Source organism: Coturnix japonica, chromosome 8 (assembly GCF_001577835.2).
Source record: "Coturnix japonica isolate 7356 chromosome 8, Coturnix japonica 2.1, whole genome shotgun sequence".
In the NCBI taxonomy this organism is placed as follows: Eukaryota; Metazoa; Chordata; class Aves; order Galliformes; family Phasianidae; genus Coturnix; species Coturnix japonica.
Genome location: NC_029523.1, coordinates 11121754 through 11193586, shown reverse-complemented (window position 1 = coordinate 11193586; position 71833 = coordinate 11121754). Strand labels below are relative to the sequence as shown.

At 40.6% G+C, this 71833-nt stretch overlaps 1 protein-coding gene and 1 long non-coding RNA gene across 4 annotated transcripts in view; both read right to left on the bottom strand.

Annotated features, from left to right (window-relative positions):
* Positions 1-12483: 12483 nt before the first annotated feature.
* Positions 12484-32051, bottom strand: LOC116653763. Its single transcript, XR_004308180.1, has 2 exons — positions 24080-32051; positions 12484-15698 (listed from the first exon to the last, which is right to left on the bottom strand). It is a non-coding gene; the product is annotated as an uncharacterized LOC116653763 (long non-coding RNA).
* An 18986-nt stretch (positions 32052-51037) lies between these two features.
* Positions 51038-71833, bottom strand: part of DPYD (dihydropyrimidine dehydrogenase) — a 319673-nt gene continuing 298877 nt past the window's right edge. For all 3 annotated transcript variants that reach the window (XM_032446240.1, XM_015870373.2, XM_032446239.1), the window contains 3 exons: positions 62304-62447; positions 54685-54825; positions 51038-52487 (listed from right to left, as the gene is read on the bottom strand). In XM_032446240.1, the coding sequence (XP_032302131.1) occupies positions 52317-52487; positions 54685-54825; positions 62304-62447 (456 nt within the window). In that variant the 3' untranslated portion in view covers positions 51038-52316. The remainder of the gene's footprint in view (positions 52488-54684; positions 54826-62303; positions 62448-71833) is intronic.

The following is a 71833-nucleotide window of genomic DNA, read 5'->3' as shown; positions in this document are numbered from 1 at the left end:
GTAGTGTTTATTTTTTCATTTTTTATTTTTATTTCCATCAAAATTTGTTATGTGAAAAGTTGAAAGCAATTATTGTCATAAACAGTATCTAAGAGGGTTTTTTATGAATTCAGTGAATAGAGCCACTGTTTCTTTGTTGATACCTCATCCTTAAGGACATCTTTAAATATCTTCAGAAATACAGGTTTTATATCCCAACTCTCCAAAGCACGTTGGTTCTTCATTTTGTATATTAATTTGTACGGTTTTGTTGTAAAATATGTATACAGTATGTATTCTTAACCTCTTCAGAACATGAAAAAATACATCAGTATTGAAATTAAGGATTGTGAATAACTGAATCCATTCCATGGAATGAGCCTTTAGATCATTCCTGGTGTCTTTTCATAAGCATGTTGGGAACCCAAACTCACTTTCAGTTTTTTTAAAAATGTTTTTTGACATTAAGAGAAAGTGGTTACTGATTTTTATTTTCTTCATGAATTGTTTGGTTTTGGTAATGAAACAATGAAACTGATTAGATCGTGTCCAAATGCGTTAGTTGGGAAATAGCCACTGGCAAATGCAGCATACAGATGAAGTAAAACAGAACTTGATAGCATTCTGACTAACAATCGTGGTAATACTAATACCTCTGAGTTAAGTGAATGTAATTTAAAGTACTTGTATTTATCGTGGTTCAGTGTTTTATTAGCAGGCACCTTTGCCTTGCAGGAATAACAGCTCAAATGGCTGCTTGTAGATTGTTTTTAATGTTTTACAGTAATTTTTTTACTTAAGTCATCTTATGAAAACTCTTTGATTCATTGCAAGATTCCTTATTCATTATAGTGTGTCACAGCGTGAAAGCAACGATACTGATGTTTATCTTCAGAATTTGAGGCACTGCAATTTCATACTGTAGTTTATTCCAGATAATTTGTTTAATTCTGTTTAGAGAAGTAGTTCTGATGGAACACTAGAAAAATGCATGGAGGATGTTTCTGTACAAACAGGTATGTAAATCTACTAGTCCATCTTGAGAAATGGTTTTTCTGGTATTAGATGCCTTACATAGAGGGATTTTCTTAAATTGAATTTGCTGTGGGTCTGTACGTTACCCTACTCCATTCCACGTAATGGGACAGCCTGAAATTGAGTCTGCGTTCCCTGAGGTGAAGAAATTTTCTTTTAAATAATTTGGCTTAGTGTCCCATGTCCTGTAATCCTCACTTGTGCACAAAAGGCAATATATAGTTTATGAATGTGGCTGAGATTGTATTTGAAGATACTTCCTTAAAGGTTTTCCCAGGTCTTGGTCATGTCATACCTCCGATACTTCTTACCTGACTTAGTCACAGCTGCATCGTGCTGGTGCAGTTCTCATCCGTGCAGGTTGGTTCTTGCCCAGCTGAGGAGTTGTATGCAATATTGATGAACTTTAAATTTTCCTGTAATGTAAGAATTGATGTGGAATTGCCTAATCTGAGTCTTGTGAGCTTTGCACATCTCTGCAGTGCATCTCCACGTGCATACACAGATACATGCACACAGAAGCACCCACAGAGCTTCACTTTTCTAAGTGCCCTATTTATCTCATGGTGTACGTTCCTTGTCGCTTTCTCAGTAGACTGTGATTTCTTCCAAATGTAGCTTGTTGATGGAGAAATGTGTTACTTTGTTCCTCCCTTAGAGTTTGCCACCTGTTACATTTGAAGTGTGCATTCTTTTTTGATCAGTTCTGCGCACAGACTGTAAAGGAAAAGCAAATAACTTTTCTTTGTCTTGGAAAATGTGAATTAAATGTGGATTGGCTTAGACATCTCCCTGAGAGTTTAGCTTAAAATAGTACTTCTGTTATTGCAGAGTTCTGCATGTTTTATGAATTTTGTCCCACTGCCTTAAGGAAATGACTCTTGCCTAATCACACTGTCTCCACGTGTGTGTTGTGTTCCTTAAACTCATGGTTCTGCTTGCTCCTCATGCATAAAAGTATGCTCATTCAGTATGTTTGTTAGTAACCATAAAGTTTGTTAGTTTAACTCGGTAATACTTGATGTAGAATTGTATGAACTTTGAGTAGGATTAGAGTTTGGAACAGCCAGTATTTTCTGTGCTGGAAAAACTGAGTCTAGACTTCTGCCCCTTAGGAAGAGGTTTCTAGGCAACAGCTTCTGAATGCTGCTGTGTTCTCTTAGCAGATGTCTGCTTTGCTCTGCCAAAAGGAGAAAATGTTCATCCAGATGTAGTGGGTTAGTATGCAAGGGAAAGGAAAAAGAGAGCAATACAAATATTGAATTGCTGTACAAGAACTTCAGCTCTTCAGAAATGAGCAGTACTGGAGACCTTCCCCTGTCAAAGGTGACAGCACAGGTAGGGTGAGGGGGCTGAGATATGTGGAGTCTTCTCTTATGTCTCCTTACACATCTTTTTAATTTTTTTTCTTATTTTCAATAATGAGTTGGAATTTTTAAAATCATGCTCTTAGCTTTAAAGCTCACCAAGCAGCATTATGGAGGCAAGCTGTGTATAGTTACTGTGCCGAGCCATTCAATGAAATGGAAGTTACCTAAAACACTGAACTTAGCTGTGATTTAGCAGACTGGTTTTAATAGATGTTTGTATGGACTGCTGACAACCGCAAATACAACTATGATCTGGGTTGGTGTGGTCTGTAGTACAGAATCCCAGCAGAGCTTTGTAAATCTGTTTAACAAATACCCGTGCATTCTGTCAGGCTCTTTACCAGCATTCTGTTACTCAGAGGCATTAGCTCCTTCCACTGGTGCAGAGCTGATGGTTTAATCTACTTGGTTTATGTGAAGGTACCAAGCTCAATGTTGATTTCTTCATTCTTCACCTGGAACCTGTATTTGGTAAGTTTGTAAGTGTTAAAACGCCTTACACTTACTAACATTTAACCTTTCTCTTTTGCAGTCGTTTTAAGCAGTAAGAAAGATGGTACAATTCAAATATTTTGAATGTCAGCTTTGTTCCAAATTTGATATTGCTGCTTGCATTTAGATGATAATCCCTGACACTGCCTCATTGCAATAACAAATTTCATTATATTGGACAGATAATAATGTTATTTTCCCAGCAAATAAGGCATTGCAGAGCATTTAAGAAACATGTAACAATCCTGATTATTGCTCATTATTATGACTTTGAAGAATAGGAAGGTGTTCTGCGTACACCTTTTGTTTATCATCCTTAATGGCAGAACGGGTGTGGATTCTGTGATTTTAGATATCAGTAGAAATACCGAGTAGCTCTTGGTTTTAAGCTAATACCCACTGTTCATTGATTTAAATGGCCATATGAAGCTGCTGAGCTTCTAGGCACTGGTAATTACTAAAATACTGTGTATTATACAGATACAACATAAGTTAATGTAATAAGCGCATCACTTTGCAGCATCTTATGAAATGGTGTGCCACGTGCTGCCAAAATGGTGAATTACATCAGCTTCATGGGCTATGCTGAATGCTTTGCTTAAGTTTTTTAAATTCCTAATGCCTTTTTTCCTCTCAATGAGGCATAAAAAAAGTAGTTTTAACGATGAGTTAGTGATGATAATCTTGGTTATTCTGCACAGTATTTTGAAGTTTTTTCCTGCCCTTAGCTTTTTGTGGCAGTGTGAAAGGACTGATAGGCAGAAGAAATGCCTCAAACAGGGAGGATGCACGTGCTTCTCCCCTGGTTTTCTGAAAGCAGTTTCATTCAGCATGTTTGCTAATGACCTTGAAGGTCAGGTTAATTTGTTATCGATCAGATTAACAAATGTAAAATGTAGTAAATAAAAGCAATTAATTACAAATACTGGGGAGGACAGTGGCTTACTGTTGAAATACAGTGAGGGGAAATTTAACATAAGGAGCAAAATGCCACAGAAATGCTCATACTCCTGATGTCCCAGGATACCTTAGGCTGCTTTTTTCTTGTTGAAGAAAATCATAGAATCACTTGAGTTGGAACAGACCTTGTGAGGACTGTCAGTGTGTACTGCTATATGTTGGCTCTTTTGGCTTAGCAACATTCCACGGTGCTAACAGGAGGAAGTTTGCATTGGCTCTAACAGTTGTGTGGCTGCTTTAAGCAAGTCCTTTCTCTTCTTGTTGCTATTACTTACGGCCTTCACGTATGTTAAATGATTAACTGAAAGAGGTGAGGTAAGCAGCCTGCACACCCCCAGACCTCTGGTTTTATGCAGCTGGAGACAGCATGGCAGCTCTGCCTGCCTCTGGTCTCCCCTGCAGTCCATCCTCATCCCACGACTCCTGAAGAGCCTTTCACGTATCCTTATCAAAATTAACATTAACAGGGGGAAAAAAAATATCTCCTCTGCATAAATTGTAGCTGTATCGCCCTTTCCCAGGCGCCTGTTTTGTTTTTAAGGGAAATGATAATAGAAATACTGGTGGGGAAAGACAGAGTACAAGCAATTCCCACTCTTTCCTTTGAAGTGAGCAGTTTAAAAATTGGCTTCTTTTGTTAGAATTCAGGGTAAGTGCTTTTCAATAGATGAGATATACTTTTGCTTGGTTCCGATGGACTCCACCAAATCAACCTCCCACTCAATTCAATTAATTCCCTCCCCCCTGTGTGTGAGGAGCAAGGTTTGGATATAAAAACACCGAATGTAAGATTAAAATGTCTACAGAGATGATCAGAAGGGAGTCTGCTTTAATAACCCTCTCAGATTGCTGTGCACGAGATGTGGAAGTAGGAGGTTTAATCTCGGTGCGGTGCCTTTACAATTATAATCAGAATTGAGCAGGGTATTGGTCAATAGGAATTGTGCTCCTTGGGGTAAGGAGAGTACTGTAACAAGAATTAAGCCTCAAGATGTTAGGGAAGGAAACCATCTGCAAAGAATAATCAGCTGCAGTGGTATGGATCTCAGGTTCATGGAAAGAATTGTTCAAAACAAATAAAAAACCCCCAGCAAGAGCTGGCAGAAAATTCCTAGAGACCACGGTTCTCATAGCGCCAGTGGGAAAGAAACACTGTTTCCCAGCACATAATGCTTGCTTTGGTGGATTTTGGCTTTGAGGTACTTACAGCTGGTGCCAAGTTAAAAGGAAGAATATTTTTATTTTATTTTTCCTTATGGCTGGCTCCTATAAATCTGCAGAGTACAAAAAAAAAGTTGTCATTAATTTTCGGCAAGTCATGGAAACATGTAAGGTGTTAATTGAAAATTCTGTGGAGTTCTTTCCTTCTTAATCTCCCAGGCTAAAAGCTTGCTGAGTTTTTCCCTTTTTTTTTGTTACATAGGATGTGTCTGGTGTCTTTTAAATTATTCTTGAGCTGCTGCTGGCTGAGGTATTACATAGAAACCAGGCTTAAGACGTGGTATTAGAAAGTTCTTGATTGTTTTCCCTTTTTTTTTTTTTTTTCCTATCCACATCTATTATGTGTATTATTTGAAATGAGAGATTAAATGTGATTAACATGAGTTCGCTGTTCCTCGAGTTGTGCTTTGTGATGGGAATCTTACAGTATCTCTTAAGACTCTTAGAGACAACGGAGATAAGGTGTAACCTTATAAGGTGCTGTAATTCCTTGCTCTACAGATGCCGGTAACTTAAGACTCTTGCTAATTCAAACTGAATTATCATTTCTTAAGTAATTAGAGTGAATTTGAAAGTTCAGCAGAGGAAGGGGATAATTTAGAGTCTTGTAACTTGTGTTTAGATACATAAGACTAATAAAACAGGGATAAAGGTTTAAGATGAGTGTTATAAACTCTGTGCGCTGTGCTGAGGGAGTGTACATACAAACTTGTGGAGCATTTGGCCAAACATCCCAAATATCTGATTAAGGGTCTATGAACATGACACGAAAAACAGGAACGTTGGGGGTGTCTGTCTCTTTATTTTCAAGCTACTGCAGAAAGTATCTACACAAATACAACTTATTGTATCTCTGTACACACTTAGGTGCAATACTGAAAGAGAAGATGTAAATGATATAGAGATGAGTTTTGACAAAAGATCTCTGTACTTATTTTTCATACTCAAAAGAAAGGAAATCCTGTTAGCAGAGGTCACTTGGCAAAACAAAGTTCACTGAAGTTACAGTGCACATTTGCTTTTCTGCAGTTCACAAAGCACAGAATCATAGAATGGTTCTAGTTGGAAGGAACCTCAAAAATCACCTGGTTCCAACCCTCGGACAGCATGAAGCTGACTATTGTAGAGCAGTGTGTAAACCCTATGTCAGGTGGCAGGAACTGCCTCTGAATGCAGGACCTGCAAGTTGTGGCTGAGAACATGTTAAGCTGTACAGTGTGAATATTCTGGAATGAAAGTAGTTATCAGAGTTCAGATTTAGATGATATCATTTTTGTTTTAAAATAGCACTGATCTTACAGAATTCTTGAACGAGCTATTTAAGGAATTGCCATATGTAAGAGATTATTCTTTTATACCATTGAATCAAAGCCTGCTGAAGGGCACAGAGGAACAAGTCCAAGTGAGTCCTGGTCAGGGGTTGAGATATTCTTTGTCTGAGAGACACAGATGGACAAGGCCAGGGGCAATGAGAGAGAGATAAGCTGCAGCTTAATGGCCAGGAAGCAGTCTTTTGTATGGGTTTATCTCAAGGAAGATGGCTGTCTCTGGGGTGCACCCAAGGATGTCAGGAAGGCAGGAAAAAAGGAGGATAGAAGAGGGATCAGCAACCGTGAAGTTTTTAGGTTTTCTGACATCAGATTCCTCACAACATGTTGCCTGCATGATGAAGAAGAACAAGTAAGGTTTCTGAACTGAACGCTGAAGAAGGTGTCTGCCATCAGATCCCTCACTATGGAAGTCCTGCTTGCTGACGGACTCTCCTGGACCTGCTACCTGAATCCTGCTGCCTGCTCCTGGACTTACCCTGCAGATCCTTGCTGCCCAAGGCTGGCCACACTGCTGCTGCTCTCCTCCCCTCCACTTTGCCTTGGACCATTGGAATGTTTCACAATGGGATGCTGCTGGATCCTGGTGGTGACTATCCCTGCTTTATGCAATTCTTGCCTTTTTCTATCTTTTCTATCACCTGCCTTCTCTTCCCCATCACCTGGAATCATCCGGCCTTCCCTACCCCATCTCCCTGATCAAGATTTGTAATAAACTGATCAGACCAACATTTGAACCATTGTTTCTTAATCTCAGGCTGGGTATGTATATACCCAAGAACCTCTTCTCCCTCCTATAAATTGGAGTGAGACACTATATTCGGGAATTATTTTTTTTTAAACTTGCTTTCATTACAAAGTCATGCACGGCCACTTCATCCCAAACATCATATAAATGGTTGTCAGCAACATGATTTGTCTGCAACTGGCATTGCTTCTGCTTCAGTTTCCCCATAGCCTGAGGGTGCAGCAGGCTGTGGTGCCTGCCTGTGCCTCAGCACTGGCTTGAAACACCTATAAAAGACAGTGTGCAGTGTGTGTGCTGTATGGGGTGAGGTCTCGCCCATCCACCAACACTGGTGTGTCCCACTGGTAACCAGGGCTCTGCTTGCAGAGAAGAGAGCAGGGCTCCTGAGGAGGAGGAAGGCCTGAGCAGCGCTTTCAGTCAAATATCCCTGGTGGGGGATTATTTGGATGATTGCAGGATCATTTGGTGGCTCTCTCTCATAACGCACCTTTGAACCTAGACTGCCTTAATCTAGTCCTGAATAGAAGTTAATTTAGAGCTATTCAGCAGCTAATTTAGAGAGATTTACTGAGCTCTCTTCAAAGGAGCAGTCTTTTAGGATTCCATTTCTAAAACATGATTTTTCTTTTTTTACTGTGATTTCCAGGCTCTGCCCTGGGGGAAAAAAATAAGTGCCTTGGTTGCTATTGTAATACAGTAGATGATGGTAACTTGATATTTTTTTAGGAGTACTTCTACTTAAGACAGTGCAGGGACAATCTATATGTGACACACCAGTGTGACCTCTGATCCCATCAGTATAGGCTAAGACACCTCCCTGGGCTATCCTAGGCTTTGGGGATGCCCTCATTCCCATGAGGTTGGGGAAGAGCTTCTGTGGGCAGTCTACTCTTAGCACCAGATCACACCGCTTGCTGCTGCCACAGCCTTTGCATTGTTTGGTGTATTTGGCTCTGAATATCCAAAGTTTCTCATTGCTGAAGCTTGGGTTGAAGAGATTCTGTGAACTATGCTGACAGCCCACAGGCCATCTGAAAGGAAAACCTAGTGTCTGCCCAGCCCAGGGAAGCCAGTATCTGATCTGCTGTGGGGACTGCTGTAGAGCTGACCTTGGCTTAATCCATAGGAATGTTAAGGCTGGCAATGTTCCGCAGGATGCACCTGAGGAGTGGCAGAGTGTTGCTGGGAGCATGGGCAGCCCCAGAGAGATGCCAGCAGCAGATGATGGGGACAGGAGGAGCTTTGGTTGCTCAGCAATACCCTGTTGGCATAGCTCTGTGAGCCCAAAGGTTTGATTCCTATAATCATGTGAGTTGAAAGGGGCCTTTAAAGGTCACCTAAACCAACTCCCCTATAATGGGCAAAATGCTGGGTTAGCCACCCTTTTCTCACTCCTTTTATAAAAATGCACTAAACATAAGGGAGCCTTTTCCAGTAGAATCGTTAGAATCATAGAATGGCTTGGGTTGGAAGGGACCTCAAGGATCACCAAGCTCCAACCCCCCTACCACAGGCAGGGCCACCAACCTCCATATCTGATATTAGACCAGGCTTCCCAGGCCCCCATCCAAGCTGGCCTTGAACAACTCCAGTTAGTATAAAGATGGGCCATAATCTTTGTGTGGGAAGTGCTTGTAAATTACTTCTTACAGGCAGATTAGCAACTTGTTAGAAGGGGGACATTTTTAAGAAAGTGCCCTGCATCAATTTTAAATTGCAGCAAACATCCACTTCCCTGTAAACTTCATTATTTAGGTATTACCTGAAAGAAATGTCAGGCTGACTCTTCACAAATTGTTTGCTGCTGATTCTCCTGTTACTTTATGGGTGTTCTGTAAGTTTTCACACCAGATTCTCTGGGAAATTTGTAAATCTGGGGGCAGGTTTCATTCAATAACATCGTTGTTGTGGCAGGTACAGAGTTGAGTGGGCTGGTCACGTGCTTCCCATCTGTCAGCCCATCACTGTTAATAGGTGCTCGAAGGAAAATTGCAGTTATTTTGTGCAGCACTGGATGCTGGAAGTTCATGTGTCAGGAAAAGGGGGACAGGGATGGAAAGTCTTTTGTAAGACTTCATTTTTTTATTTTTATTTTTTTAATCTTCAGGATATATATATATTTATATATATTAATTCTACCTTTTTAGGGGCAGTTATTTTTTGTAATCTTGTTAATTTGGACATCTTGATGCTCCTTGAAGAGGATGTTATACTCAGTCTGGATTCTGCCTACTCTGAGACACTGAAACTCAGGTGGATGCTTTTCAGCACTGTTGAAGTGCACATGAAGGCTGTTGGAGAGCTGCGGAGCACGTTTTCCTGACTTCATGGAGGTACAGCTCATTCACAGGAGCCAGCTATTGACATCTCTTTTAACTACTGTGTATGTTGATATTTTATAGCCGTAGAGTTGTGCTGCAAGGTCTGGCAGTACTGCAGGAGCACTATCCACCACAGATACAGGTACCTTGAATGCAGGATAAAGCTTCAGCTCTATATTTTTAACAATGAAACAATCTTTCCTTGCTTTCCTTGCCTGAAAGCCACTCCAACAAGCCAAATTACCCACACTGGTGGCTTCCTTGAATGCAGTTCTTCCCACGTGATAAATGCAGAAAGCTGTGCTAAACCTGGTCTGGAGGCATCCTGGAATGTTTCAAACAGCTCAGTACTGAAGGGTTTTGTTATGGTGTGTTACAGAATGACAGTAACCGGACTGATTTGCTAAAATGGCTAGTTTGCCATTTATAGCACAGGACTGAACCTGAAGTCATCTAACTATTGACTGTAACCACAGCTTAGTGGGATTTTTGGCGTGATTCATCTCTCCTAAGTTTAGCTGCCTAAATAGTAGGCATCTCATCTGAACCAGTCATCTAGCTTAGCCTCAAAATTAATCATCAGAGATAAGCAGCTCAATGGGTCAGTCTGACCTGTGTTAGGGAGGGTTCTAGCAGCAACAGGCAGGTAAGTCAGCTCAGGAAAAAACTGTTTTTTGCTGGTTTTTTTGTTTTGTTTTAGTTTTAACTTTCACCCAATTCACTGACTTCTGGCAACAAGGCAAGAGAAGGCCCATCCTTTGCTGTGTTTTCAAGAAACATCTTTTAAGCTTCAGCTATCAGTATCTTTCCTTGTGATTGTAGAAAAAGTTGTTTGAAGCACCAAACTGAGTTTTCTTGCTGTTATTTTTTTATTTCTTATTGTTTCTTCTGTGAATTAGAATAATTTCCATGGTTGCATGAAAACTTGGAAAGAGATGTTCTGTATTCTTTATTTTAACAGGACTTTCCAGTAATCGATAGCTGAACTCAAGCTACGTGTTTCAGTGCTTTCTCCTTTAAAACATAGATCAAACAGTGCTGTGAACCCATACATCTTCCCTGTCAAACATTTAATTTATTGTGCTGTTCATTTGTAACTTGAGACTGGAGAACTATTGGTTGACAAAAGAGGATGGATGGCTTTTTTATTGAGTCCTTACACAGCTGGCAGAAGATAGCAAATGGAGGAAGGAAATGTGAAATACTCGTTTCCAAATTTCTAATAAATCGTGGGTGGATCGCAAAGGGTTTATGCTAACCTGTAACTATCACATTGCATTTTCAAAGGGTTGTGAGTTCATTATCATTTGTCTCATTCAATGTGGTTAAACTGAGAGTCAGAGAGTACGCTAATAAAACTTACATAGTGACAGACAGCAACTGTTATTATGGGTATGTAATATCAACCATTTTTAACTCAGTTTTAGCTCTTGCTTCATTCCTCTGGAATTAAAGTAATGTTTAAACAGTTCTTGTTTGGTGTTACTTATCCTATTATACTGCAAGAGCTCATTTTCACCTTAGTCCTCAGAGATGCTCAAGAAAATGTGTGGATGTGGTTAGTGCTATGGTGTTGATGGGTCCGTGGTTCAACTAGATGGCCTTAGTGATCTTTTCGATCCTTAATGATTCTTTGATATTGGGAAGATGCTGTCAGCAGCTCTCTTCTTTGGTAGCCGCTCTTGACATTGAGCTGGTTCATGCACAAGATGCTGCTGTGGGCAGCGCTTGGGAACCAAGGTGGTGCTGCTGCCCTGAAGCTCCCACTTATGGTGCAGACAGCCTTCACCCCCTGGTCGTCCTGCCTGTTACATCTCTTCCTCTGATCATCTTGAGCTACATGAAAATATTACTGTTTTATATAATGCCCAAGTAAACTAGTTCAAGCTAATGGTTTAAATCTTAATTTAAATTCGTGGTTTAAATTTAATTTTCTTTTTTTTCTTTTTCTCCTCCCATAATGCAATTGTAAGTTCCATCTCAAGCTTTGGGGACTTTCAGCTCTGCTTCTCTGCTGTATTTGCATCAGCATATCCACACCATCTTTTTCTGTATAGGTAAGGACCTTACTTCTGTTTGGCAACTTTACCTATTTATAATGTTCATATTCCTACCTAACGCCTAAAGCATGGACCTGAATTTTGTCTGCCAGGTCTCCTGCGCTCTCAGCATTCAGTGCATGCTTCTACTATGATTCCTAGTGGGAAAAAAGAACCAATTACCACAATAATTACTGGATTACTAATCCAGGAGAAAATTTTATTGTTTCTGAGTTGCGAATGTTTTGTCACTGTGATACCTGGAAAAGAAAACTTCAGGGAATTTCACTCCTAACATATATGAATTTAAAATACATATATATTTTTTAAATGACTGCTTTACCACAGGCTATCAGTGGGTATAATCCATGCAATCTGAACTTCAAAGTGTTTTATGATCTAATAACAGTAGAAGACTTGTATCCACTCACTAAAGGGGGACAAAACCTATTTAGCATAGTAATTAGAGATTGTGATGGGTTTCAAGTTATCCATCTTGATGGACTGGTTAGAATACAGATCTGTATTTTACATCTCTCTAACATTCCTGGGGTTTTTGTTTCCCTTTTTTTCTCTGCTTGATTTTGTGTGTAGGTGTGTTAGTTAAAGATGTTATTGCAGTTTGCACACACGTGCACATAGTGTGTAAACTAAATAGCAATTAGAAAAGAACAGTGGAAAAGCTACTGTGCTAATAAAAGTGTTTCTTCTCAGCAGAAGGTGAGTGAATGCATTATATGGTAGTTCTCTTAAGAACTGTACACATGAAGCCAATGCAAAGAAGGGAATATCTGAGCTTTTTGAAGAGAAGTGGAGTTAATGTTTGGCCATGCCTTAATGAACGAGCTAAGTCACGTTGCTTTTACCTAAACAACATGAATGGCCCTTCAATCAATAAACCCAGTATTGAGGACTAAATGGTTGTCAGTGTATGGCTGCAAATGTCAAACACCGTATTTAGAAAAACATTGACAAAACAGAATTTTTGCATTTGTTTATTCTTAGACTTAATATAGTTGCATAGTAATTGGTACTGACCATGGAAACAACATGTAGAATTAATATGATTGATTTTTTTTTTCTTGAACCGAAAATTGCTTTTATGCCACAACTTCATTATCTAGAAATCAGAATGATGAAATCTTACAATAGAGAGCATAAATGGAGCAGCAGAAGTTAAAAATAAATAAATGCATTCACTCTTATTTCATTTGGAAAAGTTCCTATGTACAACAGGCAGAACAAATGAAGAGGAACAGGTAGATCTGATCTGCTGTGACAGAACCTAACAGGCTTAGCTGCCTTCTGCACATTGCTGACCCCACTGATTAAGCACCACTCAGACACTGCTGTTTGAAAGCTTTTAAAAATCCTTAAATCTTACAACATTAAAGACAAAGGGAGAAGGCTGTGTAACTTGTAGGAATTAACACTTAAAAATGTCTTTGTGTATACCCCTACATGGAACACTTGTCACCTTGTCTTCAGCAGGTAGTTTGTAGAATCTGTTGTTGGTGTGTTCCAGCAGATTGTCTGGCTTGAGATCTTAATTATAAATGCATTCATATTCATATTCCCTGGTCTTTCATCTGCAGGTAACCTTTGAGTTTCTTGAGATTATCTCAGAAATTACTGCTTCAGATTTCAGTGTCATAAACGGGTACCCAGCTGCTCCCGTCACACTTTCCTCAACAGAAAGCCTTATGGAGCTTCTCTTATCCAATGGAAACTCCAACCCAGGCTGGCAGCTTTTCAGTTTCCTGTGAGCCTGTGGTGTTGAGTCAAAGCAGCGTGCTCTGGGACAGCCTGTGTAGCAGACCAGCCTGTCGTGCTCATGTCCTCAGTGTTTGCCGGACGGGTCTACAAGCAGTTTGTTATCTTAGCCAAAGGGGAAGCCAAGCTGCACTGGGGCTGAGCAAAGCCATGTGTACTGGTAAGTTCACATTCTGGCATGTCAGCATCCCTGGAACTGATCTGTGAGGAGCCAAAGAATCTGACTGGGCAGTAGGAGTTATTGGACAGGTGCAAAACTTTAGTTCTACACTTTGGTTTTGACCAGATCTACATGGCTCATCCACAGGGCTATCACCAGTGCTCATTAACACAGTGTTAATGAGCATTCTCAGTAACTGTTACATACTTCTACAAATTATTCCTGCAGTTGTCTCTAAAGGGACTGATTAGAGCATGCTAAGCTAGATGGTCTGCACTAATAACTTTTGATGACTGTGTGCACACCAAGATGTAGGTAGGTATCAGGAATTAACTGCTGTGGGACTGCACCTGCACACAGGGATACCCCACACCTACAAACACTTTCCTCAAGGCTTGCATGGCTCTGTGTATGATGAGACTTGGCAGATTCAACATCTTCACAAGGAAATTCTAAACAAAAATTATGTTCCAGTTGCTTCATGTGAGCCTGTTGCAAATTGCTTTTCCATTCTTTTTAAAGAGCTCTACTGAACTTGGAACTAAGTAAATGAAAAGAAAAAATACAGTTGGGAAAAGATCCGTTAGAATTAAGTTGCAATTATTGTAAACTACTGTCACACTTCAAGTACTCCTAGTTCCTCCCTTCTTCTTTTATTTCTTTCAATACGTAATGGGCTTGTTCAGCAAGCGAAACAGACTGCTTCAGTAGCCCACTCTGTACATTGTTTTTTGCTAACCTTTTGTCTGCTTTTACATCTTGCCACTTTACCAAGGAGAGGCATGGGCGAAAGCCTTCTTTCAGACTGTTTTTCATTTAAACTTGTTGCAAATTATTTAACAGGTTTTGTGTGTCCCAAGTGCATCTCCAAGTTCATTGTAATGGGTACTGGAGTCCTTGGCAGCATTGGTAGGTAAAACATGGGTTGTCTATGGGATGTTTAGATATTCAACAATGGTTTCTGAAATTCCAGACGTAACCTTGGCCACACAGCATTCCTCTTCTCCCTATAACATTTTACAGTTTTACATGCATTCTCTTTTTTTCCTCACAAGGTAATATAAAACTACTTCCCCAGTCTTTTAAATGTCAAAGATGCACACGGGGGATAACACGGGAAAAGGTTTTGTTTAAAATAGACTCAGCAACACTGAGGCAACTAATGTTTCATTATGTTGCCTGGTGAACTAACCCTGGAGCAAATCATGCAGGAAGATGAATATGTTTTGAAGGCTTTTGAGAACAATGATTATTCTTCAAATGTATCCTAACTGTAGAAACATGCCTAAGAAATAAATCTTTTGTTTACACAAAGAGAATACATAAGTGTTCATTATCTTTTAGAAAAGTTTCATCACTTTATATGTGAGCCAAAAAAACCTACCTCTATATTTGCACCTGCCTAAATATTTCATCTTCTCTCCTGCTATAGTCTTCATAGTTTCCAATCTCAGGTTGATGCTTAGAATCAGTTTCACTAATGTTCAAGAACATGAACATGGCTTTTATGTCACGGCTGTCTCCACGTGTAGGAGATGAATCAAGTCTCTGTCCATATATTAGACACTGTGCCCTCCACTTAAATTTCAGCATGCCATTGCAATAGTTTCTTAGTGCAGAGATGCAAATAATATTCATTCAATGTATTTCATAGCTGAGCTCCAATCACGCAAAACAACATATCCTTGCTGTTACTGCTATTATATTCTCTTTTTTCAGTATCCATTATGAACTTTTTCTGTAAGTCGACATATTTCTTCTCTCTCCCTCAACAGTACAAAATGGTAAGAGAAGGCTAAAAAGAATACTAGACTTGGCTATGTGTGTCTTAGTTTTAGAGCTTTGTTGGATGCATGTAGAATGTGTGCTTTTTGTTTAAGTGTTCTTAGTTTGAAAGAGTGAGATGGATTGTACTTTTCTCCATTACTGTCTTTTTGGTGCATCTTCACATAGGAATGTGTTTGTCTCTTGGGAAGCTGGCAGTGTAAGCGACTGAAAAACTAGCTAATAAATCTGGGATTAATAGGGCTGTAGACAGCGAAGTACATAGGCGTAGGAAGGATCACCAGCCACTGAATGCTGCACATCTAGAAACTGTCAATAGAGAGTATGAAAAATGCAAAGGACAAAACAAAAGTAGGAGAAGTTCCAGCTCGTTTTTCTGCTTGCTGAAGCAATCTCTCACATCAGCATATCCTGGTCCCCTAGGGAAGAGTTGTTCTTAGGGCTTGATCTCGCTTCTATTCACAGCCAAAGTAAGTCTCCTTTTAACCTAAAGTGGATAGAATCAGACCATTAATGATTGTCTCTGCAAAAATAGAACCAGCAGAAGTAACAATGCTTCATGTTATACTATACTCTGTATACAAAGTAGCTCTCTATTGTTGTGTAAAATTTGGTTCCAATTTAGAGGTATTTTGAGGTGGGTATTAGGTCTTTAAAGCTGATTTTTCCAGTTCTCTTAGTTAGTGGACCAAATGATGGAAACAGATGCTGTGCACTTGTGGTACTGAGGACAATTTCTATCTGAGGGGGAAAACTGCAAAGAAATTTTCTGTGTGCTGAATTAAATCCCTTAAAGTCGACTGTGGCCAGGAATGTAAGTAAATTAGTGCGGTGCTCTTGAATTCAGTGGAGCCACACTAGTGGCTATTACCTGTGATTGATTGTCATTGAATAATGCAATTAAGTTCCTTGTTTATTAACACAAGGATGAAACAAGAAAGGGAGAAAAGCTGCTACCTCTCTACCAAAACTGGTCAAAGAAATGAGAACTGCTAAGGATTTAAATCACTAGCACTAAAAGACCTACCTTTGATTTAGCAGGATATGAAGCTTATTGCTCTGGTTTCATTGGTATTCTATAGTGGTTCTTTATTTAGCTTTTTCTTTACCTGAATAATAAGAGTTCTTGCAATGTGGATGTTGTATATGCAAAAAGCATGACTTCTGATATTTCCCAACATTAGCATAAGAAGTTTATACTCTATGGAGAAATACCAATGCCAGGCCTTGCTATAGCTGTCATTTTAACTTGTAACTCTTTGAGTGCCAAGTGTGGACCCCTCTGTGAAGAGGGAGACTGTATTTCTAAGCCTTGGGTCTGATGCAGTCTGCTCCTTAGCTTTGTGGAACAGAAAAGTTGCATTTAAACTAAGTCCTGAATTTACAAAGGCTTTTTATTTCCAATATTGCACTAATATGGAATTTATTTATTTGTTTAAAAAGCACGCTCCCTCATTTCACTTTTACCTTCTGCAGTGAAGTCGTGCTTCTTGTGGCTCTGACCCCAGAATCAGTTGCCAGAGAAATAAATGTGATGACACAGATTAAATCCACGACTCCAGTGCAGAATCGAGTGCAAGGAACAAAGGGGAAGATAAGTGCTTTTCTAAAATAGAAACATTTATTAGAAAAATCCATTTGTTTTTGTCAGCTCTGTTTGAACAGATTGTTCCAGTATCAAAATCTCCACTTAATTGAAATATATATATATTTAAGTTTTGCAGTGATCTTGTGCTCCTGGGTCTTGTCCAGTTTCCACTTAGATAAGCTGAGAGGCTTCTGCTACTTTCAATGGGCTTTGTTTAAAAGCTCTGTTAAAAACTCCTCATGTCTGACAATGCTAAACTGAAAAGGCAGTATTGAAAGTAAGTGTTTGTCATGTAACTATCATAGAGAACCCAGATCTAGAGTGTGCTGGACTCTGTGCTTTTCTCTCAGCCTCTCTTAAATGCAAAGGGAGAGAGTCTTTTCCTAGAAGCACTTACATAGAATAAGATTTTAAACCATGAGTGTTGGCATATCAGAATTCCTGATTACCCAAATATCTGGAAATCTGGCCTTCCTCAGAAGTTCCTACACTATTTTAGCACAGATGTAACAGTTATATCTGCAAATGAGAAAAAAAATGTTCTGCAATAAGACTCGTCTGGACTGCAAATTAAAACATTTAAAGAACATCATTCTTTAATTTTAGGCTCATCTTTAGTGGAATGGGGTTTAATTGATTCCCTGCCTACTCCTTGCTCAGCCTTTGCTTTCTAAACATAGGATGTGCTGCTCAGGTCCATGTTCTCACTTTCACTGTTAGGGAGAAGCTGGCAGCTCTGAGGGGAATGGGGTGAGGCCAAATACTGAACTGCTGCTGGAGGCTGCTGTTGACTACAGAAGGAGTTGAAGTGACCAGCTGAGATCAGCTTCTAGGTGGGTAAAGCCAGGTGAGATGCACACTACCTCTAGCAAATGAGGGATGTGGTTGGAAGCCTTTCTGTCCTTCAGGAAAGTACATGCTAAGAAGCTGCAGTCCAGCTCTCAGCCAGAAGGTTGCATTCTCACTGAAAGTGGGTTTAATACTTAAAGGGGAGATGGATAATTAAGACTTCATCTTCCAAAATATTAAATATTGATTTGTAGACATTTAGAAGCAGGCATAAAGCTCTCCTGAGAACTGGCAGCAACTGTAAAAGATTATAAAAGATTTTAGTTCTCCGTGTAGAATTTAGCATTTATTTTTTGTTTAAAATTTATGGAATGAGGATTAAAATAAATCAGAAGATAACGTCTGGCCCTCTAAGCACCTACAAGTCCTGCTCCATGTGACCACTCAGAGGCAAAATGGATGTATGTGGTTTTTTCAGGTTTGTATTGGCTTTTGGTTTATTGAAGTGTCAGGGGGTTTATAAGCTCTTCAGCTCCAATTTTTATTGTTTTATCCAACTACTGTCACTTCTTATCAGTATTAAAGGCAGAAATCAAAGCACAGGACCCATGGGATGTGACGTTTCAAATGTACACCATAGCTTTTCTTTGTCATTGTTCTGAACTATGCACCCTCTGCTCCTGACAGCACACCCACAACAAGGTAAGGAGGTGAGTTCACACTTTGTTAATTCATTTGTGAATTAAACAAAAGGTTGTTTTTTTTTTAACTATAATGTTTTTTCTGTACCCCCCCTCTCACTTCCCCCCACACCTCCTTTTTTTATGATTAGGGGAAATTGATGCAACACAAGAGGCCCTACAGGACATCCTTGCCTTAGGCAGCAACTTTGCATTTAGCATTCCACTAACTTTAAGTTGGGAATGTGCATGGTTGCATCTATTCAAGGAGGTGAAAAGAAAGTATTCTAGCATAGCTGTTTCTAACAGGTGACTCTCCCTGAGAGAAAATGACCCAGCTTTATTAACTGGGTTAGAAAACTTGGCTCTGAGCATGGCATGTGTTGCTCTGAGTCAAGGCTCTGAGCTGCTGTGCGCTGGATGCAGCCGTGTGGAGAGTTCCATCTGTGAGGTTACTTGGATAGCTGTGCATCTGCAGGAAGGAAATAAGTTGAAGGTAGAGCAGGAGTTAAGAACTTTCTTTTTTTTCTCTTACCTTTTCTTTTCAGCTGTCTGTGTGATGGAAACCAAGATGAATTTTCCCAGTTCATTTTATTTGGTTTAACAAGTGTATTGAATTTAAGGGATGACATTTTCTGTGTTTTATTCACAGTAGTTTCAAGTTGATCAAATCTATTTCAGATTGTTCCTTAGTTTATGCAGACTCACTTTAAGTGTAAACAAAACATGTATCCATTTTATCACTGGCTCCATTTATTAGGTTTTAAAGGTACATTTCCACCATGCCATCAAGAGCAGTAAGGGAGGGGGAGGAAGGGAAGAGTAGTGACAGAAAATCTATTTGACAGAGTAAGTAGTCTCTTTGCACGTGTGTGTATATAGGCGTGTGGTTTTATGTTGGTAATGGCAATGGCACTGATAGAGCAGACACGTTTTAGCATGACTATGACAAATAATAAAATAAGACACACTTATTAAAAAAAAAAAAAAGATGTTTATTGGAGATGTGATTATTTCCTATCTACAGCAAATGGAAAATTGACTGAGACGAGAGAAACCAGCAAGTGAAGGGTCCAAATTGAAACACTAAGTTATGTCCATGTGGCAAGGAAAAAGTAATTAAAAAAAAAAAACAACAAACCTCACCAATTTTAAAGGGGAGAAAAGAGAGGTAATACAATTAAAGACAATGGTTAAATCTTACTTAAAGCTCTGCAATTGTCAGAAGTATATATTTCATTACAAAGATGCTGCAGGGGCATAATTGGGGGGAAAGACGTTAAGGCAAGACAGGCAAATCTATACATTCACACATTTCATATTTATTTTTAAATAAGCATACAGGATATTTTTAAATCCTTGGAATTAAATTAAATTCTTCACCTTCTTTGACTGTTTCAGCTGGGGTGCTGAGCCAGGAGGGAAAGATGCTTCATGTTATTTTCATTTTGACATTTTTATTGTTAAATGTTGTGCGCTGAGTTGAATTTTGTTGTGTTCAAGTTTAGATATTTGAATCTTGAGGTCTTTTTATTCATCCTGTCATCTGTCATTGATGTAACTGACTTCTCTGACAGCACTGACAGGATTTATCCAAGAGTTTGCTCGATGACACTTTATAAAATCAAATATAAATAAAAGGGCCCATCATCTGGGGGATATGGGATTGGAAGCTGGTGGGCGTTGATGGTGCTCAGTTTTACAAAGAGCTATTCAGGAACTCATCCAACCACCTCTTACAGATTTATCTTTTTTTGTGTATGACCATGTTCGTATTCCCTTCAGGTCGAGGGGCAAAATGTCATGTTTTCTTTTTTTTTTTCCCCTTGTTCTTTCTTTCCAAAGACCTGCCACACGATCAAATATGTACCTGCTTTTTTTTTTCTTTTTTCTTTTTTTTTCTTTTCATGACATTTCAGAAATACTAAATATTGTATTCTGGTGATAATGCTTTCCCAAGAAGGAAGGCGATGGCCCATTTAATAATGTATACTTCATTTACAGCATGGAGTGTTAGCCAACTACTTGTGATGATACTTCTTCCAGGCATAATACTGTTATATGCAGAGTTCTAACTACATTTTTAAATAGAACAACAACTGAATGATACATTCAAAATAATTCATGGAGAGGAAATAGAAGTATTTCAGCATGGGAGAATATTTATGCATTATTTAACAGCGATAATGTTTGAATTCATACATTATGCAAATGCTGTTATAATCAGGAAAATGAAAGAACTTGGACTGCTGCAACATCTTTAAATCTACCATTAGGTACTTATTTGTGCATATCATTTAATACTGCACAACATTACAGTCTGTCACTTGAAGAGAGTTATCAGAGACCAACAGGTTATAAAAAACAAAGCTGATGAATTCCAGGTTGCTGCTTTGATGCTAACACCTATAAATTTATCAGCAAACAAAAGTAAAGGCTTTAATGGTAATTTACATAAACTCCTCTTGTGGAGACAAGTTACTGGGGTTTTATGTACAGTTCACATTTTGGATTGTGATCCTTGCTTATCCTCACCCACACACAACAGACCAGCAAACAGTGTGGGCTGACACAGAAAGAAAATTCTACTTATTTTCTTAATGTATCAGTAGCTCAATCCCTAGCTATCATCAAAACCAGCATGCCTGCTCATCTAATGCCAGAGAGCTTTGGTTTAGTCTCCTATTGTCTTCAAGATAAAATATAAAAATGTCAAATAGGCTCAAATTTGATGAAAGGCATTTATAGACCCTCCTTCTTGCTACTTAGATCAATTATATCCTTGCTTAATTAAATCTAGCAAACCCCATGTGTATGCGTGCGTACTTGATTGCAACATCCTCGAGCCGCTTTTCATGTATGTACCATTCTTTGTGTTTTTGCAGTTTGAGTATGCATAGAGGTCTTCTGTGGGAAGAGGAGCAACAGCTTGCCATGCACTCTGTCCACCAAATTGGAAGTAAGTGTTGCACCTAATTTTATTAATTTTTCCTACCAAACATTATCCATGTTTTGTGTATTGAGAGGGCAAATGACTTTTCTTAATCCATTAAATGAAAGCGGCCCATCACTTGTCATGGAGTTATTTACAGAAATGGCCAGTGGAGATAAATTTATACTCTGATTTCCATGTTGTATGGCAAGCAAGAACATTTGCATGCAGATGCCATCAATCCAGCATGTCTCATAAACACTATATTCATGTAATAGCTCAGAAAACACAGAACAGATCTTCCTGGAAGTGAGTGGCATTTGGACTCAGTTTGGGTACTCACCAATTTGAATCCAGTCCACAGCCTGGAATTTTCACTGTGCTAGAGTCTTCCAGAAATTATTACTTTTTATGGCAGACTGGATGCAATACTGTTTGCTCCTCTATCACAAAGACTGTGCCAGGGCTTCTGCTGTAAAATCTCTCACTAACAAGAAAACACAATTCAAACAATATATTGTGCTCCTGGCTAAGAACTGGCATACAAAAATTCATCCTGGAAATTTTTATTAGTAGCAAACAACACTAACTTCTCAGAGTGCAAAATAATGTATGAATTCCCTTTTGCTGAGCACTAACTAATTTTTATGGCATTGTAGTAATCAGTTGTCGTAAAACTGGCTTGGAAAAGAGAGGAGCAGTAAGATGCAGCAGGCACCAATGGTGCAGTAACAACATGTACCCACTCCAGTGCCAACTGGAGATGACCAGCCGATGATAAGGACACAGAGCTTTAGAACTGGGAGTGTCCTCATTTCAGCTGGAACAGAGCTGATTTTTCCTTTAGAGTATCTGATATGTTTTTGCTTGAGGAGAAAAACAGTGTCAGTGATGCACAGATGTTTTGGTTGTGCAGCGAAGTGCTATATGGAGCCAAGAACGTTCCAGTTACTCAGCTTCTATTGTCCTGACAGCGAGGTGCTGGGAAGGGACAGAACCAGAACAGCTGACCTGAAATGGACAAAGAAGTATTCCATAAAGATATGACATCATACAAAAAAAAGTCCCAAAAACTGAAATAGAAAGCAGACACAGAAGAGGTTGAGAATAACTGTGTGCAATTAGATCTGATATGAAAAAAATTGGCACCAACTTCAAAAAAGATACCCCAGTCAACTGTTGTGGTAATTTTCATTTAAAGCACTATTAATGGTAGCTAACTGCTATGCTGTTTGCCTGTAACATATCCTTATATGAGTCAAAATACTGTGCTTATATACAAGTAGAATTAACCATTTCTATGTACATCGATGTCACCACCAATATATATGTACCTCCATAGTGAACATCTGATCATTGTTCCTATCTACGCGAAGATACCATGGATAGTATTTTTCTCTGCATCAACACCGAAAAGGGCTCAATTTCTAAGCGAACCTTTTAATTCAGTCAATAATGGGGCACTCATTCACCTAGCAGGTGCTCTGTAAGTCCATCCGTCTGCCCCTTTTCTTGACTTCGCTAATTCCTTTGGGCTTTAATTAGAAACACTTCAGCAACACTTCCGAAAACATGCAAATGTTGAGCCTGCCACTAACAGTATTATTAAGATAGAGTCTTAATTCATTTTTCTTTGGGGGCAATATGTTTCTTTTCCAGTTTATTGTAGCAAACACTGTCATTTCCACTTCTTCCAATGTCTGAAGATTTCTGGTTTAATAAATGCACATATTAGATGCTATTCTCTCTCAGCTTGATAGGTGTATAGTGTCAGAAAAAAGAAGGTCACAATGATGTTAAATTTGCTGCTGAGTAAAGGATCAGAGTGTAAATGAAATCTTAAAAGATGGGAAATGAGAATGTGCAAGTGTAAATAATGTATTAATTATTGACAGCTAAGGGACCGAAGAGTCCTATTTAGTAATGACATCTTCATTGTCACGCTGCCTGACAATATCTCAGGTATTTTTACTTTAATAAAAGGTTTTCCCCCCAAGACAGTAAGTATTTCAATTTTCCTGTGTAGCTTTATTGATATTTTTTATTTTCTTTAGCTTTTCTGTATCTTACTGTATTCCAAGTCCTTGATTCAAAAGGGGATGAGGGAGTAGTGAATTCCCATTGGCAAGAGATTTCAGTACAGTACAAAATATTTTTTTCTTATAATAAAAGATCACAATATTGAGGTGCAGAAGGAAATTCCACCTTGTCTGTTGTTTATAGAAGTTAAAATGCAGTTTAGGAAGATACATGGGTTAGCTAATGGCTTGCTTTTGTCAAGAGGACTTTATGGTAATGACTTGTGCTTATTATGCTGGGAGCTGAATTGCTTTCACTGTGGCTTCCCACAGTGGTCTGCTTTGCTTCCCCAGCTCATTGGAGCCCACCTGCAGGCAGCCCCGGGCTGGGGAACCCTCTGTGCAGTGCCCTGGAAGACAGAAAGTGCTGCTAAGGGTTGGGGAATAGAGCAAAAGAAGAGGTATCTTCTGCAGGTGCCCTCCAGCCCATTGATCGCATTTTCTCTGTCCTGGAATAGAACTGGGTGACATCTTAAAGTCAAATCCTATTTCCCCTTTAAAAAGGCAAATCCTGGTCTGTGGAATTATTTAGTGCATTTCTATTTAATTAATTGTTAGAGATAAATTCTTGCATGTGGGAAGATGGGGGAAAAATAACAAGCAAAAGAATTTTAATTCATTGTTTTCAAATCATTTTTTGATGGCATCAGAAAACACGCTCATCTGAAGAAGTTCCATTTCTTTGATGAACAGATATTGAAATTTTTACACAAGATACAACTGATGAAACATTTGCCTGAGATTTCCCATGTGTCAGCCACACACAGCCCAGCTGTGTTTCCAGCCAGCAGCACTGCTTACCTGTGGAGCAGTGCAAATGCTCTCCTGGCCCGTAGTTCCGCTACTGGACTCTGCAGGGAAATAGCAGCCTTGTTACAGCGATGCTCCCATCTGCATAGCCTGCTTCCATGGTGTTGACACCACTAGGAGAAAATATGCTTCCTGTTTAAGCAAGTCTGTTGTTTCTTACAGGGTGTGTGTCAAACGTTAACAAACGCCATATTTGATGCTTCTTCCTCTGCTCAAGAATATAACTTTATCAAAACGAAATTTCCTGCTCATTTGAGCAGTATCCATAGCAACAGTACTGTACACCTGTGATGTATGGGCACAAGCTGTTACAACCTATGAACTAGCAGGATGGAGCCATGCCCCACCCCCTGCCATAGCCAGGGTACATCTCCCATGTATCCATGGCACCTGGTTTTTTGTGGTCCGTGTCTGCAGTCAGTGCGTAAGATGGTTGTGTTTGGAATCTGTGCACTTATATTTAGTAAATAAATACAAACACGCTGCTCGCATGAAGTTATACACTTGCAAATATTCAATATATTCCTGTTCTGAGGGAAGACTTTATAATGCAAAAATTATACAAAAATAAAAGCTCGTGCTTACATTTGCTTCCGTAAGAGTTTCCTAATTCAAAAAATTCATAAAATGCCTCACTCTTGCAGATCTGTCAACCTGTTAATAGTATATCATTAAAAAGTGAAAAAAGCAACGGCATGCTGAATTATTTAACTATTGTTTTAATAGTAAACTGGAAGTAATTATGCACCTTTGGCTATCAATATTGCAAAGAGCCTGCTGCCGTTCGCTCTGTAACTTTTAGTGAAATTGAACTCACTAGTAAGAAACAAATGGTTGCATTTTAAAGAAACCTGAAATTATTTCCCCAGGTCATTCATAAGGTAGATCATTACACAGAAACATTATCTTATGCAGAGGGGGGGGGGAAGCAAATGCTTACTAATGCAATGGAAATGGTGTTTGGAGTTTTCTGCGTTTATTAGCTTATTTAAGGAGGCAAATCTCAGAGAAGATCCTTGTTTGAAATACATGAAGTATGAAACCCTCCGTAATCATGGGTATTATTCTCTGACATACTACATAAGGTTAAGCATAGCGGTTCCTGCCTGTCCCTGTGTTCTGGCATGTGACTGTGTTCTCATCTTCATCTTCGCTCTCAGATCTGCCCTGCTTTCCATTCTTAATTCAGTATTGCCCATTACAGCAAGCGAGAAGCAAAAGGAGCGAAATGTGACATAAGATACATTCATGCTTTCAAAACTGATAGCGGGCTGCCTGATTTTTTTTAGTGGTTTTTTTTTTTTTTCATCCCCATTTTTGTTATATTTTTATGCCAGTGACTGTAGGCTCTCTGCTCTAAGAGCAAAATCTCTTGTTCTTATTCAGCAAACAAAGTGGACAGTATTGTTCTATTCGTACTGGGGAAGGAAGTTGGGCTGAGGACTCACGTCACATAGGCTGCAGCCATTGAGACAGTTTGGTTATGGCTGGGGACTAGAAGGGAATGGAGCATTTGCCAGCAGTTTAAGGATAGGAGGCAACTATCTCCTGTTATTCTTGTTTTTTATAATAACTATTTTTTTCCTCAAGTGTAATTGTTTTCAGGTTTTCTACTAGGAAATATCTGTCTTTTATAAGCTGCTAATACTCTGCTTTAGGCAGAACACGGTGCTTGGAGCTTATGGAGCCTGATTTCAGGGAAACTAGCAGCATTATTGATTTTCATTGGGCTTATTAGGATCAGCGTAACATGCACTTTTGCTATACTAGATTGTATTTGGCTTTCATCATGAAATCTCATTACACTAAAAAGAAATGGAAACAAGTTATGCAAGTAAAAGATTTTTCAAAGTACTATAATGAAATTACTTTGCATCTGTGAAAACACGCTTTGGATGTAGGTCGTTCAAACCCTGAATGCTTCTGGTTAGACTCTGTTCTCATTTGCTTTTGAAAATTAAAAATAAGATCTCTAGCATTAGTGGAATTATTTGAGATTCATGCTAATGTAAATGAAGGTCTAGCTTGGTCCTAGAGGTAGCCGTGCTGTCTGAATCCTGACGGTGAACCAGTGGGTTCCTAGGAAAGAGAAAACCCACTTGTTTGTCTGCTTGCAGCTAGGATGGAACATATTATAGCCTTTTAGAGGTGTGTGAATTGCCTGTAGTGCCAATTGCATGCTCCTTGTAAACCCCAAGCCAGGATGAGCAATGGACAATAAGCTCATTTTCACCTTTTTGTTACAGCGGGGCATTGGCTTGCTGCGTCTGTTGATGATGGCAGAGGAGGCATGAATTGGCAGCTCGGCATGGCAGTGAGGCACAGATCCTACTGCCAGGGCTGTGCAGGGAGGTAGTGATGCCATCCTCCTGCATGGGGTGACAGCAGACATGGGGGACATCTCCATGGATGGGCAAACCTTGGCTCATGGCATGCCAAGCCAGTTCCCAGGGCTGAGGAGAGGTCTTTTGTTCACTGGCTTTCATTCTTTCTTTTTTAAAAGCACTTTAGATTGGTGAAATGGAAAAAGAGGGGGAAAAAAAAATTCCCTGGCATGTTTTGATTGTGCCTCCTAGAATTTCACGTTTCCTAATGGCCAGGATGGTGATATTTTTGGAAATGTTCTAAATTTGATGAAAGGCATGTCCTTTTGAGAAGGCAAAGAAAATTAACTTTGAAGAAATAGAAAAGGTGATATTCAAGCTTCCTTTCCGAATTCATTAGCACATTTCAGATCATAGAGAACAATCTATGTAAGGTACCAAAACCAGCAGGCAGCACTCAGTTATAAACAGTTATGCAGAATAGATGTCAAAAAGCACTAATTCAAGATACAAAACTGCAGTCTCAAAGTTACCTGGAGAATCGCCCTAACTTAGCATCAGTCATTATATACACAGTTTTTGGATAGATTTGAGTTGTTTTTGTTTTTGTTTGTTTGTTTTTACAGAGAAACTGTAGTATCTTTTGTACTCTGAAATGGACTGATCACTCCCTAAGCTGGAAAGCTCCTTTCATAATTTTTCAAACACAAAAAATACATTCCCATAGAGGAAGGGTCCCCTGAATATACCCTTAATTGCTTTTTTTTATTTGTGAAAAGGATTCTCAACCTGCTGACCACACAACTTCATGGAAAAGAGATCTCTTCCATTGTTGTAAATGACACTTTCCTATAATACTACAGAAATACAGAAATAAAAAGTGCCTAATCCACCTGATAATAATACCTGATTGTTCAACAATCCAACAGTTCTCTGCTGGACTCTGCAGACCAAATGAAAGCAACTAGTCAGACTTTTCAAGTAGAGACTGTCCTGCAAATAGTCACATTCATAGGTCTTAATATTAAAATAAAAGAGAGAATAGCACATCAAATGAGAAGTCAGCTCATTTGCTGGTGCAGCTCAGGGAGACTTGTTGTTGATGTGTAGCAGGAGAGAATTCTTTCTCTAACTGCATGTAAGGACTTCATTCAGATCTCAGCTTTAGAGTCAAATTAACTGAGAGAAGAAAACATCATCTTTCTGACTTCCTACAAAACAACTGCAGCAAAAAGCTGCCTGAACTTACTAAGGCAACGGTAACAGGTGCTATGGGTAGCTGCTGGGATTCTGTTTAATATTAATCTAAAATAATTTAAACACCATCTTAATAGCCTTATTTTATGTCTCTTATCTTGATTTTAAAAATTGGAGCATTCCCCTCAGTGCAGTTAATAGGGTCAGTCTGTGAGCCTGTGCTGGTTACCATGCCTTCAGTCATGTGGAATCCAAACAGCCATTATAATTTGTTTCTAAACAGATCAAGAGCTATTTACCATCTCAATGTTTTGTGCACAGCTGGGTGTCTGGCAAACATCCAATATCCATTAACATTTAAAAATTAGTCCCATAATGCATCTTTTCCGTGGCTTGAGGAGTATACACACTGACACATGTTGGGAACCAATTATATTTGCACCACCATTAGTCTGACTGCATTCAACTTCCCAGTAAATGAGGGCTAATTTAGTTTCCAGAATGGTGTATCTTAAATTCATGCAATGACCTTAGAGAAAGCAGAGTATCTGAAGATATAAAGAGGAAGGAAATGTTCAGAAAGAATAATGCTTCCCTTTTTTCTACCGAAAACATAAGAGTGCATTATTATATATTCCCAGCATCCATGCCTGTCCCTGAAAACCAGATTTCTCTAATTCATTACTTCTAAAATTTGTAAGCAGGATTTATGTGAGAAGGAATCACACTGATACAGTAAACTCCAAGACCTCCTTGCTCAGATCAAACCTCCTAATGGACCTTTTTACAAAAGCAATTGAAGGCCTGCCTGTAGCAGGTCTGACTCTTTGTGTTGCCAACTGTTTTTAAGTGTTCCATTTTCCCACCAGCAAGAGAAACTAAGAAATACAGGCTTCACAGTAAGTGCTGCCTACACTGCTTGTAAAATACATTATCACAATGCTATGAAAATGAAATGACCTCCACAAACAGAAGTCTGGCAAAGAGGTTTAATGAAAACAGTGAAATACAAAAGTATTTCCTGAGAAGCATAGTTTGCCAAACCTTTTCCGCCATGAGAAATTCCTTCAATGATGTGACATGGGGTGTCTAGCCTGGCTGTCATGTAAGTGAGAAGAGGGATCTTCAACACCTTTCCTTGCAGTGTGTCTCTGGGCAATCAAGTTCTAGACTGATGGGCGCTTGCTGCTGACTGCTGCAAAGTGCTGCACCAAGCTGAGCTCAGTTCGCTTCATCTGTGTCACGCTGCTTAATAAAACTAAATTGCTCCTACAAACAGAACACTGCTCTGCAGCCTTTTGGAGTTCAGAGATGGATCAAAACTGTAATTTTTGCTTAAAATTCCTTAGAAGAAGTTAAAAATCTCAAGAAAACAGGGCTTGACTAACTGGGCGTAAAAAATCCATCGAAGTGAAGGCTGAGTGATGAGTGCGCTTCCTGCTGCAGCGGTGGGCACTGAGGTAACTGTCCTCCTGGCACCACAGGCTGAGCAGAGCAGCTGAGGGAGACTGGCTGGTGTCAGGCTGCAGGTTGATAAGTGATTTTATGAAAGTTTTATATATAAAAATATTCACATACCTTTACAATGCATTATTTATATGTATAAACAGCTTCTCACCTTACGTCTGTGTAGTTCAGAGCTGGCCATTGTCAGGTACTGCATCAACACTGTTTTTCCTATTTTTTTTTGGCTTGTGCAAGAAGTTGCTTTGTGATGAAGTGGCTCCTTGCAGATGCTCTCTTGAAACCATTCATTGCGCAGTCAGTATTTACAGATGCTGTTCATACTGCATTTGTTTCTAAATACATAGCTTTGTATTTTATCGGTTTCAGCGGAACCCATGCCTGTAGTCCACAACAATAATATATTTTCATGCATCGCTGGCAATACAAGGCTTCATTTAGACTATTGATTAACATTCTGATCGTATTAGGACTTGTTAGCTGTTCATACCTTTTTATTGTTTGGTGATTTCAAGAATTGACCTTTGCAGGTTTACAGTATCTAAGCAATTAGCCAGTAATAGATTAAATTAATAAAGAAGATTCTATCAAATCTGGGGGCTTCACAGATCTATCATTTTAATATCACTGTCCATTTCTTTCTTTACAGCATGTGCAGCCAGTGTCACTAGCAGAATCCCATGTATGACAGATCCTCCAGGAGGCTCTAGAGGTGTTGCCAAGCGGCACGATCAGTTAGCTGCGTAAAAGGTAAAGATGAGGTGTGGCAGGAAGGTTGCCATGTTTTCTTTTCTTGTCTTGACAGTCTCTTTTGTTTTTCATCTATGGATTTCACAAAACAAAACTCAAGCTAATTTTAATTTTTAATTAAAGTCGATGGCTTATGTTCATACTGATGTGTTTGGTGCAAAGAAGAATAAAAGGAAATACAGAGAGAATTTTGAAAGAGAAATGCATTACTTCAGCTTAATTATTTAGTTTCCAACTAAGAAACAGCTCTGCAGAGGTTGATTATCCTTCAGGGATATGTTAGAATAAGTGAACAATTAGCTTGATTTTCTGTTGAATATGTAACTTGTGACTCAGTATGTGATCTATTAAAAGGATGATAATTCCTCTTAAACTATGTACTAATATACTTGGAGTCTGTTACTGATGGTAAGAGCCAGTGGAATAACCCTGTCCCTCACCATAAGACACGGATTGCTGTCTTGTTGCACAATCAATGGGAATTTTAGGTCTTCTAAAGAGTGTGTTGCTTATGCACCAAGGAAGGAGAAAGGTAAAGCTTTCCTGTTGAAATGTGAACTGGCACACTACGCAACACTTCAGTGGCTTGAGAGGTGACTTGGAGAGCAAAAGTACTGCTAAAATTCCTGCATACATCAATGCCACTTTGCACACCTCAGTCTGTCAAACTGTGCTCCTTCAAACAGCCATGGAGTTTTGGTTTTTTCCTTTTTTTTTTTTTTTTTTAATTTTAAAAAAAAGTACTTCAGTCACCTCACAGAGCCAGGAAGATGCCATGCTCTGCCATGGGCTGTGTGCATACAGCAACATCACCTGAGGAGGTGATCCCGTCATCAAACACCTGAGCACAGCCACTCTATCCTCAGCACTGTGCCCTGCCCTCTGGCAGGGATTTGCTCCCAGATGTGTCACAGAAGTCACTGGGAAGTAAAAGGCGCATAGCCAGCATTTCTTTTCCTTTTAAAATGTGATTGTAAAAGACTGCAGCTTTTTCAGGTTTCCCTCAAAAGATCCCCCCTATAACTTAGGGCATGCAGCCAGACAGGCAAAGGCTGGCACCACTCCTGAGCTACTGTGGTCATACATTTTGGTTTCCATTTTCTGATGGAAGCCGGCAATGAGAGTGAAGCTTAAAGGGATTCTCTGCACTGAAAGGCTACAATGAGCAGCAGAGCACTGCTAGGATCTGCCTTATCAAGGAGTGCCAGTGGACCAGTGCTGAAAGCACTGTGGTCGGGGCACTGCACAATGGGGCTGTGCTAGAAGTCCACAGTGCACACATTACACTGCCTTTGAAAGTCTTTCTTTTACTCTTGAGGAGTTAAATTAGCATATAAGCCATTGCTATGTGTTTATGTTGAAATGTTACAGTAGAAATGTTCTGACTTGGAAAAGCTCAAGTACTCATTTTTCTTTAAAAGCTTTTGTGGACAAACTATAGCTTATTTCCTCATATATCTAAGAGGCTTTACAAGAGAGTTAAAACTGAAAAACAAGAAGAATACAGAGAAATAGGACCTATGTCTATTCAGATTGATACAGGCTTAAAGATATGTTACAGCTGCATTTTCTCATCAAGCGTCTATTCCATATAGAATAGTAGAGTGAAAAAAAGTGCAAGGATCTTTTCAATTCATTGAAAAATACCTTTTTGATGTTTTATCAGTGTACTGAAAGAGGTTCTGAGGCAGTATGGAATTATATAAACATACATATGTGTGTATATGTTTATAAAAGGCAATTATGGAAGAAAAAAGATGAGCATAGAACTGTAGCACAAATCCATTAAAGCATGCCAAGAGGATGCTTTTGTGTTGAATAAAAGTTCAAAAAACCTAAGGTTGCTTCTAAATACAGAACTAACCTGTGAGTTTGGATTTAGCACTGACTGGGCCTGTCACATATCCCATTAATGAGGCTCAGCTCTGAAGAAAAGGAGGGAATAAAAATGGTCTGTGTGATGAGCTGTACAATGCAGTAATTGGTTCAAGCTGAGACATCAGTGGCCTTTAAGAGCAGAAGAAGAGATTAATAAGAGAGCTGGCATATGCAAATAGTTTGTTCTATTGAATTATTTCAATACAGTTTTTGTCCTTTTTACAAATTAGGATTGGCAGAACAATCAGGTTGTGGACTCTGGTAGCATTACACACTTTCTTTCTCAAACTGTAGGACATTGGTGGTTACACCCTTACCAAGGCCTCTCCATGTTGATTTTACCACAGAACTTTGGGGACCATCTCCTGTGTGGCCCACTGGCTGTCAGGAGGCTTGGGGGTCGGGGGGGGGTGTGGAGGGGGGGAGGGTCTGAGGTGCCTACAGGAGGAGTTAGGCGAGAGCTGCACAGGTTGAATTCTGGCAAGTCCAGAACCATCAAGCAGATCTATAACTCAGGGCAACATGTGACACAGGAAGATCCTCCGTGAATGTTTTCCAGTTCTTAAAAAAAATTTAGTAGAAGTCAAATTTAAAAGATGCCAAGGACTAGTTTTTCCTGATGTGGCTTCTGAAGTGACTCCACATGATCCTTGATTTCAGTTTGATAAATTTACTTTATAAACCATGAGCATCTGAGATGGATCATTCCAGGTCAGCCAAGACAACACAGTTCTATCCCTGCCTAGCTGCAGGTGCCAGTCTGCCCTCCCAGCAGCATAGATTTGGTACAAGTCAGTTACAATTTGGAGGACCAGAGTCCTATCCTGTTCATTTAATCTTGCAGAGAAAATTATCTTCATTAAAAGTCAGAGCCTGACATTTACTTTTCCACACACACAGGATTTCTAAAGCTGTATCCTGGCTACTACCCTCCCTTTACAGCTCGGCACCCAAAGTGCTACAGGCTGGCCGTGCAGGCTAGCTTATCTTATTAACACCATTTCCTATGAGTTTTTCTTTCTCAGAGACTGAATTTTCACACAAGTGAGAGCAGAAGTGATCATATTTTGGACAAGCAAATGAGCAGTTCACTATCATTTACTAGCAAGCTTGTTTTAATAATGGTTTTGTATTTGTTTAGTGTGCCTATGATATCACAGGAAAGAAATGTGGGTGTATAGTTGGAATAATACAAGTGTAACTACGTATAGTTGGAATAATACAAGTATACTTGTAAATAGAGAGTATCTAAGGAAAAGACTCACCAACTCTGAGGCCTTCAGTCAAGATGGATAATGTTGAGGCTCACCACCAGAACTCCACAAAGGAGCAATCTCCAGAAAGAGATGCTACCTTAGTGGTGGTCAGCCCTTAAATGGGTTCTAGGAGAGGTGGAGTTAATCTCCACCCCTTCCCCTTACCTTCACCTGTGCTCGCGCAGCTGACTCATGGCTTGCTTCAGATGGTTAATCAGAGGTTCAAGCTGTGATCAACAGTTTCCCTTACAGTGGGATTGGAGAAATTGCACTTATGCATGGAATAAATCACAAGTAGTTTGCTGTGCAATACGGTTCACAATAAGAAATTTTAAGAAAGACCTCACCAATTTTTCTCCAAGTCTGTGGCAAAAAAGACGAAGTTGGCTCTGTTTGAAGTCCTCCTGAGATCTGCCAGGACTGGCTTCTGCTTTTACTGTTTCTACTGGTGATTTTAGATTACAGAGGCTGTGCCAGGCTGTTTGGCCCTCTGTGCTCCGAGCACTTAAAACGTATAGCAGGAAAACAAAAAGCTCAAAACACTGTCAGTAACATTCTTTTCTATTTCTTTTGTTCAGAAACTAAATGTAGCATTTTCCACTGGATAAAAATGATCGACATTCCAAAGTTGCCACCAACGACATTCTTGAATCCTCAACTCTTCTCAATAATTAAGTTCTTCTCACACAGCTTCTTCAGGGATCAAAGCAGTGCTGTTACTGCAGCTCCATGTCCCAAGTGGACATACACATCCTATACACTTGTGCTACAGACTTGTTAGCTTGCTGCTTTCCCTCTTTTTGAACTTTCCAGCTGTACCACACAATTCCAAATCAACCTGACAGCATAAATACCTGAAAGACAGCAGGCTACCCCAGGCTCTGTGGCAATCTGTAGCCCCACCACACAGGGACATGGGCACTGGAACTACTGTGAGGTGGCAGAAGATGCAGGAAGGGCAGAACCAGGATGGACCCTAGGGGATATCAGGGACAGCTTTGGCCAGAGCACTTGTAGTCAGTACAGCAGCAGCCTGGACAAAGCACTGCTCCCACAGGGCTTGTCTGAGAGGGTTTATTCAGCGAGGAGGTCAGGCAGTCTTCTTCCATGTCTTTCAGTTGGCCTGTGATGCATTCATAAATATGAACTGAAGCCATGTGCAGTATTTCAGTGTTTTTTTTATCTAAATTCTTTTTTGGGAAGAATGAAAGTATTATAATAATGTCATCACTTGGGAATGTACAGAAAGGACTGATGGTTCAAATTAGGCCTCTTACAAGCTCTAGATTTTTATAACTATTTCAGTTCATTTCAGTTCAGCTATGACTTTTTGCCTTAATAAGATGCAGAGCCGTCATTCTCAATGAAAGTAGTTAAATAAATAGCATAACACTGTGCCATGACTCAGTTTATTATTCCAAATTATTATTTGGGCCATACTGATGCAAAACAAGATATGCTTACAGAAAGGTTGGGATTCTAGCTGTGCTTATATATGCCCTTGTTGCTGAGATGTGTCCTAAGTAGAACAAGAAAACTCTTTTGGTACACAGCATTTGTTATACATTTGTACGTAAGCATTTGTAGGGAAAGAAAATGTGGATGCCCATCCCCACATTATATTGCACTACTGTAATACTCCCGTACTTTATCAAACAGCATTTCTAAAGTGCTGTACCACCTCCAGCTCTGACTGCTGATCCTCTGTCCCCAGCCCCATGGCAGCGGAGCACAGCCAGTGGTACACTGCCCGTTGTGTGTCATGTCTTGCTCCTGTGCCTCTTCTGTGTAGGTAGCAGCGACTTGCCATCTGTTGGGGACATTAGCATACCCAAGCTGTATCCCTGTGATGTTACTAGACAGTATAAGGAATGTATTACTGTGATGTGGCGACTTCCATTTGCATTTCACACTTTTAGCTTTGCTTCACACATTTCTTCCTCTCAGACATGATAAAGGGAGGAAGTGCCCTATTTCTTGTCAGGGTGGATGGATGGCACCCCTAGAAGAATATGCATTTGAAGCAATATGTTCTGCATCACTGACGTAAGCTAAGATGCTGTTAAGGCCCGGGCAGGTTTGTTTTCCCATTCAGTGCTAGCAAGCAGGGCACTCAGGGACTCGGTGTCCTTGAATTTAAAGAAGATTGAAATGTTGCATTGTTCAGGCTGAAGGGAACACGGATGGGAGCAGAGTGATTCTGGGGCAGACAGTAAACACTTGATTGCAAGTGCAGTGTGAGCTTGGCCTACTCTGAATCTCTCCGTGGTCTCTTTTACTCACTTCATTCATATTCTCTGGCTCTTTCATCAGTCCCAGGTTTGCTCAGTGCCTTCTGCCATATTTTTATTCATGTCTGCAGTGGTGGACGTGAATCTCCATGGAAGAACAATCTATGCCGGAGCACTTATGAATGAGGGATGCCAGGGTACTAGCGTGTACAAGGTCATTTCTCTTTGTCTATATTTTCTCTTTTTAAGGTTGAAAACTGTCCTCATGGGATTCATTTGGTAGTCTCTGAAGTCATCATTTTGTACCACTTTTCAGGTCTCCAAATGTCAAGGTGCAGACATGTTTCTGGATTTCTTAAAGTGAAATGCTACTCTAGCAAACCCTGTCCCCTGCCCTGCCCCAGCCGTGTCCATCGCTCCTGCTGCTGGTCTCTTTCTTCTAGGTGCACCCCAGTTCTGAGTGCTCATTTTCAGCCTCATCTGTGGTCTTCCAGGTCCTTGGCTTCTCCCTGTTTATTTACTGCTTTTGTTGGAACAGGTGCCAACACCTGCAGAAAAAGCTGTAGCGGAGCTCAATGTAATTCCTTTAAATATCCAGATTTTTCAAATCTGGCATGGGAGAACAAGAAAGCTGAAAAATCATAGATGAAGGTAAGATGGGAAAAGAAGACTATTGTTTTGGTTTTTTTTTCTAACTGATATTTGACAGGCATAACTAATTTTTAATGCACTGGATTGCTCCTTAATTCCTCGCTGAAGCCATGGAAAAGAAATGGAGACAAATTCAGTGCAGTGCATTTTTAATAGAGATATATTTTTAAATATTCACAGTGCTTATAAAATATTTTCTTCCTGCAGAAAGTCTCTGGAACAGTAAAGCATAATTACGTGCTTGAAGGGACTTCTGTACATTGAAGGGATGATTAAAATGGCAAACAATGATGACTTATTTAGCCTTTTGCCCTTTACATACAATTTATTCAATACCTTATAGTCAAACTCCAAGGTATTTGATAGATATATCTTTGAGAAGGACTATCCCTTAAAATGGCACCTTATAAATTTACAAACTAGTATTTGTTACTGTTTGATGCATATAAATGCATGAAATGCAGAGCGTAAAGAGTGTAAAATGAGTGGTACAAACCATGCTTTGATGTCTTCACTCTTTGAAAATAACAGCATCTGCAAAGCATCTTTAAATTTCAATCAGGTTCTCTAGGATGGGTTTACGGCTAAGCCACCAAGCCCCGTGCAATTCCTGCAAATATTTCCCTGCTAATAACTTCTACTATCACCCTTGCCATTTGGCTGCATAATGTGCAGGATCTTGGAAAAGATTAACAATATAGAAACCATCAGCAGCTCTCTGATCTCCATTTCATGTATCTTTCCGGGACTGAAAGCAACATGGTGTTTGTATTTGCCAAAGCTGGAGAAAACATCAAGGCACCTAATAGTGAGTTGCAGGCAGAATGCCTTCAGGCAAAAAACAAATGGGAGGGATCTGACTGGTGGTTCTGCTCTCTGGCCATGCTCACACTCCAGATGTGCATTTCTTATGGCTGCTCGAAGAAGCCTCTGCAACAACCCCACACAGTGCTGCAGGTTTGGGGCAGGATGGCTGGAAGCTGCATGGAGGAAAGGGATTTAGGGGTGTTAGTTGACAGGTGGTTGAATGTGAGCCAGAAGTGTGCCCAGGTGGCCAAGGCCAGTGGCACTCTGGCATGCATCAGAAACAGTGCAGTCAGCAGGAGCAGGGTGGGGATCATCCCCTTCTATTTGGCACTGATGAGGTCACAATTCCATCACTCTGTTCAGTTTGGGGTTCCTCTCCAGAGAGGGGACCAGGAAAGTCACTGAGACCTTGGAGCGTGTCCAGAGAAGGTCAGTAAAGCTGGAGCAGAAGTCTTATGAAGAGCATCTGAGGGAACCGGGATTGCTTAGTCTGGAGAAGGATCAAGTGAGACCTGGGCACTCTACAGCTCCCTGAGAGGAGGTTGTGGTGAGAAGTGGGGATTGACCTCTTCTCCCAGGTAATGGCAACAGGACAAGAGATAATAGCCTTAAGTTGTTTTAAGAGAGACTCAGGTTGGATACTAGGAAAAAATTATTCATAGAAACTGTGGTCAGACATTGGAATAGGCTGCTCAGAGGAGTGGTGGAGACACCATCCCTGCAGGTCTTTAAGAAATGTGTAGGCAGTGGGGTAGTGTGCCTGGACAGCTTCCTTGTGTCAAGGGCAGCATTTCCCCTGGCCTATGCATTAAGTACATCGGGATGACCCTGGAGGATGCTAGTGGCAGCATTGCATCTTCCTGTCCCTCTGCAGCCAGGCATCAGGGGCAGCTCCCCTCTTGTACCTCTGCCAGGAAATGAACGCAAGTGGGACTGGCTGAGAAATGGTTGTTTTGATGGAATTATTATTATTTTTCTCACAGAAAACAATAGGCTTCTGTTAAATTTATAGTGGGGACAGACCTGAACATTCTGATTAAAAATGTTTTGTTTGGAATCTTTCTTTTTCAGAAGAGGAAGCGATGGTTTCACTTACAAAAGTTTATTTAAAACTTCTCAATTTAATATTGACTGTGGTCATCTTTTTTTTTTTTTAGGAAATAATATAAGCAACCATGTTTATCTTGCAATTGAAAAGTAATTACAAGCTCAACTGCTGAAAAGGAACAAACACTGGTCTAGACTAAACAGTGTCTTGCAGTGAGTTCTAAAAGGCAGCCATGCTCACTGCTTCTGCAAGTGATCTGTAAAACAGGAAACTTTCAGCAGTTACACTACCTGGTGATACCAACAGATGATGCAGTGAATAGAACATCATCACCTGGCAGGACACCGTAACACAAACTAATTGACAAGCTAAGATTCAAAGTGAAGATCTGAAAATAGCCCAGATCCTAAATCCTAGTGCCAGATTTTTATTTATTTTTTTTCTTTTTTTTTAAACCAGCACAAGCTTCCTCCTGTAAAAATGTTCTGCAATCCTTTATTGCACCAGACTGGCAGTGTGGTAGCATGGTCCAGATCAGCTGAGCTCAAAACGAGTGTGAGCATTTGATAGCATATTGGAAAGCACAGCACAGGAGAGAAAGCAAAAAGCAGAATGCAGAGCAGTAGCCCTGCTTCTGTGGTGGGAGGAAGGAAGTGGTTTCTCATCCAGCCACATGGGCCGGGACAGCAGCTGGCTCTCTCTGCTTGGGACTGCATGGGGTACCTCCATCCTGGAGGGCTGTTAGCTCTCAACTCTGCACTGTGTGTGCGTGGCCTAGAGGAGGAGAGCTGTGTGTTAGGTGTGTTATTAAGATGGTAACGGAGAAAAGATTTGCATTGTTCCTTTAGCAAAGCTCTGCTGGAGCAGAGTTAAACTGTATTACTAAAGGCATCCAGAAGCCAGTGAGGCTGTTGCTGGCCAGTCTCTGTGAGGCGATATCAGGGTGTGAGAGTTACAGCCAAGGCGATGTGATATGGGTCTGGCAATGTTGTAGACCGCAGCGTGCTGCTGTGAGCAGAGAGAGCTTCTGCCTCCCTTCTTCTTACAGAATGAGGTGTTAGGTTGGGTGGGAATGGGCTGTCCCTACCCCATAAAGCCCTTGTGGGTATCTTTAAGGGACTGCTGTTGGGGAGAACATAAGCTAACAGCTGGCATTGCTTTATGAGCAGTACACATGGTAAACAAGATTATCTATAATGAGATTAGCCTTGGCCAGGCTAAACTATGGCTGAATTCATCTTGCTCTGAGGCAACCCTAAAGCAATTGCAGCAACAAGTGCATGTAAACATATACAGGAAAAAAATTGAAAAGAGGCAACCAGCTGGCAGAGGGAAGCCCTTCACTTCGAAGGATAACCCTGCGTGCCCACATTAGGTCCCCATTGGGATGGATGCAGCTCCTCTGGAGGTGCTGCTCACAGGGAGCAGTACCAAGAGGCGAGGCCCAGCCTGTGGTCTTGGAACAGCTGTGGCCTCCCTACAGGTCCATGGCATGCAGAGCAGCAGGTCTCTGTCAGTGTGACTGACATCCCACGTGCTTACACCAGCCATTAGATATCTATGGCCTTATGGTGGTGCAAATTAAATTCAAATCTGTTCCTGTCGTGCTGTTGCAATGAAGAACCGATCTGGTGATATTTTCAAGCCAGCGTGGTTTGAGCCATCCAATCTGTCCCAGTAGTCCCCCCTGTGAGCGTGGCTCCCTTGGCCTCAAGACCCTGCTACCGTTGAACATGCAGCAAAGGGAGAATTGCTGGCATTTTAACAAACATTGTTTGCATTCTTGCTGCTGCTGCTGCTTGCAGGTTTTGGACTCTTTATTTCCTTGGTCAAATCTCATTATCATCCATCAACTTGCTGATTTTCAGAATCCAAAGCAATCTGATGATTTGTTTCCAATCAGATATTAAATGGATATTCTACTTTCAGTAATTAGTCTTTTAATGCATATAAATTCTCTTTTTAACAGAAGAAAAATATGACCTAAAAGTCTTCAAAGCCAGCGTACTCTTTTTTTTTTTTCCCTGCTTCTTTTCACTAATCACTGTGTCTGCTGTGCCAGACTAAAATTATGCTGCTTAAACTTGGTACAGCACTGGCTCAACAGCAAAAAAGGGAAAATAAGACAGAGGAAAGGAGTGGAAAGCAAAAACCTTGCAGTACAGCAGGAATGCTTTTCTATTCCATTTCATATTATGCAGTGCACAGAAGCATCCAATTTGATAAATTGACTCAGAACAAACTGCTAGTGAGGGAGCAGGAATAAAAGCAGACACCGACCTGCTAATAGACTCAAATTAAGTGAACTTCTTGCTAGACCCACCACCGCCCCAGAACAGTGCAGAGCGGGGAGTTAGGCATGCTGTCAGGCAGTGTGTGTACAGGGCTGAGGCTTGGCCTGGCCGTGGGTGGGTTGCAGTGCCCTGCATGGCTGGTTACATGAGTGCCAAAAAGACATGAAGAGGTAGGCTGGTTGTGTGCATTGGGTTGGCTTGGTGCAAACTGAGAGTGTGTGTGTGAAGAGGAGGTATTTGCATTGGTATTTGTGATATTTCTCTTTCTCAGAAGCCATATTAGTAATCTCCCACTTCAGCTCTTCACTTGTTGATTAGTCCCCATTCTCCAAATGCTACCATGTCACAGAGGGAATATCAGCCCAGAAATAATTAGTATGGCTGTTTGGCACTCACTCTGCAAATTGCATCTAGCAGTTGCATACAAAATTGTCTGCAGAAATCATCTGGCTCTTATCAAGAGTTTGTTTAACAATGGAACTTGTTTGTTACTGTTGCTGTTCTGCTGAGGTCTGTGGTTAAGGTCTGTTGCTCTGTTGCTGATGGAAACGTCTTCCAGCAAGAGGTAGAGATGTTAAAACTTTTCTACAACTGTTTGTTGGAATGAGGTGTCCTGACTTACTATCTGTTCAAAATACAAGTGTTCTCTGTTAACAGTACTGTCCATGGAGCTCTGCCAAATTCATGTATTTTATGCACATTGATTGATTATTGGAGCTCTTCCTTGTGTGAATAATTAACCATTAATTGGTGCAGAGACAACAGTGAGATTTTACTCTTCTCAGGTGGCTGCCAAACCTAAGATGAACTACAATGCATCTCGGTGCAGAGCAGCAGAGGTACCAGGAAAGGCTGGAAGTCACTTCTGGAACAGAGGGCAGCTTTCATTGCAGATAGATATGATGCCCTGAGCTTGAATTTGAAACCTCTCCACTCATAACAAACATTATGATGACAGAAGGGCAGATTAGATTTCCTTCTGCCAACAGCCCCATCTTGGACCAAAGCAGTGCCTTCAGCAAATGTGGGTTTTGCCCCACACTGCAGGTGCTTTCCTATGTAGAGCTGCAGCTGGCCCTGGCCCAGCCCAGCTCCCAGCCACCTCACTCAGTATCCTGCAGCCAGCCTCTCCATGGCAGCAGGAGGCTCTGCAGCACATCTGCTGATTTAAAGAGGGGAATAATAGACACCAGTGACACAATGACACTTGTGGCCATGGTAAATCCAACATCCTTGTAACATGGATGGTAATAAGGTATGAGCTGTCATGGGTTGAGGTGTTGGTCTAATTGTAATACTTTTCTTCTGGCAGCCTTTAGCTCCCTTCATACGAGTTGTTCCTATAATAATTATGACTGCCAAATGAAGCCATCTGTAAACACTAAAACTTGCAAGCTCCTACTAAGTTCGTAGCAGTCATGTTTGTGAGAGAAGTTCTGCATCTTTCCAGCTGACTGCCAGTAGAATTGCCTTGATGACTGCCATGTGCCCTCTCCCCTTGCTCCAGAGCAGCCTCTCTTATGCTGTCCCAGTGCGTCCCACATTGGCCACTGGGCTCCTTGGCACATGCACACTTGGTGGCCTTGGCACGGTGCACTACACTTGTGCCGGAGCCTTTCTGTAAACATGTTTTGGCAAATACTATAAAGGAGCCATTTGACAACACACTCATTTGAACCCGAAAGGCTAAACCAGAAGTGACAGCATAGCACCATCACTCTGCTACTGCCGGCTTATTATGTTTATTCAACATATGTTGTTATTGAATTAAAGTGATATTTTTCAATTAACAAGTGCATCAAGGAATGAAACCCTCCTAGCTCATTCCTTTTTCTCCAGCCATGTGTACAGTTGCTGCAGGGTGCCTGGCCTTTGGAAAAGGGAATTAAGGTGCTGAGGGCAGGGGCATCACGTGTGTCTTGTGGCCCTGCGATGGGGCATGGCAGTAAGCTATGGCCCTGGCACCTCCAGGCCTGTCTGGACTCTTGTGAAGGCTGCTGGACCCAGGGGTCATCCTTACGCCCTGCTCCGAGACAGCTGCTGGCTTTGGCAATACATGAGGTGATGTTAATTTTGATTTGGAGTGTGCAGTAATGAGCAAGCAGTGTGATTAATGTCTAAAGCTGACAGAATGCACAGGCATCTTCAAAGAAGCAGAGTGTATGAGGTCAAGAAAGGTGTGTGGGGTGAAATGATGTTTCAGAAGCAGAAAGCATGCCTGGCTGACTCATGAGCTGAACTGTGCAATAATCACAGGTAATTATTGCACACCAGCCATCAGAGTATCTGCGTGCATGCCACACCGACCTGCACTACAGTTCCTATTTGGGCTCTGGTATGCTCTGTTTACAGTTCAGAACAGAGATGAAGAGCCATTACTACTCAGAGCCAATATTCAGGTTGTTTCCCCATCCTGCTCCCAGAGGTGACATTGAGATGTCCTGCAATGGTGAGGAGAGAGGAGCCACTGACTTCAGAGCAATGGAGAAAGAAGATGCCTTTATGTTCACCCTCAAATACATCTGTGCTACAGTAATGTGCTTCTGAATCAGCAGCAGGGAGGTTGCTTAGAATGGTGCTATTTTTACTGCAGTGAAAGAAAAAGAAGGCATGCAAGGCAGTGAGCACGGGTAGAACAGGGGTTATGGGTTACTAGGCATGGTGGGCTGCAGCCTGTGGGCAGAGCAGTGGGGCTCAGCTTTGCCCTGGGCACCTCAGTGGCAGCAGCCTGGGGGCTTCACTCAACACAGGGGCAGCTTCTGGGGCTGTCTGTGTGCTCTGTCTTAGCGGTGGGGAAGCAGCCTCAGCGCCTCTTCTCTTTAGTGCACTGAGGGCCCTTGTGAGGATTGGATTTCACATCACTCCCATCCCTTGGCACTGTCTTGATGGGTCAGTATTGGTGGCAGTGTGCTGATAAGTGAAGATATCACATAGAGGGATTAGATCCCGAAAGGGTTATTTGAAGCTGGAGGATAGCACAGATTTTTTGTGTGCTGTTATTTTCTGTCTAGACACAGGCCTGGCCTAGGAAGAGTAGCAGATCTACAAGCTGGTTGTTTAAGGGCAAGAAAATCATCTCATGTAGTGAGTAAGGGCCCCTCCTCGGGCCCTGTCAGCCACTCTGTTACCCCCATAGCAGGGCTGCACACAACTTCAAAGCAAAGCTGGCTCTCACCAGGCAGCTCAGGGGCTCATCCTTCCATGCTGCTCACACCCACCCCCTGTCAAAGCTAGGTTTTGGGCTGCATATGTTGCAGACAAAGTATTTGGAGCTAGCCTTGGAGCTAGATCCACAGATAGCTCTTTAGCAGTGTTTCAAATGACGTTCTTAGAAACATAGCAATGGGTAATAATTAACGTGTCTAGACCTATATGAAATTTGTACTGTATGGAACACACATATATAAACACGTCTATATGGCAGATGAGTACATATAAGGCACTGTTTATACGCCTAACATTTCATGCAGCAAAATACCATTTCAGCTTAAGTAGCATGAAGTCATCCTCGTTCTGCTGTAATACAGACATCTCCCATCTATTTTTAGCTCAGCCTGGCCAATTCAGCAGCGCTGGTATAACAGTAACACTTTCCCTTCTCTTCTTGTGATGTTAATTTTATTCTGGTATCCAGAGCCTTGTTGGCCATGGCTCTGCCTCTTACTTCATCTACACTCATGTGCTCTGGAAAGTTCGGTTAATGTTGTAACCAATGGCCTCACACTGGAGTGTGTGCTGTTGCAGCAGGCAGAAGGGAGCTGCTGCTAAGTCTCAGGTGCTTTGTTGAGCTACCGATGGTAAACAATTTGCTTCTAAGGCCTCAAATTCGTACTATAGATAACTGGGATAAATCCAGGCACCCAAGTAGAGAAAGAAATCTTTCTGAATTAGTGACTCATCAGTGTGTGCTGCCCTAACCTGGAGGCTGCACCTCTCATTCATTACCGAAGGGCAATGCAGACGGCGGGGGAAAGCGGTATTCAAACGTGTTTGTATGACCATAGATGCGATGTCTGTCACAGCACAAATATTAGGATCGCGGGTACCGCTGCAAGCCCTCGGGCTGTTGGGAGAATAGTTAAGCTTGGAAATTCCTGCCGCACCGAGTGCCTCGGCTTCCCGCAGTACTGGCTACGGGCTGTGAGGCAGGAGGTGGCTCGCATCTCGCGTTAGGCTACTTTTGTCTCCAACAATTAGCCGAGCCCAGCAATTAGCGGGGCACCGCGCAGCCCGCAGCCGCTGAGCAGGCGCTCCCCGCTCCTCTTAGCGGGACCTGGAGAAACGCTGCCCTCTGCTGCGGGAAAGAGAGGCGGCCGCCGGCGAACGCCCGCAGCCGCTTCTTCCCCCGGCCTGGGGCTGGCTCTGCTCGTGGGCGGCTGCCGGCGCTCCGACAGCGCTCAGGGGCAGCAGCCATCGGCCCTTCTCGGTGCCTGTTGCTGGGCTGTACAGTGTGCCTTTAGCGGCCTTAGTTCTCACCTGGGTGCTTGGCTTTAAGCCCGCCACCACGGCTTGATTTATAGAGGCTCTGCGCTAGATGGTGAAATAATATCCAGCTTGGAACAGACGCAGCGTATTGTTCAAGTGTTAATCAGCCATACAATAGGCCTCAGGAGAGAGGCAAGCAAGTTTTTAACCTTCATTTTACAGATGCAGATGGAGGTTAAGAGGGGACAAGGACTACCAGGTTCCCCATAGCGGTGGTGCTGATGGTGGGCACTGTGGCTTTGGGCAGTGCTGCTCCTCAGTCCCAGGGGTCCAGAGCCAGTGCCAGGGAATGGGGAAAGGAAAGTGCAGCCCTGTTCTTTGGGTGCCTTGGCTTTAAACACTGCTATTTCTTCTCTTGCCTGGACAAGAGGAGTTCCAATGGGCTGAAGGTGAGAGTCCCACCCCAAACCACTCTGCCTTATTTGTTGAACATTGGAAGCACCTATCTGTCATTTTATGAAGTGCCACGTTGTAGTGAAGGATAGTAGAGAACTGCTAAGGTTGAAAAAAACCCACAGGCATGTCCTCATGCCGCTGCTAGCCTCTGTGTGCAGAAAGACCTCTACTGTTTGGCTGTAGTGCCGTTGGAAACCACAAGCTCTTTGTTAACCACTAAAGGAGATATTCTTCTGGCTAAAAACTTGTACCAAATCACAAGTTGCCCAAAAGTAGGCTATTGATTCAAAAGCTTATCATTAACATGGCATTCACTCATTCCAGCGCCTCAGCATCACAGTGAGCACTGGTAAAATAATTAAATTAGTGCTATGCTAGTGGGCAGCTGGGAGAGTGCTCTCAGTGCACAGAGAAACAAAGGCAGGAGGAGGATGTGGCCCCAGTGCTGCCGGCAGCGTGCACAGAGCCTTTGTGCTCAGGTGCTGTGTGCGGGGCGGGCTGTGGGCCTTTCCCTTGCCAGCTGCACAGTGTTCTGCTCCTGGGGCTCGGGGCACATCTCACACAATGAGCTGCCTAGGAGGAAGCACTTACTATGTAATTCAGGTAGGGAAAGCAGCACATGTGAGTGGCATAGAACCTACCGGCCCTTGTAGATTATATGATTTATACATTCACTCAAACAGCAATGAATGAATAGTCTTATAGGAGGCAATATACTATTGTGCAGTTACTTCTAAGCCTTGTCTTTTTAATGAAAGGGATTATACATTCAAAGTTAATTAACTCATTTCTCAAAATCATTTACACATCTGCTCTGTTTCCAGTAAAACTCCGGTTTCGCATTACTAACTTCAGAATTCTATGAGGAAAAAAAACAACCAGCCCAACCTTCTGCATTAGCTACTCTATTGCATTTGCAATGACTTCAGATGTGGAATTATTAATACTAATGAATTTCACAGACTGCATTTTGGCCTGTGAATTTGCACGGGTCCATGCTATGGCAGGGCAGTCACGTATGTACTTACCTAGAGCCAGTTTCTGCCCGAGTATTGTCACATCACTGGTGACACCAGCAGGCCCAGTATTGGAGCATCACTGTCACCCAGCTGGGAACTTGGCTGCTGACACACGGCCAGCACACATCACCTGGCCCCTTTACTACTAGCAGGCAGTATGTGCCAACTTAGGGGGTCTTTGATGGCAGACTGTTCCCTATCTGCATTGGTAGTCCTGCTTTTCATCACTTCTGCTGGCCAGAATCTGAGCTGCAAGGGAGTGTGGGATGGGACGTGCCTCAGCACAGCACCACTCACTCTGCAGCAGCTCTGCAGGGGCGAAGCACAGGAAGGAGAGAAGTGGCCCTTCTTGAGAAGAGCAACGTAAACACAGGCTGGCGTTGCCTCTGCCATGCCGCACGCATGGAGCATCTCCCGCTTCCTTGCGCTGATGGTGAGCTTACTGTTTTAATTAAGCTATTATTTCAATAACCATCACAAAGTGTGGGCATGGCTTGGGAAACATTAAAACCAGGGTAAACAAAGAGTGTAGCACTCCATCTGCTCCTCACACTACAGTTCAGCACCGGGAATGTTTGGGCAGCACACACAGCTGAGTACTGTCAGTATTTGCAGTAGGACGCACCACGCCAAGCCCAGCCTGCGAGCTGCGTGTGGGCAGGGGGCCTTCAGTATTTTAAATGATTTGTTCTTTTCTGATGCGAAGAACGCCGCTTCCTCGAGCTGAATGCTGCCTGTGAAGTCTGCTTTGCCACTTAAGGGATGCTAAATGGAAGCTAGCCAATGAAACGGAGGTAAATTTAATTACAAAAATATAACATTCTTCAAAACCAACAGCTCTCTCTCTCTCTCCCCAATGAGGAAAAATTAAAATAAAAGCCCTTTGGAAATGCTGAGGAAATATCAGGGGCTGAGGTGAAAGGGACACAGCTTGACAAGTATGCTGAAAGCTGAATGTGGATTACCCGTGAGTGCAAAAATGAATAAATGTGTTTTATTCCATTATATTAATGAAATGGTTAATTCAGTTGCTATGGCAACAAAGAACAGCCATGCTAAAAAGCTAAAGGGCTATACATAATGCCTGCTACAAGGTCTCTCTAATTCTAAAGCTGATTTTCTTAGCTACAATAGAAGTGATATGTGTTTTCAATATCATCTTAAGCTTTTGCATCAAATCCTGAAGCTAATCCAATAAATAGTCTGGTAGCATAAAATAGCATATATGTTTGCACCTCATAAAACTTACAAAAGGGGTTTACCTACACACAATCAAAAGAAAAGATCGATAGAGTGCAGAGTGAGGCTTTTTAAAAGACCGTTCTTCATGCGCTGGTGAAACAGCAAATATGTACAATGGGAAGTTCCTGCAATTACACAGCACGTGACTGTGCAGGAAATCACTGCAGAGCTGGCTGAAACACCAAGACATAATTTTGCTTACCGCTCCGATACATATTTATCCTTATGCAAATTAAGATTATTTATTTCTATTTCACTCGGATTTAAAAATTTTATTTTTTTTTCAAATAATGCAAATAATTCTTAAAGGCTTCAAAAAAGGAATTCCACAGTGCTTGTTTTTGTTCTAACATCAAAGTGATGCAAGGGCTGACCAGGGCCCTGCAGCAGCACAGAGGACAGACTGAATCTCACAAAGCCGAAGCAGAGCAGGAGGGCTCTGGGCAGACCCTGCAGCCCCTGCCTGGGGCAGTTGGCACCATATGGCCCTGCTACTTCCATTGGGACGGGGATGGCCATGCAGCCAAGCATCTCTGCTCTTCTCTTTGCCTCTCTTGTTAGCATCACAGTTGTCAAATGCCATATCACTCACCCTTCCTAAAGTAAATGAGAATGCAGTATGCCCACACGAGTGGCAGAAGACTCTGACTGTCACTGAATGCAGACTTACAGATCTCTGTCGTGCACCTGCACAAAGGAAGGGCTGCCTCTTATCTGCAGGCCATCTCATCTGCATGACCATGGGAGTTTGGTTCCCCACAAACCCTATTTCTCAACAATTACATATGGAGACTTCAGTGACAAGCCCTAAACCTGTCTCCAGTGAGCAGTAGGAAGGCTGTGTCTCTGGACCAGGCAGGCGAGAAGTGTGGCCTTGGGGGAGGCCAGCAGGCACAGCCGATGTGAGCTGCCCATGGCAGCTCCCAGTGTGTGTATTCCCTGTCTGAAATGCAAGCAAAGAACTCCTGAGTGGCTGGCAGCCATACCAAGGAGCAACCTTAACTGTGCTGTAATGTCATGTGCTTGGGGTGAAAAAAAAAAAAAAAGGCAAAGCAGGGAAGCCCAGCCACAAAAAACTGCAGGCACTTCTATTGAAGAAATGACCGCAGAGTGCACAGCTCCTCAGAAAAGAAAAATGGTACGGCAGAAATGAGTGACCCAGATGGCCCATAAGCAGCCTAATTATCTGACAGGCCCAGCAGCGACACTGGAGCTACCATTCCAGCTGCCTACAGAGTGCCAGGTTGCCAGATGTTGCCAATGAAAACTTATCTAGCACAGTTCATCAAAGAAGTGGAGCATCCTGGTGAGGGGAAACTGTTGCCAATAAAATAAATATTTTATCTAAAAAATATTTTCTACTAGGAAATGTTGAAAAATATAAAAAATTAACAAGGCACCCAACTTCATGTTACAGTAGATAAATTATGAAACATGCACACAGAATATGTTGGCAGAACCTTCTTCGTGACAGGAAATATCCGTGCTTACCATTATATTTCTAAGGCTGTTCTGTGTTAAAAAAGGTGGTTTTATGAAGTGTGGGGCTGCTGGGTTGAGTTGGGGTTTGGCTGGTTTGGCTGGAATCTAGCAAGTTCTTTTGCCACCTTGAGATAACAAAGCTGGAGGAACCAACAATGACAGCAGTATGTATGGAAACATGGGGAGTGGGATGCAGGAACAGTGGCCACTCTGGGGCTGCTGGCTGCCAAGTCATTTCTTCCATGGATGTCTTGTCCTGCAGTCCTGCATCCTTGAAGAGACAGTGTGGAAGGGCAGCATCTCCAGACAGGTAGCCTGTGTGTTTCCCCAGCCCAGTTTTAGGGACCAAGCAAATGAGTGTCTGTAAACAAGTCCTACTCTAACAATTGGTAAAGCATCAGAACAGTGCTGGGTTGCACTGGAAATATATAGGCTGCCCATCAGGTTTGTGCACAAACACTGGTTTTAATTTTGCTAAGAGATCAAATTAATGTTTCATTTCAAATCATGAAAAATACATAATTTTAAAATCCTGTGTAATTTTTCAAGGGCAGCTATTATTGTTGCCAATGCCGTGCCTTGGAAATACTGTGTATGTTCATCCTAGAGGCCAAAAAGCAAACTGCCTGTATAGCCTGTTAGCCAGGCAAAACATCTCTTTTTCCAATGAACGTGTATGAGTGCACTGGGATTCACACAAGCAGATTTGGCAGACTTTTCAAGTATTTCTTGGACTGCAGAGCATGCACTGAACATGGGGAGCTTTTTCTGCTCAGGAATATGATGTGAATAAGAATGTGTTAGTGTGGGAGAGGAGGATGGGCTGTGGCATTTCTGCCATTATTTAATTTGTCAAATACAGATCATAGTATTTTATTATAGTAATCAACAGAACAACGTGTCTAAATGCTGTGAGGGTCAGGGTTGCAGGATCTGGCTCAGTATGTCTTTAATATGATATAATTCCTTGAACGTGCAGATAAATCATTGAAATATATGAACTTAATTTGGAACCCTTTATGCTTTGAAAATTCATATCCCTTTTTAAATAACTGGCTACAGCATTTGCAAAATGGATCAGATTTTACTGATTTGTTTCCTTGTTCCTGAATGTGCTCATGGGATGGATTCCCCAAGATGGAGGCATAAACCTACAAAACACAGGTCTTTTGTATCTTCCTCCAGCCACTGTTAACACATCACCTGACTGATGGCTTAAGACCTGCAGGAGACCTAAGTGTGGCCATTTCTCTGAGTTCCAGAAACACACAGATTTATTGCTGACTGTCAGAGGTAGAAATTATTCTCATTCCTTTGGGAATGCATTTCCTGAACCTGTTAATAGACTTGGGAGAGGAGGAGTGGGGGAGAGGGTGGATGGAAAGAAAGAAACCTGAAAGATATAACTTGTTAATCCTCCCTTGGTTAAAAAAGAATAAACAAACAAAACAACAACAACAGAAAGGTAAATTATAGTCTTGCTTCTCATCTCGACCCACAGAATATCACTAAACTTCCACAGATGTTATAGCAATTTGGGAACACTGGTTATCCTAGGAATACTGATTATCGTGGGAAAAGCTCTGATTTTGTTGCTATGTTTGTGATGAAAAGAACCTATGTTTAGTCAATGACTTGAATCAGGCATCATAGCACTGCATCAAGAGACCTCGGGAAGGTGGCTGTTTCAGCTGCAGCTGGCACAACACCTCTGAGGGTTGTGATAGGAGGCAAAATAAGAAATAGATGGTAACAGCCTGCAATAGGATAGGCACTGTTCCCTGTGTCTGCTGACTGAACATAAAATACAATACATAAAATACATAAAATACAAATGTACAATCCAGAAAATCTGGATTTTTTTCCTGCCCTGCTTAAGAGCACAGTACTTGTCAACCAGCTTCTCAGAAAGAAGACTGAGACCACCCAGACCTCACCCCAAACACTCAACAAACAACTTGTTCTTGCCCCGAGTCTCCTATTACTCATGTGAGAGAAGCAGCTACCAGAAGACCAAGAGCTTGAAATGAGTATTCAATATTTTCTAATCAGTACAACTATATATTACTACTTCAGTGTGAAAAATCCACAACTGTGAGGAGAAGTAAGAAGACAAAGCTACTAGTGGAGACTTTGGGCTTGAGCCTGCCGAGGGATGTCACAAGGTGAGCCTTAAGCATGGGGAAAAGGGATGCAAAAGGAAGACACGTCAACAGGAGACAAAGAAACACCAAACAGGGGCAAAGAGCACACTGCATTCTGCACTATAGGCAATTAGTGGAATAATGTACACGTAAATTAACTTATTAATGATTCCTGGAGTGCATTGGAGAGATCATGAAGCACCACCTGACGAGTCTCTGGAAGAAAATTCTGCTTAGTAAATAATACAAAAAACACCCAACAACAACCCAACACCAACAAGTTGTTTGCAACATTTATTTGTAATTTGGTGCACAAATCGCAAACCAGGAAATGAAAGTTAGGGAATATTTTTAATCAAAGCTTTTGCCGATTGCAATATAGCGTATAAGAAATTGAATGAATAGATCATTTATTATTATTGTGAAACTAAAGGCTTTATATTCTTAAGTGGAGTAAAGCTGACAGCAATACATTCATATTAGAAAGTTCCTACTGTGAATGAAAAATGGATTAATACTGAGATATTGTTCAGTAAGACAGACAAATCTGTATTTCTTTTTGGTCGTGAAATCACTGTAACCACACATAACCGCTAAGTATGAAGAATTGGCACTGGGGGAAATCATCTTGCCAGTTTGCCCTATACATGCATGTTTGGCAAACGCAGTCTGCAGGGTATGTATTCCAATTGCACCTAATCAGATCTCTGACCTGTATCGTGTACATTCCGGAACATTAATTGGTGTGATTAAAAAGTTATTTAGAGGATGAGCTTGGAAAAAACACATCGTCCCTTCTCCAAACACTAAAATGAAACCTGGGCTTTGCAATAAGCTGGTTTAACTGTTTGTAGATAGATGTTATAAGTGTTCACTGGGGGAAAAAAGTAAGGATGACGCTACCCGGGCAACACCAAATCTGAAGAGTTCAGCATGTGTCAGTGCACAGCGAATTTATTCTTATTAAGTGACTGGTGTGAGAAAGAATTAGAAAGGATTATAAAAATACACTACCATATGCTGTAGTAGTTGAAAGTGATTAATCCAGTTCTTAAATCCTATTTTAAATTCCCTTTCATTTCTTCCCATAGAAAAATAGAAGCAGCATCACTTTGTTTGAATGCCGTGTAGTTAATTACATCTTCTAAGAAACTCTTTTAAAACTAAATGTAATGTTTAATTACAAAATGCCTCCTTGAAAACAGTTAGCTTGTACATTGATTTGTAGTTCATTAAAAATGGTTTCTTAATTATATTTACAGCCAGAAATCACATAGAGATTAAACAGCCTACAGAGGACTTTTGAAATTACGGCACGAATCACAAGGAAAAAGTTACAATTCAGACAGTGGACAACTGACAGCTACAACCACCTAATTGCTGCCTTTCTGTAATTTCAGAACCTAATTGTCATAAAAATAATAACTGGAAAAAAAGAGAGTTCACTGCAATGCCTCCCAATATCACTTTTTTTTTTTTTTTTTTCCCCATAAGAGTAGATTTCGAGGGTTAATTAGAAGTCAAATCAGTGGCAGTAAGGCAGCACAGGACCGGCACAGCTCAGCACAGGGGGTTCGGGGCCAGGGGCAGCCCTCGCCGGGGCTCATACGGAGTGGTCCTGGCAACCATGCGGATGCAGTCAATGATGGGGCAGACGCTGAGGCACAGGGTGCAGCCCGTGCAGCTGTCAGTGACCGTGGGCAGGTGGGTTTCAGCATCGAACTGGATAGCCTGTGGATGGGAGTGCGTGTTATTGATGCAGGAAAGGTCAGAATCACTCCCATTTCAGTGCCTGCATTTCCTGTAGTGTGGCTCTTGGAGTCATTTTGGTGCACTCTGGTGCTACAGCTATAGCGACTGTTGGGCTGGCAGGAAAGAAGCCCCCTGACTGTTCAATTAGGAATGCCATCTCACCATCCAGGGTGGGCAGCAAGGGATGACTCCAGCCCCTGCATCTCAGGCTTACAGGGATGATTCCCTGTCCAGAGGCAGTGTCACAGCACAGCCCTCTGCCAAGGGAACACCAGGAAGCACTGTGGCCACAGAGCAGTGCTGGCAGCAGGCAACTCTGGGCTCTTCTGATTTTTTATTGTCAGCAAAGCACAAACAATTTAATAAAAAGTGGGGAGAAACACACCATGCTGTGCCTTCTGTGATTATTTTCCTTTGCAAGTCTTCGAAAGGGCTATCTGAGTTTTGGGCATGCAGAGCTTGCTTTCTTTCTCACATTTCCATGCAGTGAATCCTCATTACCAATTAGTGTGATAAGTGAATTCGAATGGGAAACAACAATTGAAGTCTCAATGAAATAAGCTCCTGGTATAATGGAAATGGCAATTAAAAGCATAAATGAAAGCATCACGGAACCACAAAAGCTTCAGTGTCTGAGAAACAAGCCTAGGAAAGTTTAAAAAAATAATAAACAGTGGAAAATGTAAGAGTTTTAGGAAGACAAGGTCAGGCCTGGAAACCACACTCTCATGTGTCTGCAAGCAAGTAGGGCCTGGCAAATGTTCCCAGGTACTGCCAGCAGCCAGGGAGCAAACTAGTGGGTCTGTGGGGCAGCTCCAGGGCACGTCTGTGGCATTTGGGGTTTTGCACGGGAGAAAGTGATGAAACCGTTGCAGAAAAAGTAACGGCACAAAGTACGAAACACCCTGAATCTGTGTGTTCTAATTCAGCTTGAGCACAAAGAAGACTTTGGTTTGTATTTAGGACTCCTTCCTTTCTCCCCAGTAACAATGTGCATCATTAAGGAGTTCAAAGAGACAGAGTCCTGGACTGCAGTGCCACCTTCAAGTTAGGGAAAGCTCTTCTGTTGGAGCCCAACAAGATGGTAGCTCTGCTGACAGCGTGGATATCTTGAAACAAAGATCAGCAGATGATATTTTGAGGTACGTGGGGCTTTTGACTTCTTTACAATTAAGAATTTCTTTGCAAATTGGTGCCATTAATTTCTTTGCAATTTCCTTAAATATTTAAGGAGAAAACCTTCTTTTGCTAGCAACCTCATAGGGTTTTACACTTTGCATCCTTTGGTACTAATTTTTTTCCAGTTATAGAGAAGTAATTTGCACTAAGTAAGGACACAGTGCTTTGCTCTCCAAGAACTATAGTCTCTCTTCTGCTGGGAAATGTAACACAAGGCAGTGCAAATCAGTGTCAAGAAGAAATTTAGATAAAGACTACTCTAATCATCTAATCTTGTACAAATGCAGCATTGGATTTCTCATATCAATGGAAAAAACATGTCTATCATTGTTCTGACAATTGTTTTAATTGCTGGAGCTGATTTTAGATGGGAAGACTTCCTTCTTTGGCTGTATGTAGTTAAGAAAGTCTTCAGACAATATTGATTAAACTGAATTAACGAAAACGAAAGGTCTTGGTGTTCTGAGGAGACTCATTTCTCAGTTAAAGTATTTGTCTTTGACAAACCTTTCTTGCAATGCGATGAATGGAAAAAATAATGTAGAAACCATTGTTTAATGCAGAATAGATTCCACAGAGACCCTGCTAAAGAGCCTGTCCCCTTCCTATAGCCCTCCTTAAGATACTGAAAGGCTGCTCTCAGGTCTCCCTGGAATCTTCCTGTCTCCATTTGACCCACTCCTTCATTTTCTTCCTCACAGGAAGAAGCCTGTTCCCACCTGTGGTTAGGGAGAGGCCAGGAGAGTGACCCAGAGTGAGCAGAGAGGCACGGCCCCATCTCTGTGTGGCCCCCCCGGAGAAGCTGCACTGAGTGCTGTGGAGCAAACGGCTCCGACAGAGCTCGTATGGCATAGCCTGGGAGCACACTGGGGTGCAAATGCTGTGTTTTAGACATCTGCTTTTGCCACCTGCTCATTAACAGAAGGTGGATTCTTCCTTCCCAGCAGCAGAAAGATAACTCATTGTGCCTTCCTGCTAATTACAGCTGTGCTCTTACCTGGTAGCCGGAATCATTACAGGTCATGTAACATTTGCCACAGTTGATACACATTTCCTCGTCAATCAGAGCCACAACTTGCTCTGTGTTGCAGAGCTCACCATATGTTCCAATATACTGCAGCGCTTTTCCAATTACATCCTAGGGAAAAAAAATTATTGACTCATTTAGAAGATACCTAAGCTGTTTCTATAGCTGCACAGGAGCACTCTCTAGTACTTTAATATAGAAATATTGGCCAGGTATTGTGAGGATGTTTAGGATTTTTCTTATAAATTTCCAATTTGTCAACTCTCACATATTCTGTAAAATACAAAGAAAGCTTCATAAAGGTACATTTTGAATGTAGGCAGTAGCCCTAAAAGTACATCTCTGTATCTAAATACATTGCACAAATATCTTACATATGTTGTACTTTCGAACATACTGTTTTATCTGTCTACGTTTTACCATTGCTGTGTGACATTTCAGGAAAGAAAATGGTACACAAAGCAGGAGTGACATGCTGCAGACAATCTGACCATCCGTGGTCATTTCTCTTTAGCACAGATTTGAGAACTCATAGCAGACACACACACATTGTGAGTACCCACCACAAGAAGAGCAAGTGCCCTCTGAAAGAAGTTGTTGGGGATGTGCCTGATGAAAATTGTTTGCTCTTTATGTAAAGGGAAAATGCACAGTTCAGTGGCAGTTCAACCATGCCCAGTGAAAGGCAGGGATGGGACAAGTCCCAGGTTCTATAGAGGATAGATATCCCTTAGTTAAATCAGCTTAACTTGCGGAAGTATAGCACAGATGGTGAACATCACTGCATTTTACAAGATTCCCTCTGAGGTACAGTATTGCTTGCCTGGATATTTTCTGAGTTTGCTAAGTTGGCTTTGACAACAATTCTCATGCTGCAAAACAAGCTAGATTTTAGGTGCAGGGTTCTACATGGTTAAAAAAACTTGAGCTCAATAAATGCACGTTATGTGATGCAACAGCATATTCTACATTTGTTTTAAGAAGGGGCACAACTGTTAGGTATTTCAAAAATCCTACTGAATTTTAGGTGCACAGACCTGGCTTCAAAGTCATGCTGCGGTAATAATCAAAGAAATCATGATTTTCATTAGGGAATTCGATAAAAGTCAATTGAAAAATGCCAGAGATCAAGCCGAAAACAAGATACAGACAAGTCTACCTAGAGTTACAAGCTTCAAAGTATTTACCTTTGGTCTTTCATTTCCAAAAAACATGATAAGGGTTTACTTTCATATTGTTTCTCAATATTCTTTTGAGGAAGTAATATTTACCTTATTCCCACCAGTCAAAAACAACAACAAAAAAACATATCAACCCTTCTCAGTGTCTACTAGCATACTATAGTTAAACTGTATGATTTGCAATCCCATACAGTGCTCACTATAGTTTTCAGTTCTCAAATAGAAAACTGAAGATCTGGATTCCAGTGCCTTACATTTTCATTGCATATGTTGTTCTGGGCAGTCTTACTTTCAAATGAACTAAGCATCACTAATCCTTCCTATGCCACATCAGAGGAATAAGGTAACACAGCTTTATCAGTGTTAATTCTAAAGAAAATCTTTGTTACATGGATTAAATATAGAAATCAGTTCAACTTTTCCTTCCGGATACTACTGAGAGCTTTTGAACACTGTCTCTATTTGCCTGGCCTTCATCGTGTAAGTTTCAGTAGTGCCTTTACACCATGAGATAAATTTCATATCTCACTGAATTCAGCAGTAGGATCTGTGAGGTTGCTGTTAATGTCTGCAGAGGTAGAAAATTCAGCCATATCCTAAACCCACGAAGAAGGATAGGGAAATTACACTTCTTTTTGTTGTTCCAAAAATGTTCAAATGTTTTCTCTGTGCCAAATCCTAACTTGCTTATAAGTGAAATACCTTGGTTGCATTCAGCCAACGCTAAAAGCCTTCCAGTTCTTGTCTGCAACATGTAAAGAACATTAATGCTCTTTCAGTATAAAATGTCTATGGCACACTGCTCAAGGCAGCATGATGAGTGTGGACAGATGACTGCAAGTGAGCAAGTTATCACAGCTTAATGAGTTAGCACTCATCAGCGGAGCTGTGCAAGCTGATTATGTGCATGGTCCAAATTCACTGCAAATTTGGAGTAAAATCTATTTGCTTAAACCACTGTAAAAGGTCAATTAACTACTTTGAAAGTGTTTAAGCTAATACTTTTTGCTCTGCTATTGCAAAGGGCTAAGCTTGAACACACAACCCCTTTGTGTACCTCCTCTGATGAACAGTACCTCAATCAAACTTAATTCCTTAGGAACTGCTCGTGCCCCTGTGTTTTCTTTTTCTTTCTCAGAAAAGTTAATGGATTTACTGGGAACTGGTCAGCAGTTTTCAGGTCGCTACTGTTCTCAGGTTTCGGCAGTCATCTGTATCTGCTGAAAAATTGTAGTTGTCGAATTCAGCTCCTGTTTGTTTCAACTCTCATGTAGGCTTGTCTGTACCATACCTGTTAGAGGTTTCATTGCGATCTACTGCCCTCAGCAATACTAAGCATCCTATAAGCCTCTCTCCTGTGTATACAGCTCCCAAACATCGCATGGCATGCCACAAATAGATTTGTTGTCTGTAAGTATGGGACTGTGCTTCTGTCTTTTAGAATCTGAAGCAGTGATGTAAAACCTGTGCAACCTACAGAGAAGAAGCTTTCCATTGCCTGCTTACATTTTAAAAGTGTCTACACAGGAAGATTCCTGATAGTGAAACGCTTTTTAATCTAACAAAGGCACGTATTTAAACAGCGTAGGTAATTAACAATTTTCTCAGGGAGTTGCTGGATTCACATTTGTATACTTTAAACATGGTTTGAATGTTACAAAAGCCAAAGCTCTGGCAGGTTGCAGAGAAGGGCTGCTCATATAATCAGGGGGTGTAGGGCCTTGCATACAAGAGGAGACAAAAAGAGCCTAACAAGATGTTTAGCCTAGGAAGATGAAGGCAGAGCAGGAATATGATGTCTCTTTATATATACATCAGGGAAGGAAAAGAGCTATTCAAGATAAGCGACAATGTTGGCACAAGAACGCATGATTATAAGCCAGACATGAATAAATTCAAAGCTGGAAATTAGAAAAGGTTTCTTTTAAGCAGGAAAGGAGTGAGGTGGTTAATGGCCTTCCAGAGAAGCAGCTGGGGGAAAGGATGGAAACAGTCCAAGATTTAGGATACCATTAGGTAAGCTCAGGAAATAGTTACTAAGCAGAACATGATCAAAACAGATTTTTCCAGCTATAAACTCACGAAGGGAATAGCAAAAACAATGCATATGACATGGTGATTTCTGAATTTGTAAGCAAGTCTCACTTCTCAAAGCTCACAAAATACTCTTTTGGGGACCGAGAAACCCAAACAGGGAGGGTGCTGACATTCTGGAGACTCGAAAGTGATTTCAAATGACTGTGTCATATGTTTTACTTCTCATTTATGCTCCTGGATGCTGTGTCTTTTATGCACTTCCTTCTCTCAAGGAGAAAGCACATCTTTATCCATTTGCAAAGTTTGAAGACTTTATTGACTAAAATAACACTGGTACTTAAAAGATGTTCTGCAGGTGCACTCTTTCACAGCATCTCGAGCTATCTCTGAGTTTCTTGCTCCCATCGAATCATAAATGTTTGAAACAAAATAAACAGTGCAGCAAGAAACAATCAGCTTTCACGGTTTAAAAATGCAGTTTCACTCCAATAAGAGACTGTCTAAAATGGTGCTATGGGATTCCACACTTGGTATATCTCAATGGCCTCCAGATCAAATCTGCAGTGTTTACAGTATAATGTTTTTTTTGTGCCAAATGCCAGACCTGCAAACAGAAGCCAGATTTTGAACATCAAGCTGTGTGCTTCTGGCTTGTGCATTACCAGCAGCAATTAACAAAAAAATGAGAAAAAAATCAGTTGAATTTAGCCCTAAGTTACACCTTTGCAATCATTGGGACCTAGAGCATTCATTTGGTTACTGCTGTGCTGTCCCACTCTTCTCAACAAAACTGTACCAAATGAAACTGGCAGGGAATTCAGTTGCTATGGAGAGAATCAGAGCAGAATCCATTAGTTTTATGTTACTAATGAGTGCAGAAAAAATTCATTTTGTCACTAAGCTAAGCAGATGTGGTTTTGAGTATACACAAGGAGCAGATCTGTTCTGTAGGATTTTTACAATGCTACTTTTATTACTATAGCTGTATTTTTAATGTTAAGTGTATCAAATATTTAATTGAGATTAGCGTTTCATTAGCCATCGTATTAGTAAACCTGTATTTGTAAATACAATTCACAGTTTAGGCACAGCTCACCCAGATTCATGCATACTCCACTGAAAAAGACCGCAAGCTCTGGAGATGCCGAACATCACAGTCCTATTCTAGTCTCCCTTTAGAAGGCCACAGCACAATGCAGGCACTGTCAGAGTCTCATAGTGCAGGTTCAAGGGATACCCATATGCTTGTCCACATATCACACATTTTGCTTCAGCACAAAACTCTTATCATGTCCCACCACGTTTGGGAGAAAAGATCATTCAGAGCTGACAGCAACAGCAGGTAAGGAAAGCTGGGAAATCTTTAGATTAGTAGAAGTAGAGACCTGCTTGTTTCGAATGGGAGTCTGTCCCAAGGACAGGCCTGTGAAGGAATAAATAGTCAGATAAATAGTGACAGAACATTGCGGTATCAGGTCTCAAGCACACTGGATTATCGAGAAATAAACCACAGAAATTATACAAGGAATAAAGACTAAGGAAAGAAGGTGGTAACCTGAGGCAAATACATATGTGGGACCAGTATAACAGAAAATAAAAGATCTGGGGTGTATATCCACCATATGAAGCACAGAAAAGCGAGAAAAGAAGAAGCAAATCTGCTGAGTGTCAAAGTATGCAGTTTTGATTAATATTGAAAAATAGAGAAAATAAAGGGAAAAGCCATGGGGAAAGCTATCCAAAAATTAAATTAAATTTTGGATAATCACAGAGGGTTTTTAAGTCTATTAAAAAAAGACATTTTGGCAGCACGAATAATTTAAACAAATGTTGGAATTTACATATCACCAACCCAACAGTAGATCAGACAGATGAGGGAGTTCTGGGCAAGCATCAGGAAATTTGCAGTTCCCCTCCAAAAATGCAGACAGCCAAACCAAGGGTAGTGTCTGTCCCAAGGGCATCTGGCTGTTAGGTGCTCCCAGCTTTCAGTCATACCTCTGCTTCACAGGGCTGGCGTTGGGCTGGGATTAGTTATAAGAGATGACCATTCCCACTCCCCTGATATGCTAGTTTGAATTAACAGAATGTATTCTCCTCACTGTCCAGAGGGTCAGCCAAGACAGAACTGCTTGAAGACAGTTTGGGATTTGTAATTCTAAATGTGAATACTTCTAGGACAGCTACAGATAAATCACTCAACTCTGAGCTCATCTGCCTCTCTGCAGAGAATCCATGATCAGGGAAGGGTATCAGATAAGTCACCTTTTTTTTCAGTAAGCTTCACTCAGCTTCTGTAATGAATATTCTCAATCTTCCTGGCAGATTTTTTTCCACAATGTGTTATGGATGGGTCATTTAATAATAAACGTTATCAACGCATCCTTTTGTAGAGTGACAAGCTCCCTAACATCAAGCAAAATCCAGGTATTCTGCTATTCCTTAGTGGACATCTCTCATTGCTGTTTCTCTCATGATGATTAAAGCAAACCCTTCTAAAGAGATGCTGAGGCTGAAAGATTGTCACAAATCAGCTGCCTTCTTCTAATTGCCAAAGTCCTTTTCAGTCTCGTTTAATTTAAATGAAGGTGCAAGAAAGAGGCTAACCTGATTTCTTTGGCTGAGAAGCTCCTCACAGCCACCACACACAAAAGTATTCAGTGCCTTTATGAACAAGTTTTTGTTTTGGGGAATTCATTTTCCTCTTCCCTGCAGTAAGGCCTCTATTCTTCTTTTTAACCTGTCTCTGAGTGCTGGGCTCTTTTTTGCTTTTGTAGTTGGAATTGGGCATGATAAATTATTGACCTCAACTTATTATTTATGTTTTTTTTTTGTTTGTTTTTTTTGTTTTTGTTTTTGTTTTTTTTTCCAAGTCTTTATGTCTGTTTTTCCCTCTTGCTAAAATTTTTCCATCATTCAGTTTATTTGCTTTTGGACTTGGACAGTATCGGTTGGGTTTTTTGTTTTTTTCTTCATTTTTTGCTGTTTTCAGAAGCACGCTATCTCATTGAAAATGCAGTTATTGGCTGTTGTTTCTTCTTTCTCTTTTCTCCTACATCAATACTTTCCCGCAAAGAGAATAGAACCATAAAACCTCTGAGGTCAAGTATCCTTTGAAAATGTTCATCATAGTGCAGGGGGGAAAAAAAAGTTCATTGCTGTTCTTCAAGACTTTTCACATACATAAAGAAGGGAGCCTCTGCACAAAAGGAGGAGAGAGATTTTCAGTAGCAGGTCTCACAACCAAAAAGATCCATCCAAAAGTGAAGGAGGTCTATAGCAATGGCAAGTAATTGAAATTAAACAAGATGACACAAAAATTCCCCTTGGCTTTTTTTTTTTTTTTTTCAGTCCTAGCAGCTAGCTTGGAAGGCAGCACATGGCAGTAAATGTCTATGTCACAAAATCTCCTTGGGAATTATATATTTTGAGCCACTGTCCATGTTGTATGTTATGTTTTGGCCTTATTTTTTGCAGGAATTCACACAGAATGGATCATACAGTGAAAGTTAGTTATCATCTGTGAATATCTGATATTCTGCCACGTCTGATAAAGACTGCTAATGAGCTCAGCAGATATTTCCATATGGCTTCATAAGAGAGCCTACAGGAGATTGCTGATAGAAGTTTTCCTTTTGTATTTAATTATTTTTGCCTGATTTTTATTATTATTTTTTTCCTGTTTAAACATGATGTTTAAGTAGGTCTTAAAGAGAGCCCCTAGAATGATTAGCTGATGACATTTAATTTTATTGGCTACTTAAAGGAAGGGAAAAGTTCCAATGTATGGACTATGCAGTAGATGGGGGCACAGGTTTTATTTTCATCTTGACATTTACCCATTGCAGAGGGTGGATCAGTTCCTTAGACAAACATCTTCTAGCATTAAAAGTTCAGTTTGAAAACCTAGGAATCAGCTCTCACGTGTATTGAAAACCAACTTTTTCCACTGATTCTACATGAGAGATGGAATTGTTTAATACATCACAAATAATCAAGAGATATCATGCAAAGTGGAACTTACACTGTTGTGTTTAAACTAAGAGAAATTAAGAGAAATGATTCAACTTCATTCCTCAAGGAATTCACAGTGTTCTACAATTACTTTTCCACTGCCTGAATATCTTGATTTTGAAAGATGAAGTTAGGAAAATACCTATACACATACCTCACAAATCATTTCCCATCGATTTTGGTTAAAAGCTAGAAAGTCTGCATAAATAGTTGTCTTTGATGCCCTCTAACAAGCTTAAAAGCAGTAATAACTAACTCAAACTGCAAGAAATGACTATGCATGTCAACTGCCTGATGGCTGATCACATCTTACATATAAACATACTTTTCTTTTTTCTTTTTTTTTTTTATTTTTACCTTGATTGCTGGAATGGGTTTCTTTGGAATGAAGTGCTTCTTTTCAGGAAGCACAGCAGCTGTGCCTTCTTCCTTCAGTTTCATCTTGTTCTCAGCTATGATTTTTTTGCGCTGTTCCAGGTAAGGCCCAAAACTGGGTAGTTTCTGAAAAGAATAAATAAATAATCATGAATGTTATTAATATACTTAATAATAGGGCATAATAAAATGAGCGTTGAATGCGACTTGCTTCTTACTCAGGAGATTGAAATAAAAATCAGTGGGACTTTATCAGAGTGAGAAGTGAATAAAAATCAACCATGAACTTCAGGATCTGACTTGAAAATCTATATTGAATATTAAAATATTAATATGGTGCAGCAGAAAAATAGTTGAATTGCATGTCAGCATCCAACAGACTTCTATTTCCCTACTGCATATTTGCTTATATATAAAAATATACCATATTAAATAATTCAAACGTGGAACTTCATTTCTATAGAATGTGAAAAGGTATCACAAAACTATCGGTTTACTTAGAAGGGCTCTAGCTGTGTTTGAGTAGTCACTTGTGTAGCTATTTAGACACACCTGTGTATTTTAAAAGCATACAAACCTGCACTTCAGGTTCTGAAAGCAGAAGGTTGTCTTGCCCTGTCAAAGTAAGGCTCACAAACAGTCTAACCAAAGTAAGGCTCAACAAATGAACAGAAACACATTCTAATCATCTCATCATTTATCTCCATGAAACACTTGTAGTCTTCTCTGTGACGTTTAATCCTTGAGTCCAATTAAGCAAATCCTAGAGGAAAATTTCACTAAATTGCAAAACTCACATGTCACCCAGGAACATGGAAGTGCTCATTCAGATTTCATAAACCTGCCAAACTCCCACATGCCTGAAAGAAGTCCCTTTGTTGGCACAGCACAAATACAGTGAAATCTAGCAGGCAACAATCACAGATTTGATTCAGGTGAATAAATAATGGCAGAAAACATGGATTCTTGCTGCATTTTGTTGCATTTTTGATGCCGCAGATTGTGCCCTTCCTGCCCTGAAACTAGTTCCTCAGACTGCAGTAAATATTTTGTCCATCTGGCTGAAGCCTGTTCAGAAGCTACTGCAGTACTGCAGAAACTAGCAGGTAGGAACAGGGGAAACACAGCCTCAGTAGTTGCTAGCATTAATTCACACTAATAATACAACCTCAAAGAGCATATCAAACAAGTTAGAGCACTGCTGTTGGTTATCAATTTTTAAAGAGGGAATTTCAATGTGAATTTAAAAAACAGAATTATTTAAAAATTTAGAAATTATTATTTTTTTAAATGAAGTAAATCCAGAAGAAGATACACTGCTCCATGAAGGACAAATTCCTCAATGAGCTGTCAGTCAGGATACCCAACCATGGGACCTCAGGCCTCTTGTTATGACAAATAAGAGCTTTCCTAGCTGCTAGGTTTCTGGCATGCAGACCAAAGGGGAGGCCCTTGAAATGTTTCCCTGCTTCCCAGACTTGGTCTGTGGCTGCAACAGATTTTCATCTTCAGGCCAGAACTTGCAGTCTCCTGGTGCTCTCCAAAGGACAGCTGCAGGCTGCAGGCTGGGGATGCCGTATGCTGGGACAATCTCTCAACCTAGGTAAATGTAAGACCAAAACTGAGGTGATGCTGCAGATCCCAGACACCATCTGTCCCAAATCTAGCTACAATCATCTGAATTTACCCAATGATATAAGGCTCCTTTTCTCACCTGTTCAATGTGAGCTTTGTTCCTATATGTCATGTTCAAGGGTTTCCTTAAAGATATCAATAAATCCTGCCTTTCTGTGCAGCTGCCATACATTTGTGATTCATGTTATTGGAAATAAAAAGCTCTAGCATAGCTTAAATTAAGCTTTTAAATACTACTGCAAACAGCAGTAACATTGTGGCCTTATACACCAAAGGAAAATAAGGAAAAGGAGTAGAAGTAATTTTTTTTTTTTCTTTTCTAATTTCAGTCTAAACAACAAGCTTTAAAACATACACACAAAGATTGGATTCTTTATAAAATCTTTCAAAAAAAGCTCAAGACTTTTAACAGAAATCTAAAAAAATACAAACTTTGATAGAAAACATTCATGTATCCCTGCTAGGCTACATCAATTAGAAACATATTTTGGCTACATGCTATTTTCTCTCCATAATGTATGTGCTGATGCCAACAACTTTGGGCTAGAGAAGGAAGCACACCTGATGACAAAGCATATTTGGACTCTTCCTTGCCTAGCCCGGAACTGAACTGCAGAACAGGTAACAAAGCTAATTATGCTGAGGTTTTAACTGAAGTAGTAAATTAAAAAAAGACAGTTGTTCATTGCATGACTGATTGAAAATCAACTTCAGGAAGTATATCCAAATCTCTGTAGAATAAAGCCTCTATTTTTCTATTCTCTTAATGTATACACAGTCCCTTGCTTTCTATGGACACAAATGTTGAGCATGTTGAAATAAAATAGGTGATTTGAGGATAAGTAGAGAAAAACAGTCCACTCTGTTATATCAACAAAGAGTGGTAGACAAAGGCAATTAATTCTTTTCCTAAGAAGCAGATTTTTACATTTGACCACTAGCTGGAATGCACAAGGGTTGCTCTGAAAGTAATGCCTCCTATTTGATTATGTTGGCCCATGATGTATGAGGTGGACGTTGGCAGTATGGCAGTAGAGGTTGAAGATTCCCACCAATATTCCATTTCATTTTGTTGCCATTTGACAGATAGCAGCAGAGTTGCAGCCTGACAGAATGGCACCTGACATGGAATGCATATGAAATAAAGGTGTGTCACTGAATTCCTACCTGTCCACTGACATTCATTGACGTTTGCAGAATATTTATGGAAATCAGAGAGAGGATGTGAGCACGGTGAGACTGTGGGTGGTGTATTTCAGCAGCAGTCAAGCAATGTGCAAGACAAGCCATGTTCTGGATCACCTTGCAAAGCTGTCACATCACAAGATGAAGAGTGTCTCAATCAGCTCATCTGCATGAATCAGTGGATTATGACCAGGGAACTGTGTACAGAGCTGAATATTGGTTTCAGTGCCTTGGAAATGATGGCTACAGCACTGGAATATCACACAGGTGTGATCCTTCTGGATTTCCTAGAATATAGACAAATCATCAACTCTGACTGCTATATCACAATGCTGACTAAGCTGAAGGCTCAAACTTCCAGAGTCAGGCCAGAAAAGAAGACAACCTTTCTCTTGCAACATTATAATGTCAGGGCTGAATCAGTTTGAAGACCATGGAGCATGTTGCCAGTCTTGGCTGCACTGTTCACTACACCTATCATATAATTTGGGCTCCTTCTTTTCAAAGCAATGAAAGATGGTCTGTATGGGTAACATTTACTTAGCAATTATTCTGTCATAGAAACTATGAAACAGTGGGTCACCTCTGCTGGTGTAGACTCCTATAAGCATTGCAAGCAGGCTTTTGTTCATTGGTGATGAAAATGTACAGTTAAGGGTGGCGACTATGTTGAAAAATAGCATTCGGTTGCTGAGAATTTGTTCTATCAAATATTATCATCTTTTTGCTCTTTGTAGCTGCAGTAGTTTCCATGGAAATATGGAGGAGTCATTACTTTTGGAGTAATCTACATACCACAGACATTTTGAAAAGCCTCCAATCCCATCATACCATAACCATATTACTTCAGATGCTTTGTAATAACATGCATGTTGAATTAAACTATATAAAAACTGTGTATTTTCAAACTAAGTGAAGTGATAATTTATTTAGAATACCAACATCCAACCTGAGTTTTTGCTTTGCATTGCTGTATTTCCATAAAAAAATTGATAAAATGGAATGTAAAATAATTAATGCAACACCTAGATCCTAGTCCTATCTTGGGCATGCACAATGAACTTCTACTGTCTTAACAGAAGACGACTGTGCACCCATACAAATGATCTGGTTACTTTGTGCTTGGAGTCTAGTGGTGCACAAGCAGCCAAGCCAGATTTCATCAAACAACACTGAAAAGCAGTAATATTTTCTATAACAATAAATAATACATGAAAATGTAGCCTCAGGAGCTTCGAAAGGACTTATTGAAGGTTCACCTTATGAGTAATGCACAGATAAAGAGAAGGCTGATGAGACTTCTTGTTCAGACCTGTAGTTTCAAGTATTTTTGAGACAAAGACCATATGAAATGGCAAGCAGTATTTTAACAAAGTAAGTTACCAGATATAGCAGAAGTGAAGATGTTGAAACAACTGCTAAGAGATGGATATTTAAGAGATTTTAAAATAAAATCATTTCTAATCATTGTGGGGCATATCTTCCAAAGCACATGGAAGATTTAATGGCACAACTCCCAGTGAAAGCACAAGCAAAGTAACTTGGTAATTTTAAATCCCTGCTTGTTTTTTAAATTCTTTCTGCTCTATGTCTTGAAATTTATTTATTTTTCCATATATCTCCACATCACTAAATTCTTTGTACACTGGTATCTTTGTCACATCAACATCTGCATAGAAAAGAAACCAATATGAATATGTGGATCACAGCAAGCGTTTAGACGACTGCAACAAGCAGAGTAATTAGATAATTCTTGTCTGCTTATATATCTGTATCAATGATGTCTATAGCTGCATTATTCGTATACATCTGTCTCTATATAGCCATAATTTAATGTGTTTCTATTGGAGAAGATAGCATCAATAATGAAGCCAAAATAAATATATTAAGTGGTTTTGTTTCATTGTTTGTAACTGCATTATCACAAATCTGGAAGCTTGAAATATTATGCTGAAATACTTTACAGAAAGAAAGAAAAAATCCAACCCTCCCTGCTAAAGACTTCCAAAAGCTGCCTTTTAACTAATGAACTGTATAAATCTTCAGCAACATTGTGATTTTTGTTTCAGTAGTTTCTCCAGAGATTCATCATTGATGAATTTGTTCTCACCAGAAAAGCTAAATCCTACTCATTTAGAGATAACAGTATCTTCCACTAAAACTGTCTCTATCCAGATATAAAAGAGCATTACTCTGCCAATAGAGAACTGACAACATAATGAATCAACAATGAAACCTTAAGCCAGGAGAGCTTTAAGGTGAATAAGTCTGTTTTGATTATAATTTATTCATGGATCAATCTAAAGGTAATTGAGCGTATTATGAACTAAAAAAAGTGCTTGTTTCCTAATGGTAAAAACTGGAGAGCATCTTTCACTTCAGATAGCTGTAATTTTTATGAGTGCACCCGCAAGTAGTGTAACTGAACTGGAGGTGGAACAGGCTAGTGAACAGTGCAGTATGCTTCAGATGACCAAGTCTTTATACCTAACTTTAAAACTGATATTCTCCTTATTCTGGACAAGTCCAGCTATGTCCCCATGCTGTAGTCATTATTTCTTTACCAAGGAGATGTCTCCTGCTAAGGAGCTGGATGTTAGAGAACTGCTGTTAGAGAACACAGATTTCAGCTAGCACAGAGATTCACCATCCTAAACCAATAGTGATCAATAGTCTCCTACAGTACTCCATCAGTTCCTGCTCTTATATGCTAATGAGATGAAGCACAGAAAAGGACACTCTAGTTTGAAGAACTACTAATTGTAGCAGAAATCCAAAGTCATGGCCAGAAGCAGTGTTGGGCACCTGGTGGAAGGCAGGGCCAACGCAGGGGAGCTCAGCTACATGCAATATACCTGAGTGACTGGAAGGGTTGGACCCAAGATCTGTCCTTTCACAGACCATATTTAAGAGTTGGCAGTGGAGGCAAGGGCACCTTGCAGGATATCCCTCTGTACCTGAGCCCTTCTGCATATAAGCAGCTTTTTTCCTTCATTTTTGTATCCACAGCTGCTGAATTTGGGCTCATTCACATTTGCTATATCTGAAGACTTTGCCACCCTCCTATTATCATGGTATTTTCCATCCCATTATAGCATTAAACTTGTGCTGAATGTATGAAGTATCCCTAAGGTATGAAGAGGTGTATGCATTCATTCTCTAAATTCCGCTTGTGCATAGCTGATTTGTAAAAAATTATAAGCGATGCTGTGATGTCTCTCATAAATCTGCAAGTAGAATGGAAGCCAAATTGTCTTATTTAACATTCTTTATATATTTCAAGTATAGTTGTTTCTGCTTGCATATGGGAAAACTAGATGAGAACAAGAAATGAAGACTGAATACTGTCTGACAAACTAAATTGCTAAAAGAAAGTTCAAACTGATGTACTGAGATACTCTATGCTCTTTGCAATAGTGGTGCAGCAAACAAAGGCCCACATACTCTATAGTTATACAAATAGATGAATAATGAAGCTGGGGTTGACAGGTATGCATCTCCCTGGCCTTGAAAAACTGGGGAAATAAGCAGCTGAGTGGGTAAAAGCTAAGATGGAGAACTCCTGGGAGGTTTCTCAGTCAAGTGACTGCCTCAGACACCGTGAGTATTATGAAAACTGCAGTCAAGAAAGAATGGCTTAGAAGGGTGTAATAGGTGAAGCAGGACCCCTGAAACAGGGAGCATGGTGCAGAAAGGCAATCAGATAAGGGAAACATTAACATTTAAGCAAGGTAGACATCTGCCCTGCCCAGAAGCTATGAGAATTTAAATCAGGTTTGTATGGGTCATTTTATAAGCCCTCAGTACAAAGGTTTTAGTAAGGTGTGACCTCCATTTGTTCATATGGAAAACTTTCTATATTTGATGCATATAGTTTTTCAGAGAAAGCAGTTTCACTTTTAATGACTATTCAAGTTGCTTCTGAATCTTTCAGATTTGTTTTTTTCCAAAGTCAAATGTGCTTAAAATGTCTGCATAAATCTAAAATCCTTATTACGTCCTGCCACGTACATGTGGCCCTGACTGTACCTTACCCTGCATACCAATTCCCCTTCCAGTGATCTACTTCCAGCCTCTTGCAACTTTACAAATACCTTTGTTGAAGTGTCCTGATGTGATATCTGCCTTCTTGCTCTCTGAGAATACAGCAAAACATAGCTCTAAGATTTCCAGAGAGTTAGGAAACACAAAGTCCCAGTACCAAACAACAGCAATAATAACAACAGCAAAATCTTGTCACAATGTCAAGTACCTTGAGCTTCTTCTGGAAAGATAAACAATAAAGCTAAAAGCTGAATTCTGTTCCAGCAAATGTGGTAAATAACATGCACATTCTTATTCACGGATATATGGGGAAAACATTTTGCACAAGCTTTTCCCACTAATCACATAAACTGTTCAACTTATGAAACATTAGAGGAGAAAATGAAGCTTTTGATTCTTTTTCCCTTAGATGTTCTTACTTTTTTAGACAAAACTAAATTCTCTTAAATGCTATTCTGTGTTGGCCAGACAGTTCTAATGGATGGGGCTTTCCCATACACTGCACAGAAAGAGCCTAGGCCATGCAGGGGTCATCCACATGCATGCAGACTTCACATCAAGCCCACATACACACACACTGGCAAGCTCCACTGGGAATCCCACAAGGGGCCTCCCCATGACACACAGGCAGGCAACATGTTGTAGAGAGGACAGGGCATATCTCTCTGTCAGTATAGAGTATCTTGGGCCTGCAGAAAATTTGGCCCTTGTATCAAAGTGCTCTCACTGCTCTGTGCTCAGAGCTGAGTCATTATTGGCATCACTGCCTTTACTTTAATGATGCAAAACATCTTGCAAAATAAAAGGCAGAACAGAATATTTCTGGGGTGGGAAACTTTGCCTTTCAGTTATATTGATTCTTTTCCTTGGAACTTTTATTTGCTTTGTAAACAGTGCTGTCTCAGTAATCTGTCATTACTGCACATAGCCTGTGTGTGTAGCACCACATTTGGTTACTCAACTACTCTGATCACTCCTTAAGCCATAATTATTTAAAGCGAGTGAACTAATGTCCAGCCCTGCAGTAATTCTGAAGCTAAGCACAATGTTAATGTGCGTTCTAGGAAAACATATTGCTGTCACCTCACCTTGAGATATATGGTACCATGCTTGAGAGTGCTGATAAAACTATTATTGAAAATAACAATTATTTCTCCTTTCATCATATCTTTACCACTGCCAAGGTTTTCTCTACTAGCTCACAATCACCAAAGAATTATTCTTCATGTTCTACCTCAAACACCTGGTTTTTAGAAGCTTATATTGAGTGAAGGAAAAGATTTTAGGATTATGGGCTTACTATAGTGCAGCAAAAGCTTATAGTCTATGAATGTATTGAAGTCTTTCTGTCATGAAATATTCATCAATAAAACAAAAAGGAGTTAATATTTGAAGCAAGCTTAGACATTTACAATCAGAAGCCAGGATGACATAGATGATAAGGAAAATGGTACCTTCTGGGTTGAAGAAAAGATACTGATACACATTACTGTGCTACTTCACGAACATCTGGCAGTCTGTCACTTAACAGACAACAACATCTTCTCTAAACAGAAGAGCCTTGAATTCATCAGGGATTCCTGTAGTACAGTATGTGCTTAACTTAAGTACCTGCTTTCTGTGATTTCCATACATTACCATATTCATGACACTGTGGAGTGAAAGCATTCTTCTCACTCTCTAACCAGTACATGCAAAAGAAATTAAAACATTGGCAGGCACTTTGTCTCCAGTTTGTTGGACATGTGAAGAAAGGACTTTCCACCCATTTATGCAGATGAAATTCTGTCAGCTAAGCAGCAGCGTAACAAAGATGTCAGCACAATGGCTATTAGCAAATATCTGACAGGTGAGAAAATGCAACTATTCAAATGCGTTTAGGAAATGTGGATCTGTATCAGTTGCCTTAGCACTGGAGAAACTTGGTGCAAATAAGATGTTGTATTTCTACAGGTAGAGAAATAAAAATACATCAACCCAGCATTCGCATTTTCATGTGTATGTATATACCACAGTGTTTATATCTGTATTTTCAGCTTATGCTATACCAATATTGTAAATTACCTGATCACCTGAAAAAATGCCACTGCTAGGCATTTTTATCTGCTGGTAATTGAGCTTTTCAGAAAAAAACACAAAATCACCTGTTCCTTTGGGTTTAACCATCCTCTCCAGGTAGTACATTTACTGAGGAGATTGAACTCCAGCAGTACCTAATGGCTGTCCTTTTTCTGAGTCCTTTCAAAGAAGCTTTAGAAGTCTAGCCAGACTATTAGAAGGAAAAAAAGAAGTATTTCCTTGCAGCTATGAGAAGCATGAGAATATCCTTGCTTGTACAGCTGTGTTAGTAGCTACCGACTGGCCTGTCCATCACAGATGCCGCAGACCCAGCAAGGTGAGTGGAGCTGTATTTAGCAGACTTGGCTAATTCTGGTTGTGTTGGGTACCAGAATCAGCCTAGCACTGCTTCTAGAACTGTGAAACTGCATCCAAGGTGCCTGTACAACTCATGTGAAACTTAAAATTTTCCTTTAATAACCTGATGCTACCACACAGCCTGAGAGCGAATACACTCTGCCGGCTCACACAGTGGAAATCTATGTTCGCACCAGGAATGTTTGTAGAAAAACATACCTTTTAATGAGTCA